At 40.9% G+C, this 72,089-nt stretch overlaps 2 pseudogenes; one reads left to right on the forward strand and one right to left on the reverse strand.

Annotated features, from left to right (window-relative positions):
• Positions 1 to 2,366: 2,366 nt before the first annotated feature.
• Positions 2,367 to 3,635, reverse strand: LOC130028372 (TAR DNA-binding protein 43-like; annotated as a pseudogene).
• A 27,010-nt stretch (positions 3,636 to 30,645) lies between these two features.
• LOC130028112 (ribosome biogenesis protein NSA2 homolog) lies at positions 30,646 to 31,755 on the forward strand (annotated as a pseudogene).
• Positions 31,756 to 72,089: the final 40,334 nt, after the last annotated feature.

Below are 72,089 nucleotides of genomic sequence, written 5' to 3' on the forward strand. Positions count from 1 at the left end.
CCTTCACCTTCTAGTTGTCCTTCACCCATTCTAAATAAATCATATGCAAAGTCTTATTCATTACTCTTTGGTATCTCAAATTACAGTCTTATCTTTATTTCGGTTAGTCTTTGATCCAACTACTATTACAAATCTTTGAGATAACTTGAGAATATTAGTGGGCTTATTACGTACACTTTTTCTTCTTTCTTTCTTTCTTTCTTTCTTTCTTTCTTTCTTTCTTTCTGCCTTCTTTGGCTGAGGAATAGAAAAAAAGAAAGTGGCTTACATATAATGTGAAAAATTCACTGAGACTCCTAGATGTAATCAATGTCTCAATTAAAATTTAGAACATTTCTATTATTCAGAAAGTTCTTTTGTATGCTTTTCTAGTCATTCTTTGCCAAATAATCCTAGACTGGAGCAAGTAGCCCGGGTTATTATACCATAATCTGTTTTGCATTTTTATGTATTTCTAATTTCAAAGTATGCTGCCTTGTGTCCAGTATAAGGTTTATAGAATCCCAGGGGTTGGAGCTATATAGTGCAGCTGCGCCAGGGTTCAATTTCCAGGACTCCATGTGGTCCCCAACGCACCACCAGCAGTGGTCCCTGAGCACAGAGCTAGAAGTAAGCTCTGAGCCCCAACACCAAAATGAAAGAAAAGAACATAAAAGTATTTATAGAATTCCATGAATAATTCTTTTGTATCAGGGAGAAGCATTCTATTACAGGGATTTATCACAATTTGTACACTAACCAGTGGATAAATATTTGGATGAGTTCCAGTTTCTCTAAAGCTGATGTGTATTTTTATACAGTTTGTGTATACATATGCTGTCTTATCTTCTAGGGAGAAATACAAATGGAGTTGCTAAGTATGTATTTACATTTAATTTTCTAAGGAATTTGCCACCATCACATTTCCTGCCTATTTATGAGGATTCCAGTGGCTTGCATTCTCACCAACTATAAAATTATTGGACTTTTAGATTTTAACCTTGAACATTTTTTCTTTTTTTTTAATTTAAATCAGTTTTATTTCAGAATTTCCAACATTGACAACTCTTATAAAAGCATCCGAGCACAGGGTACAAGACCACCAACAGCATCCTAGGGGTGGGCAGGCCCCAGGCCCCCCCCGCCCCCCCCCCCCGCCCTCACTGGCGACTCAGCTCCGAGATTCCTGTACAGCACACAAGCTCATCCCACCAGCGCCAGGCCACATGACCACACCGACAGATCAGGAGCAGGAGAGGACACGAGGACAGACACCATACAGCATTCACAGCAGTTGACAAGGGGGCGGGCAGATACAGTATCGTGTCACTAACACATTCAGCTAACGTTGGTTCGCTAATAGTAAGACTCACTTCAAGTCTTCCAACAGACGTGGATGTCCTTTGAATGCAAGAAACGTTCGTACGTATGTTATCTGCTAACATGGCTCTCCGCACACTCTCGCACCAAAGCCACAGGTTGAGAGACACATCTCGCCCAGTTAAAGAATCTCCATTATGCACCACCAAGTCTCTGCACGCGCTCTCCTGTCCTCGCTCATACCAGCCTCTCATGCCCCGGCACCACCATCAATCCCACACAAGGTTTCAGAAGTTCAGACAGCCTTCTGGTCCACAGCACAGCCTTGCCGTCACAGCGTTGATCCGCCTCCAGGAAAGAAAGAGTAGCGGATAAAAATGGGACACCCACCGTCAGAGACACAGCCCGGCGGCGTGGGGACGAGCTCTTGCGTGCGTGGGCAAAGCAGCGGACAGAGCCCCACGGCGCAGTGAGTACAGCACTCCTGTCAGTGAGTTCTTCTTCCACAGACGTTTGAAATGAGATGAACTGCAGAGATTAAATGAAGGCTTCATATCATACTCTCGCATATGAGCGGAGACAAGTGTTAAGAAAACACACAGAAAGAAAAGAACCAAACATTGCAACACCACGATCTCCAGGGACCTTCCTACGGAGAAAATCCGTATGGTGGGGTTCAAATTAAAACGAGGAGGAAAGAATGCAGCTCTAACCAATGGGTTCCACTTTGAACATGCAAATAATTCAGGTGACAAGTCCAGGGATAAAATATTACAGGAGAAGCTTCTTGATAGCAATTGTGGTGTTGGTTTACCCGTCAGGCAAACAGCAGTTCACTTTCAAACACTCAAGAGTTCAACCCGTTATGTAACAAAACTTAGAAAATTCCTTTAGCTTTTCCTCTTTTTCTAAATGAAAAATGTCAAAATTACTGCTAAATATACTCCACACCAAACAAACCAATTTTGAAAATTCTTAGTGCATATGTATCTTACAATATACTTACCGTGAGTTTAGAAAAAATTTGACTTCCCACCAGTCTTTAGCGTCTAACTGACCAGCCCAGCCTACATGCCCCAGCCCGACGACTTCGAGTCCATGCTGGAGCTGAAGTCCATGCATTGAAGCCGCTGCCCGAGCCCGCGTTGGAGGCCGACCCCCACCCGATGGCGGCGCCGGAGTTGGAGCCGCTGTACTGGTTGTTCCCAGAGCCAAAGGCCTGGTTGGGCTCTCTCTGCATGTTGGCCTGACTCTGATTGTTCCCTGATGGGCCCGACTGGTTCTGCTGACTGGCCAGCATCCCCATCATGCCCCAGCTGCTCTGCAGGGTGGCCTGGGCCGTGGCCCTCATGGGCGGGTGGACGCTGAAGGCGCTGAAGTTCATCCCGCCCCCCATGTTGCTGCTCTGGTTGTGGCCCAGCCCCGCCCCGCCCCCCCGGCTGTTCCCGAACCCGCCCTGGTTCCCAAAGCCACCCGGATTACCACCAAATCTTCCACTTCTCTCTAACTGCCTATTGCTATTGTGCTTGGGCTCCGCGTTGCAGATATGCACGCTGATGATGCCTTTGATGATCAGGTCCTCGCCACACAGGGACTGGGCCACCTGATCATCTGCAAATGTGAAGAAGGCAAACGCCCCCCCCCCCCCCCAAGGGCTTGGGGATGAACACATCGACCACCTCCCCGTACTGGCAGAAGAACTGCCGCAGCTCGTCGGCAGTGAGGTCCTGGGTGCAGCGGCCCACAGACACCTTCCTGCTCCTCAGAGGCTCATCCGGGCTTTGCTTAGAATTTGGAAGTTTGCAGTCACACCACCGTCCATCAATCATGTGTCGCTGGGACATCACCTTCACTTGGGTCTCATACTCCGTGAACCGCACAAAGCCAAACCCTCTTTGGTGATCAGTCTTGATATCTTTTTTTTTACCTGGACCATGAGGACCTCCCCGAAGGTGCTGAAATACTCCTTGAGGTCCTGCTCGGTGGTCTTCCAGGGCAGGCCGAGCACGATGGGGTCGGACGTCTTCTGCACGGCCCTTTTCACCTTCACCGCCGATGAAGCATCAGCCTCCTCCATGTTCCTATTGTTATCTTTGGGGTAGTTGACCACGTAGACCAGGTTGCCCCAGCCCGCGTCGGGCGCGTGCAGGATGCCCTCCACCAGGCGCGCGTATGGCAGGCATGCACTGCGACACGGGGTTCCGGTAGCGCAGGCTGCAGGCGCCCGGGAACTGCGCCCTGACCGTGGACAGCAGCACGATGCCATCGTCCTCGGACGGGATCTCGACAGGCTCGTCGTTCTTGTCCTCCTCCGTGACCCGGATATACTCGGACATCTTCGCCCGCTCGGCGTCCGCTAGGTCGCTCGGAACCCACGAGGCGGCGCGCGCAACGACAGCGCCCACGACCGCTCGCTCTCGGCTCGCATTAACCTTGAACACTTTGATGTATTTATTATTCATGTCCGGGGCTCGCTCTGGCTCTCTTCCCCGTGCGGCGCGGCCCCCCCCCCCCCAGGAGGAGGAGGAGGAGCAGCGGCGGCGGGTCGGGGTCCGTCCCCGGTCCCGCTCGCCCGCCCTCCCGGAGCCCCGCCGCTCGCGAAGGGGGGGGTGCTCAGGGGGTCGCTGAGGCGAGCCGGAACGAAGGTCGCCAGAGAAGTGCCCTGGTTGGTCGGCGGTGTCTGTCGTCCGCGGCCGGGTGGGAGGCGGAGGCCGCGCGCCCGCGCGCGGGGGTGCTGCTGTCTGTCGGGGATCGTTCTCGACGTGGGGTTCATCCCGCCGGGGTTACGGCGGCGCCGCAGCCTGGGTCGGGCCTCGGGCCCTCCCGGGGGAGGGTGAGCGGGTGCGAATGGTCGGCGTGGCGTTCCGTGTGCCGCCGGCCGCCGCTCCCCCTCCTCCCGGGGGCGGTCCCCGGGCCCCGGCCCGGCGCCGGCCGGCTCCCCGCGGGCCCGTCGTGATCTTCCGACCGCTCTCTCCCCGCTGCCGCCGGCGGCTTTTCCGCCTCCCTCTCCGTCCCGAACCGCGCCGTCAGTCCGTTCGCGTCCATCGCCTGACGCCTCCCTCCGCCGTTGCCTCTGCGGCCCAGGCCCGTCTGGCGTCTTCCCTCGCCTCCCCCGCCGGGGGCACGTCGCGGCCGTCTCGGTCGCGGCCGCGCCCCCACCCTGTCCCAGGTACCTAGCGCATTCCGGCGCGGAGGTTTAAAGACCCTTCGGGTGCCTGCCCGTCTGCCTCGGGGTCGGGGGCGGATGGGCCCGTTGGGGAGCCCCGGCTCCTCCAGACCCCGCCCGGCCTTCTCCCCGCCCGTTCCCCCCGGGTGTCGTATTTCTATATTCTTCGTGACGTGACTATTCAAGTATTTTACACATTCTTAAATCGAGCTCTTTGGGTTCACCGATGTCTTCTATTTTTCATAATTTTTAAATTGGATTTAATTGAAATGTCATCTTGTTGTGGGACTAGACATCTATGTGCTTTTGAATACATTAGAAAGGAATTGGTGGGACCAGAGAGATAGACAGCAGGTAAGGCACCCTACTTGCACACGGTCAACTCAGGTTCCATCTCTAGCACCCTATATAGTTCCCTGAGCCCTGTTAGGAGTGATCCCTGAGCCCAGAGCTAGGAGTAACCCCTGAACAGAGCTGGGTGTGGCATCCCACCTCAATTAAAAAAAAAAATTGAAAAGGAAAGCAATTGGCAAGAACTAGGCTTAGAATTTAGAAAAGAAAAACATTCACTGAGGAGTTAAAAATACCCCCCACCCACAAAAAGAATTAGAACGATATGTTTTGCTGACTGCATTTGGAAGAGATTGATAAGAAAGAAATTGACTTTGATGCCGTAGAGAAAAGAGATGAGAGTGACTTCTTAAGTTTCCTTTCTGTCATTTTTTTATAGCCATTTACCCTGATTTACTTTACTGTTTGGACTGATTTTCTTCAATCAACCCAAAGCAGCTGCTTACTTTAGAAAGCAGAATATGTGGGAAAACATTTCAGTTCCATCATGCAATTAGTAATGACAACAAATCCAGCACTTTTGTCAGGTATGATCCAATGCTGAGGTAAGCTAGCATATGAGCACACTAAACAGAAATGATGGCCACTCAATACCTTGGTTGCAAATCACAATACCCAAAAGGAGAGAGAGAACAAAAGGGAAAGCCCTGTCACAGAGGCAGGGTGGAGAGGGGGAGGGGGTGGGAAGGTGGGAGGGGTACTGGGATCATTGGTGGTGGAGAATGGGCACTGGTGGAGGGATCATTGTATGACTGAAATGCAAAAATGAACGTTTATAAGTATGTAACAGTATCTCATGGTGATTCACTAATAATAATAATAATAATAATAATAATAATAATAATAATGAATGGCTTCTTCTTCCTGGGTCTCCTGTGCTCATTTCAAGAACAGTATATTTTTCAGGTCTTAAAGTTTGAATAGCGGGATGTCAAGTGACCAAGTGAAAGAATTTCATAAGTGCTCCATGAAATTCTTTATGACATCCCTGCTGAGAATGGTGTCTATTGTTTTCCAACCATGCTGTCTCCTTCACTTTCTTAATTTCATACCATTTTCATCCTCAGTATGAAGAGGATCTTTGGTAACTTGGGATTATGCTATGGAGTGATCCTAGTCAGCAAGAAAGGTTGAGTTCGCCCCCCCGTGCCCCTCCCAGCCCCCCTCACCATCCATTTTATATAGGAGCTCCCTTTTTTAAAAAAATTAATTAACTAATTGATTAAGTTTTATTTTTTAATGAATCACCATGAGATACAGTTAGAATTACAAACTTTTGTGCTTATGTTTCAGTCATACAAAGATCGAGTACCCATCCCTCCACCAAGTGCCCATTCTCCACCACCAATGTTCCCAGTATCCTTCCCACCAACCCCCCTGGTCTCCCCCCCAACCCCCAATCCCCCTCCCACCCTTTCCGCTGCCATGGCCTCTGTGACAGGTGGATCCCCTTTCTCTCTCTCTCTCTCTCTCTCTCTTCCCCCCCCCTTTTGGGGCGTTGTAGTTTGCAATGCAGGTATTAAGTGGTCATCATGTTCGGTCTATAGTCTACTTTCAGCACACATTTCCCATCCCGAGCGGGTCCTTCAAGCATCCTTTACTTGGTGGTCCCTTCTCTATATGAGCTGCCTTTTAGGAGCTCCTCTTTGAAGAATATAAAGGTCCTTTGCCAAAAATATAAAAAGCATTATCCAATGGGATTTTCTAGATGAAATATAGGAACGAAAGAGAATGAAGCTAGCAAACTGAAGTTGGAAAAGAAGGATCCTAGAGATATCATGGGCAAGGATTACCTAAATAGGCCAGGAAAATGCTCACCAATGGAAAGATTCCTGAAACAATAATGAACAAACTCTTTTTTTTTGTCCAGCCATGACTACAATTAGCTGACCAGATGAATTGAGTCATTTCTTGTGGCTGACCTACATCTTTGGATTTTCTGTCTCTGTGTGCTTGCATGGATCACGTCTTTCTTCACTTTTTTTGTTTGTCTCATTCTCTAGTGATAATTAAAATGATAATATCAATAACAAGCACCACTTTGGGGATAAGGAAATTAAGGCTAAGAGAAATAAGACAGGAATCGTATGGCCAGAAATGGCAGCATTTGAAATCCCAGAGACAGATGCTGGGCTCTTTATGCTGAGTTACAAGGCATGACAGATTAGCAGGGAGAGTATGGGCTTGGAAACCAGGCAGTGTGGATGTGGATCTTGGTTTAGCTTCTTACTGGCTGCAGAAGCAAGTCTTTGCCACGCTGTGCTACCCTCTCCTCTGTGATGGAGAGACGATTAGAGAATATACTTCCTGTGATTGTTAGGAAACTCAATCTGGTTAAGAATGAAAGTGGCCCAAGTTCTCAGGCTAGTATGGATGACATTCACTGTCCAGTTTGCTTTCTCTTCCTTTGCTTCTTATGTTGAGTAACATAGTGCACTGCACACGATTTCTCTGCAGATGTGTCTCAACTTTACATCATGTGTGATTAGTTTTAAGAATAGACTTGTTGGGGCTGGAGTGATAACACAGCAAGTTGGGGCTGGAGTGATAACACAGCGGGTTGGGCATTTGCCTTGCATGCGGCTGACCCTGGTTTGATTCCCACTATCACATGTGGTCCCCCAAGCATCGCCAGGAGTAATTCCTGAGTGCAGAGCCAGGAGTCAGCCCTGTGCATCTCTGGGTATGACCCAAAAAGAAAGAAAAATAGACACGTTTTCATACACCCCACTAGTGTTTGTCAGTTTTTTGTTGTTGTTGTTGCTATTGTTTTTATTGAACAAATAGGCATTGAAAAAATATCAACTGCCTAGTATTATACAGCAGAGAATATTTAAGAATGTAGACTCTGGCGTCTGACTAATCTGGGCTCAATTCCCAGATCTGCCGATCTCTAGCTATGTGCTCTTGAGCAAGTGACTAAAGCAAGCAGTGCCCCAGTTTCTTTTTCCCACACTGGGGATAATAAATATTTCCTACCTGGCTTGTTTATAGTCAGGATTATATATTATTACATGACAGATGCTCAGAATACTACAGAAGTAGTTATTTTAATGTTGTTTTTCCTTTAACGGTTTATATCTTATCTCCCAGAGTAGGCCGTAAACTTTTGGGAACCAGGGACTTGGCTAATACAGCAACACTTCACTTTCCATTCATGCAAATTCCAGCATGGAATTTGCTCAGATCCGGGCTGCTCACAGTGAGGAGTCTCTGTAATGTGTTTTTTTTCTACGTGGTAACTCCATGACCCTGTTTTGCTTCCTTCTCTGAGATCATGATAAGTCACCTCTCTTATGTCAGCACTGATAGAAGACTGGAGGGCGGGAGGGATGGTTTTCAGGTCATTTGCAGCATTTCTGCTTGCGTTTCATTGGCCAGAACATTTCTCATGACCCACCTCATGCGAGTGTCTTGGACAGGACAGTTTTCCTGTGTGCCCATGAAAGCACTGAGGTAGTTTGGTTTACACAGAGCCTTTATTTAGCCATGTCAATTGAGGGCCTAACTCCCCAAAGGAAAACCGACATGTTAGTAGAAGAGAGATGGGAAAATGCTATTGGTTAGATTATTAGATTAATTATAAGTTTATTTATGTGACCCAAGTGTCTCTTCGCAGATGCTCATCTTACCACTTTTGTCTTCAGAAAAATGATAGGGGCTGGAGCGAATGGACAGCAAGTAGGGTGCTTGCCTTGCACACAGCCAATGTGGCTTAGACCCCATGTGGTCACCTGAGCACCACCAAGAGTGATCTCAGAATAGAGCCAGGAGTAAGTCTAGAGCACTGCTGGGTGTGGTTCCGAAGCCAAAAAACGAAAGGTAAAGATTTTTGGGGGGTCATACGTGGTGATGCTCAGAGGTTACTCCTGGCTCTGCACTTAGGAATCACTCCTGGCAGTGCTCGGGGGACTATATGGGATGCCGGAAATCCAACCTGGGTTGTCTGCCTGCAAGGTAAAGGCCGCGTGCAAGGTAAACGCCCTCCAGGTTTCACTCCGGCCCAAAAGGTGAAGATTCTTCTTTTTTTTCTTATTTAAATTTTTTTAATGAATCACCGTGAGATGCAGTTACAGACTTACAAACTTTGTGCTTACGTTTCAGTCATACAATGATCGAGTACCCATCCTTCCACCTGTGCCCATTCTCCACCACTAATGTTTCCAGTATCCCCAAAAGGTAAAGATTCTTAAGCACTTGAGTCAGCCACTTCAGACTCTCAATTCCAGCTGCATCCCATGGCTCTTGGTTATGTTCTCAGGTATTGCTTGTTCCAAAGGAAAGTGGCATATATTGTGCCCACATCTCCACAAATCTTCCTCTGCCTTAAATTTGTGGAGAGCATGATCTCTATAAAACTTGCAGGACTGGGCTGGAGCGAGAGCTTTTACCATGCACCCAGAGGATCTGGGTTTGATTCTTGGCACACCATAAGTTTCCCTGAGTAAAGCCACTGATCCCTGGGTGCAGAGTCAGGAGCAAACTCTGAGCAATGCCAGATGTGGCCCCCTCAACAAAACACCACCATCACTACCAACAACAACCCCCCCCGACAAAACTCGAGGAATTGGAAGGAATGTCCAAACAGAATTAAAGGCAAAGGAATCTGATTAGTTTTGTGACTGAACTATAAACAACCTGGAAGATGTAGGCAATTGGAAAGTTGGCTTTTAAATTATCCAACTTTTTTTAGGATGAGAAAAGGACTGATCCTAAGTTAATTTAGGAAAGGATTCCTTACTAGTGAGCTTTGAAATTGAAAATAAAACCAAAAATGAACCATAGGCACTTTGAATTTTTATTTCAGATCCCCCAGTTTATTACTGAGGGTTCTCAGCTGATCTTTCTTTTTTCTTAACAATGTTTTATTTTATGTATCTATTTTTTAAATTTAATTTTACTTTTGTAAAGTTGTTCACAATAATTTGATACATGTAATATTCCAACACCAATCCCACCACCATTACACCTACCCTCCACCATATTTTGAATGTTTCCACACAGACCCCCAAACCCTGCCCCCAAACCAGGACTAAATAATTTATTTTGTATTGCTTATGAATAATCCTCAGGTGATCTTCTAATTTAAGGTTTTGTTTTGTTGGCAGTGCTTAGGGTTTAGTCCCGGCTTTACTCTCAGGGATTACTCCTGAGGTGGGGACCATATGGGATGCCCAGGATCAAACCCAGGTCGGCCTGGTGAAAGGCAAATGCCTTGCCCGTGGTACTATCGCTCCAGCCATGAACTTTTATTTAACTATCTTAGAACAACTTCCTGTTTCTCTGTCCCTTCTGGTCATTGTCCAAGAAGGTCTTCTTATTTCTTTTTTCTTAATTAAAAATATTATTTTTGCCATTTAATTAATTCATTTTGCCTTTGTGCTGTGGTTTATGGATTTGTTCATGATGGTTTGGCAGAGGCATTCAATATTCCAACACCAACCCACCACCATTACATCTTCCCTCGACCATTGTCTCCAATCTTTCCAACCACCCCTTAAGCCTGCCCCTATAGCAGGCCCTCAATCATTCATTTGATATTTCTTTGTATCAATGATTTGCTAAGAGAATGATCAAAAAATATTTCTTTAGGAGAATGTTAGTGAGGAGTGTTGTGTCTCACTTTAAAGTCATTAAGGTTTTGTCAACTCTTTGTGATTTATTTGTGAATCTGAAATAGGCCCACTTTCGGAATGCCGTCTTTTTCACGAAGAATGACAGCTTTGTAATTATTACTCTTGCTCTCCACTATTTACAGTTCTTCATCGCCAAACCCCCCAATCTCTTTGTTTCCCCTTCCTCAGAACTCTTCTTATTTTAAAGAGTTGCTCTTTTCCTGATTGCATCTAAGTTCTTGATTCCACTTTAATATAGACTCTGCCTTCTCTCCACAGGCCCTTTCCCTCCCACATGTCAAACCTGATTAAAAAAAATTATTGTGGGCACCATGGTTTACAATACTTACCAGATCTGATTTATGTTGTTGACCAACTGTTTGTGGAGGGATTTGGAATGAAGCCTAAAAAAACAGAGCTCTGGCTACTTGCATAGTGTTCCCACTAGATGGCAGTAGTGTATGGGCTGTAAATGCAAGTTCCTAACCCTTGAAACGGAGTATCAAAAGAGAACACAGAATCCTAGTCAGTGAACACCCCATTCCCTCAACGGCACCCAGAAAGCAGTATAGGGGTGTGAGCACATTTCTTTCTGTAAGGAGACCAATGAAAGACTGGTTATGAGGGTTAGTATGAATGCAAACTGGGTATTGTAGATTTAACAAGAGCCAATAAAAGTGTTGATGACTCCGTCTCAGATTCCTCCACTCCATTAAGTAAGACAATCTTCCTGACATGGAGCTTATTGTCCTATAAAAGTTACAGCATCAGTGGTCTGCTACAACCAGATATAACAGGACGATAGGATTTGTGCACTTCATAGTCTCTTGTAACTTATTTGGCTACAAGATGTAGCCAAATGTTTGTATAGTAATACACAGTATTCTATTGTCTTGATAATAACTTTTGAAATCACTTAGGGTGATTCCTCAATCTCTGCACTTATTTTTCAAAGTTGTTTTGATTACCCTAGGTCCCCTGACTGTTAGAGTGAATTTTAGAATCAGTCTCACAATTTTTGTAGATCAAATCTTATTAGAATTGAGATAGCTTTTGATAGTCATTTTAATGATGTCTTAATAACAACATCTTAATAATGAAAGAGGAAACCTCAGATTCCCCTTGCCAGGTCTTCATTTTAGCTGTCCTCACTCTACATTTTAAATATCCCCACAAATTCCTGGACTCCTTTTGAGAGTGAGAAGTTTATAATTTTCCAAGACTATAAATTCTGACCCAGACCTTGGAAAGACAAGAAAAGAAACAATACCTGGGCATATGGTAAAATATATAAACTAAACTGTCTGAACTAAAGAGACAGTCCCCACCAGCCTAAGTCTGAATAAAAGATGTTAATTTATCTTAACACCACAAATGAGCCCTAAATTAGCAAGACCTCTGTGTGAAACAGGAAAGTGCTGAGATTTTGTTTGATAAGAAACAGGAAAACTTGGGAAATGTACACTGGTGGAGGGATGGGTGATGGAACATTGTCTGAATGAAGCCTGATCAGCGTTTGCAACTGTGTATCTCAGGGTGATTCAACAACAACAAAACAATAAAGAAAGGAAAACAAAAAAGAAATGCAAAAATCCAGTTTTCCTATGAAAACACCACAAACTGAGCCACACTTGAAAGTCCTGTACTACATTGCTTCTTGCCTGAGGAGTCTCTCTTCTGTTTTCCTTCCCCCCACACCCCATTCCCTCATTTCTAACCCTGAATCTGAGCACCTTTATTATTCATCTTTATTTAAGAACCTACCTGGGCAGGGGGGGTGGGGGGATGGGGGGTGGGAGGGATACTGGGACCCGTGGTGGTGGAAAATGGGCACTGGTGGAGGGATGGGTATTTGATCATTGTATAATTGAAACCCAAGCACAAAAATTTGTTAGTCTACAACTGTACCTCATGGTGATTGCTAAGAAAAATTAAAAAAAAATAAAACAACCCACAAAAATATTGCAGGAGGAAAAAAAAAAAGAACCTACCTGGGAACTTTGGATGAATAAAGAGACCACCCATATTTTCTGTTCTGTGAACGTGGTATTTTCTTGTCTTTATAAAATTTTTCCAAGAAAGTAGCTTTATGTTTTATTTTTGTATTTTGTGCCACACCTGGCAGTGCTCGGGGATCACTTTACTCCTGGCTCTGTGCTCAGGGATCACTTCGGTGGGGATCTGGGGACCTTATTAGGTGCTAGCGATGAAACCTGGGTTGATCACATGCAGTGAAAATACCTCACTCTCGGCACTATCTCTCCAGCCCAGACGTTTTATTACTTACTTATTTTTGTGGTGCTGGTATTCATGCCCACTCCTCTTGCATAAAAAGCATGAACTTTTTGATAGAGCTACATCCTTGCTCCTTTCACTTTATAATATAAACTTTTTTAGAGGTACAGAAAAGTTGTGAAACTAGGTATGTGGTAGGTTTGCCACGTACATCACACCCAGTCTCTCTTAACACCAACACCTTATGTATGCAAATACTTAGCAGTATCCACATAATAATTTAGAAAATATTTGCAATGTTTTGCAATACAAAATTTAAGTGTTTTGTCATATTGACTCATTAAATGAGCCAAGAGAGACTGGCAACTAAAATCCCATATACTTCTCCTACGTCCTCAATCTTGTTTTTTTCCCCAGTACCCTCTTTCTGACCTAGGATTCAATTCAGGATATTTATGTTAGTGTAGTCATTTAGGTCTCCTTAGACATTACTGGGCTGAGGTCGTGAGCAGGATTCTCTTTGATATATTTTTTGTTCTACTTCAAAGTTATCACCTAAAGTTTCCCAGATAGTGAATTTTATATTAAATATGTTAAATACTCTCACACAACGCCACCTAAACATGTGTAGGTCATGTTGGTAATATTTTGTGTCCTCTCAATGCCAATATAAACTTTTGAAATGTATCTATTTCTTGGTTTTAATTTTAGAATGCCAGGAATGAAAGATTAAACTTTTTATGAACTGATGTATTTTAAGCAAAATCCATCTTATTTCTTGTTTGCTGATTGTTTTAACAGGTGATAATAATTAACATGCAACAAATGAACTCAAGGAAATATATTGTTAATGTGAGGTATTTTCAATGTTTTTTTCATGACAACTTCTTGGAGGTGGTAACATTTGATCTTAATGCTTAAAAGCAGAAAAACAAAAAGACTTCTGTGAATACAAACACCAAGAAGAAGAAATATGCAGTGCAAATATACTCTAAGAGCTTGCCTGACTAATTCAATAAATATCCAAAGGTCAGGTGACAAGAATGAATTATTCATAGTATACAGAAGCTAAGAGATCTTGATGGAGACTTAACCCGGCCATATCCTATAACTATATAATTTTATAAATTTAGGGGGACATTTGATTTTTTTCTAAGCATGGTAGAAGACTAACAAGAGTTTAGTTTTCTCTTTTACGAGAAAATATCAGATTTAATGCATTATAGATTTTACTATGTCTTCTCTATGGAAGAAATACAAGATGGAAGCAAGATGTTGGATATAATTATTTATCCATGTTATAGTTAGTACCACGAGGGCTTTTAATGGAGGGATAGCAACAATAGAGATGACAATGAAATAGGCAGTCACCATGAGGCAAATTTTAGGCAAAATTTATTTCCAAACTAAGAAATATTTGGAATGACAAGATATAGTCAGAAAAGGAGAAAAGATTCTCAGGACAAAGTTAATCCCTGACTGTGCATAGATTTGATGAAAAGAAATCCAGAGTTCCTGGAGCATCTTAGGAAAAATAAAATCTTATATAATCAGCTATCCAAAGCAACTCAGGGCATTCTATCTTAGAAATATCTACAATTCCTATTTCTGTGTGTACTATATTCTTTCAATACGACTCTTTTGAGTTATTGTTTTCCTTTTTCTAGAGAAGTCCATGTTCTTCCTTGAATATTCTCTACCATTTATTCCACTTTCTTCTGCTTGAATGCTTTCATTTTTATTTTCTTTCTGTGGTAAAGACAAGGAACTATGCCATGGCTGGAGGTGGGGTCTAACTTTTTTTCTCTGCAAATAACATAACCTATGAGGTTTTTATCTCAGCCTGAAAACCTCAACTTCTCAAAAATCTGGATGAACTCTCAGATTGTGTAGAGTCTCACGTGTACCTTAGCACCTTTGTGTCCATACCAAGTAGGTGCACAGAATACTCATCGTACAAAAAGATGATTTGGTATTACACCTGTTATCAGAGTTCTAACAACAACTGTTCTGTTTAGAGTAGGTATCTATTGCAAGCAATAAACATGGTACACTAATTCCAGAAACTGAATCAATCGTTACAGTCAGAACAAAGGAAGAAGGGAAAGGTGTACCAAGATTACTGAATTCTGGATTAAACATAGTCTAGTTTATCTCATACCAGACACTCTCTAGGACCTCCTAATGCATTACCTTTTTCTCTATATCAAGAAGGCTTACTATCCATCTGGTGTTGGACTTGCAATGAAAAGCAAAGAAAGTGACAGATAAATGGTTTTAGAAGAAACTCCTGAGGAATTTTACAGATTTAATAAGAGCTCAAAATTGTCTATTTTAAGTATAAAACTAGATGGTGCCTGAAAAGTCAGTAGAAAAAAGTGAAATGGCTGCAGGACCAGAAATGAATTACAGTGTTCAGTGAATAAATTTGATGCTGTTTTTGTTCAGCCAAGATTTTAAAAAGAAAGAAAGAAACACAGCTTTCATCTTGTGACAACTGAAAGCATGCACCTCCATCCATAAAGATTATTTCTTTCTTGAACAGAACTAAATCACAAATTGATCAAGTGTGTCCTTGGGTAAAGGACACTGAACCACAGAGGGTACAGTATCCTTAAGCACAGTCTTAAAATCAGTAAGGAAAGCCCAAGCAATCTATTTTTAAAGAAATCAATTCTCCATAAAAATATAGGGCTTGACACTGAATTGAAAATAAGCCAAAACAAAGATGTAAGGAAAAGAGATAAAGTTAGGCAGAAACTTTGCTTTGAGTGGTCATGCTCAAAGCAATCTAGCACATGGCATTTCTCGAATAAGTGGATGATTACAATCTTACAAAATAGAACTTAAATATCTAGTTTCATAAAGGATTTTTTAAAAGATGTTGAAAATCTTTTTTTTTTGTTTTTTTGCTTAAACCCAGTGAGAACTCCTCAGCATGCACATATTTTGCACTCTTTTTTAGAGTAAAATCTAGTGGTTTACATGTTTGGTAGGAGGAAAGACAGCTATGATACCAGACATAATGTTTCATGCAAGAAATTTGGCTTTTCAAGCTCTCGGGGCTTTCATTTACCTTAGGGATCAAGTCCTTACTAAAGTTGCTGACACCATTTCCTCATAGGACATGGTAGTTCTTACATGATTTTCAATTTGTTGGTCATTAAATATAGATCTGATAATGAAGAGAGAGAGAAGAGAGTCCTCCTGTTCTTCATCGATTTGCTCGAGCGGGCCCAGTAACATTTCCATTATGAAACTTGTTGTTACTGTGTTTGGCATATCGAATACGTAAGGGGGAAGCTTGCGGGGCTGTCTGAGACGGGTGGAGGAATCGAACCTGGCTCGTCCAGGCTGGCTGTGCGAAAGGCAAACGCCCTACCACTGTGCTATTTTATTTGCTAGAAACTAATGATACATTTTAGTTCAGCGTTTATGGGGGGGGGGGGGGTTGTTCCTTCTTGTTTGAGGAGAGGGGACACATTTAGCAGTGCTCAGGGGTTCTTTCTGGCTCTGTGCTCAGGAATTGCTTCCAGCAGGGCTCCAGGGACTGTACATGGTGCAGGAAATCAAACCCAGTTGTCCACATGCAAGGAAAATGCCCAACTCACTATCTTATTGCTCAGAATTCTTAGCTCAGTTTTATGCCTTCTTATAACAAAATAAAGTCAACTAAAATATTTTGTACTTTTGTTGAGATTTTTTCTCATCTATCAAAGGCAATGTATAAAAATTAAAGGTTTATTCCCCCCCCCTTTTTTTGCTTACTTTCACACTATATTTATATACACTATCTAGTAGTTATCCAATATAGTTTGATACATAAGTACCTAATTCTTATTTTGGAAGATTAAACGCAAGTCCTTTTTAGATATTTTTTTATTAGATGTTCATGTTTTTACCAACACGATTTCATGGCATATGAACAATGGTTTCCACAAGAAAAAGAAAAAGTACTCTATAAAAATATATCATATATTGATTCTATTTGAGAAAAGTTAAGAAACAAAAATAGTTTAGCGGCTGGAGTGATAGCACAGCGGGTAGGGCCTTTGCCTTGCACAAGGCCGACCCGTGTTCAATTCCCAGCACCTCATATGGTCCCCCAAGTACCGCCAAGAGTAATTCCTTAGTGCAGAGCCAGGAGTAACTCCTGTGCATTGCTGGGTGTAATAAAAAAGCAAAAAAAGAAAAAGCTAAAATTATAGTAGAAAATATTACAAACTATGGGGCTGGAGCAATAGCACAGGGGGTAGGGCGTTTGCCTTGCACACAGCCAACATGGTCGACACAGGTTCGATTCCCAGCATCCCATATGGTCCCCCGAGCACCGCCAGGAGTAACCCCTGAGCATCGCCGGGTGTGACCCAAAAAGCAAAAAAAAAAAAAAAAATTACAAACTATACAGTTTCAATTTCAAAGAATTTTGATGCCATTTTTGTCTTTTAAAATCAGACAGGATTTCACTCAGCTACTTCGCAGAACTTAGAGAAAACTGATACTATCTGAATACTGAAATCTGCTCCTAACCAATTTAGTTATCTTTTTGAATATTAGCACTGTCTTTTTATTGTTCATTGATTTGCTCAAGTGGGCACCAGTAATGTCTCTATTGTGATACTTGTTGTTACTGTTTTTGGCATATCAAATATGTGATGGGGAGCTTGCCAGGCTTTGCCTTGAGGGTGGGATACTCTTGGTAGCTTGCCTAGCTCTTCGAGAGAGATGGAGAAATCAAACCCAGGTTGGCCACATGCAAGGCAAATGCCCTACCTACTGTGCTATCACTCCAGTCCCTAGAATTTTTTTTTTGTTTCTTAACTTTTCTCAAATAAAATCAATACATAAGATATTTTGATCTTTTTGAACCTTTTTGAATATTAGATTTTAAAACTAAATTCAGCTTTTTTCCTTGTGAAGTCTTCACAAATGTGCTACTTAGCAAATCCTGTGTTATATTAAAGAATGATTTATAGTTTTAGTTCTGCCAAATATTAAGTGTGAAATGTTAAAAGAGCACTTAAACTTTTTAGCTTTAGTTTCTTTAGTTAGTATGTTTTCAACAATTTTCAATATGATTTAAAACTAGATATTTTTAACTATTATTATAAAGTTACAGGAAATTACTATGCTATGTCTAATATTTTGTGAAAAACATACAAAAATAATTATAGAACTACATCAGTGGTGTTATTAGCAGAACTTTATTTAAGAGATAATTGCTGTCTACAAAATATTAAATGAATAAAATGCTATATTTTCTCCTAATAGGATTTGATTTTTATTAATTACGCTAACATTTTGCTTTTATTAAAAACACCATGATTTACAATGTTATTCATTATACAGTTTTTTCAGTCATTTACTGTTTCAACACCACCAATGTGATCTTCCCTCCACCAATGTTCCCATTTTCCCTCCAAATTCCAACTTGCCCTCTTAGGCACAAAGTAAATTTACTTTATATTATTTGTTCCAATAAAACTTTAAGAAATGGCAACTAGAATGATCCGAAAATATATCAGTAAGAGCCAAATTTGTGATTGCTAGATGATTTTAAATTATGTAAGCAAAGAAAATAAACCCTTTAATACAATGTAATAAAATTATTCTTCTCATTTGCATAAGTAAGTTTTCAACTCTGAAATCAAGATAGATTGCATTAAATTTTATTTTGTATTTGGATAACATTATGGTAATAATCATTCCTTACCTATCATGAATAAAGCTTTTAAAGAAATTTTGTGCTAATACATTTTGGAGTTTGCATGAAATAGGAAAGGCTTACTTACATAACTTCCACCCCCTACATCTTCTTTAAGTTTGTAGTTTACAAACTTGTTCATGATGATTTCTTAAAGACTTTCACCACAATTTTCTTCTTCTCTCTACCATTGTTGCCAATTTTTGCAACCACCCCTCAAGCCTACCTCCATAAGAGGCCCACAATAATTTATTTTATATTGGTTGTTATCAATAATTTGCTAACATAATGATCAAAAAATATTTCCTTAGAAGACAGTGTAAATTGTAATTATTCACCATGGAGACATTAAGTTCTTGTATGAGGGATTTCTAAAATGTTACAGCTTTCTGTTTGGATAGTCCACATTGGTTGCTTTCTATGTTATGTCTATCCAATCTGGAGAGCTACTACTGGAATATTAGTAACGGAGAGTTTGGAGATGTCACTCTAGGAAGTTCAGAATTTTTAACTGGGCGACAGAGCTGGAGTTAAAGTTTTTAACTGGGCAGCAGCTTTGAAGTGTGGACCTGACTGCCTGGACTTCTGGAAGTACAGGGGGATGAGTGAAGGTAGCCCATCCTGACCCTGAGAAAGTCAGGAGATTTCAGTCACAAATACCCACATACCCAAATTTTCAGCAGGGTGATTTTTCTGCGTGAGACTTGGTCCAGAGACGATGGAGTCCGGTCAGAGAAACGGCAGCAATTTTGCAGCATGGGAGCAAGTGGCTCCCAGGGCTCTGTTTGGGTGGGTCCTGGGCTAATCCACCCCTCTCCAAGGATTTGATTTTTCAAAGAAACACTTTTATCTTTTTAAAGTCCCAGGTGAAACAGATATTACAAAAGGAAATTTGAAAGAAGTAGGTCAATACAATAATATTTACTTTCAAGATAAAATGCACAATCCACATATAAGATCAGATATTTTCCTCTAAAAATAACTCATTTTAAAAGGGCACAGTGTAAATGTAAACTCAGTCTAATTTCCACATTTAATAAAAATGGTATTGACAAAATCAGTTCGTGACACTTTTGGAATGAAACCTCGATCTCTGATAGTCATTTGCTCCTCACGATATGTTAATAAGAGAAATAGTGCAGTTATTAACACTTTGACTTGACAGATGAGGCCCACAAAAGTAAGAAAAGTTAAGTGCACTTTTAAGGACTTACAAGTAACACAGAAGTACCAATTATTTTATATATGCCTCATTGTGTTCCTGGACTTTCCCTGGATTCAAGAAATGTAGTTTAAGAATAGAAATCAGGGGCAGAGAGAAAGTACAGGCGTTATGATGCATTTCTTGCACATTTTGATCCTAAGCACTAATTGAAGTCCCAAAGGAAGCTCTGAGTGTAATTCTGGATGCCTACCTAGGTCCACTAAGTGTGGAACTGCAGGTCTTCATTACTACTAGGGTCATACAGGTAATCACCTTCATGTCAGTGTCTGAGATTCCCACATCCATAGATCAACACATTGAACTGCTCACTCATTTGACTAGGTATTCTGCTCAATTAAATTAAGAAAGTCTATCACTAACATTTATAAATCTCATAAATTCTGCCACTTTAAGTGTATGGGTTCCAATAAAAATTAAGAAAATAAAGTTATTGATCACTTGATCACTTGATTCCCTGTTACTCATAAATTTGCTCGAGCAGGCGCCAGGAACGTCTCCATTCATCCCTGTTGCGTGCTAGTATAGCCCAATGGCATCTGCCAGTTCTAGGAACATGAAGAGCCTCAAACTGATCGTTCAGGGTCTTGACGAAAAAGTCTGATCATCTCGTAGGTGGGCATCCACGTGATCTTTTGACGTCCCATGGAATCCAGTCAGTAATGGCTCTAGTCCAGAGGTCGTCTCCAAACCTCATTATGTGTCCAGCCCATCTGATTTTTGATGCCTTGGCAAATGAGACAGCATCCCTGATTCTTGAGCGTTGATGGAGATCAGAACTCCAGATTCTCTCATTTGAGTGAAGCATGATACTCCAAACATAGCTCTTTTGATTCTTCTTTGAGATACCTGAATAGTGTTCTCATCCTGTTTTCGGAGGGCCCAGGTCTCTGAGGCATATGTTAATGCAGGAAAAACAGTGCAATCGAAGAGATGTGCTCGGAGCTGGAGGTTCTTTGTCCTCTTAGTTATTTCTTCAACACTCTTGAAGGCATTCCAAGCTGCTCTCTTCCTCCTGTGTAACTCAGGTGCCAGGTGATTCATCATGTTGACTTCTCGACCTAGGTATATATAACTGTTGCATTCAGAGATGGTCATTCTGTTGAGAGTGAATGAAATATCGAGAACAAGACTGTTTTTAGAAAACTTAAGAAAAAGTCAGTATACATTTTTTATGCAACTTAATTTATGGAAATAATGCAGTATTGATGATTTTTTTTCTTTTTGTGTCACACCCAGTGATGCTCAGGGTTACTTCTGGCTCTGCATTCAGAAATTACTCTTGGTGGTGCTGGGGAGACCATATGGGATGCCACGGATCAAACTCAGGTCAGCCATGTCAAGGCAAATGCCCTACTCGCTGTACTATTGGTCTGGTCTCACAGTACTGATGAAATTTAAGTGTTATTTTCTCTTTAGCTTTTGCATAATATTTTTGTCACATAGTTATTTTTCTTAAAATATATTAAATCACCATGTCTTACAAAATTATTCATAATTTACTTTCAGTTCCTCTATGTACCTTATGGACTATTGTTTGATAATGAGGTCTTTAATCCATTTGAATCTGAATTTTGTGCAAAGTGTTACAAAGGGATTCTGAGTTTACTGGTTTTTTTTTTTTTGCATATGGCTGACCAGTTTTACCAAAATCATTTATTGAAGAGGATTTCCTTGTTCTATTTTATGCTTTTCACTCCTTTTTCAAAAATTAACTGATTTTGTACCTGAGGATCTGTCTCTACATTTTAAATATTATTCCATTGATCTGAGAGTCTGTTTTTATTCCAGTACCAAACTGTTTTAATTACTACCATTTTGTAGTACAGTTTGATATTGTGGTATATATATTGTCATATATATTGAATCTATACAAAGTTTTGAGGACTATTGTCATTTTGCTCCCCATCCAAGAGCAGGGGGTGTGCTTCCATTTCTCCAAGTATACTTTTATTTCTCTAACTAACGTCTTGTGTCATGTCGTTTTCTTTGAATAGGTCTTTAACCTCTCTTTTTAAGCTGATTCCTATGTATTTGGTACTTATTTTTCTCAGACACGAGCGATAGCACAGCGGTAGGGCGTTTGCCTTACACGCAGCCAACATGGCCGACCTGAGTTCGATTCCTCCGCCCCTCTCGGAGAGCCCGGCCAGCTACCGAGAGTATCTCGCCCGCAGGGCAGAGCCTGGCAAGCTCCCCGTGAAGTATTCGATATGCCAGACACAGTAACAACAAAGTCTCCAATGGAGACGTTACTGGGCCCGCTCGAGAAAATCGATGATCAACGCGAGGGCCTTTACTGTAAAAATTATTTTGAAAAAAATCTCTCCTTTGTGTTTCTCTATTCGCATATGGAAAGCTGTGGACTTTACATGCTGATTTCATAATCTGCCACTTTACTATACAAATTTATCATTTCCAGGACTTTTTTTTAAGAGTTGTTAGGGCTTTCTAAGTATAGTTTTTTTTTTTTTTTAAGAGTCGTTAGGGCTTTCTAAGTATAGTTTATTTTTGTTATTTGTGAGAGCTTGACTTCTTTTTCTATCTGGGTGTCCTGTTTTATTCTTGCCTAATTTCTCTGGTGAGGACTTCCAATACTAAGCTGAGCACTACTGGTAAGAGTGGGTAATCTTATCGTGTGACTGATCTTAAACCTGTTCTTCATTAGAGTATAAAGTTCACTATGGGCTTATGGTAAATGGCTTTACCTATGGTAAGGAAAGTCCATCCATGAAGTTAAGTATGATTCCTTCAAATATGAATGAGAATCTGGCTAGGTAAAGTATTCTTAGTGAGGCATTCATTTCATTAAATTTTTAACTATATCCCACCACTGACCTCAGGCCTGGAGAATTTCATACGATAAATCTGCTGTAAATCTAAGGTATGATTATTTGTATGTAATTTCCTTCTTTGATCTTGCTGCTTTCAGTGTTGTGTCTATCTATGATATTTGATGTTCTTATTAGGATATGTCTTGAGATCTTTTCATTGGGATTTCTTTTAAGTGGCACCCTTTGGGCTTCTTGGATCTGGATTCCTGGCTTTTCCAGCTTTGGGAACTTTACAGCGATGATTTCTTGAACTGTTATTACTTCATTGGAGTTGCCTGCTTATTACTCTGGGACTCCAATGATTCTTTTGCTGTTCCTCTTGAATTCATCCCATTCATTTCTTACTTGGGGCTGGAGTGATAGCACAGCTGGTAGGGCGTTTGCTTTGCATGTGGCTGACCCAGGTTCATTTCCTGCCTCCATCTCGGAGAGCTCAGCAAGCTACAGAGAGCATCCCACCTGCATGGCAGAGCCTGGAAAGCTCCCCATGGTGTGTTCTATATGTCAAAAACAGTAACAACAAGTCTCACAATGGAAATGTGATTGGTGCCCACTCAAGCAAATCGATGAACAATGGGAGGTCAGTGCAAAGTGCAGTGCTACATCTCTTACCTGACCTTGTGCTGTTCTAAGGTCTTTTTCCATCTTCTTTTGTTGCCTGTATACTTACTGGATTGCATCTTCAAGCTGACTGATTCTGTCTTTGACTATTGCCATTTTACTGTTGAGGGCAACCATTGAGCTTTTTATTTCATCTACTGAGTTTTTAACTGATGGCATTTCTGTTTGTAGTTTTCTTATTTCTGCTCTCATTTCCTCCTGTATCTTATTGACTATTCATTCCACTGTTGCCCTCACATCTTCCTGTATTTTATCGGATGTCTGTTCCACTGTGAGCTCATTGGACATCCTCACCATATCATCTCTGAATTCTTTATCAGAGAAATTGTGTATGTGGATATTCCATGTTGAGACTTCAGGACTCCTATCTTCCTCCCTACCTTGGGGTGGGTTCCTGAGCTGTCTTCCCTTAGTGCCTAGTGAAGTCTGAGGGTAGTGATCTAGGATTTTCCTTTCATTCCTTTGTAACTATGTGGAGTTACTTTGGAGATGAATCTTATGAGTTATACGGAGGGAGTATAAGTGTGGCCACGTTAGAGGCTACCTACTGAAAAAAAAAACACAACTTTCACCTTTGTAACCTGTGGGTGAGGTTTAGAAGAGATCCATGGATTTAAATCCTGTGCAATTGCCTCCTATTAATTTGCCCAGTGTCCGTGCAGCTTCTTCTGTCTCACCTGGTTCCTGGGAATATTTTCATATTTTATTAACAGTTATTATTATGAATGGGTGCTTACCGTGCATCTATTGAAGGAATCATATAATTTTTTTGTTTTTCCTTATATGGTGTATTACATTGATTGCCTTGCATATGTTGAACCACTCTTACATTGTCAAGACCCTTGAATTTATACACCATGACCAAGTAGGATTCATTCCCAGCTTGGGACCCACCATCCCTGCCAAATGCAAGTAAGTCTTGAGCACCTATATGTATGGTGCTAGAAACCAAAATGATAATTAAGTATCCATAGATATGGGAAATATATGCAAGTATATTAAAGATATTTTATCATATCAAATGGAAAACATAGCTCTAAGGCATAAGATAGTCACAGAAATGATACAGAAACTTCAAACATATGAATAGAAACATTATTTGACCTGACTAATTTGCTATTTTTATCATATTGCTGAATGCAACATAGCTGTCAAATGTTATAAAATCATATCTAATGATATGACATTAAAAAGTTCTTTGAAGTTGTTGTTACCAAACCTGAGACATTGGACTAATGTGTGTGTGTGTGTATGTTTGTGTGTGTGTGTTTGCGTGTGTTCCTGTGTGTGTGTGTACAGGAGTGTTTTCTCTGTAGTCATTCCTCTCAGGCATCAACTATTACTGCAGAGATTTATTTTTTCCCATGGAAAGTGGTCACTAGTCTGAAATTATGATGATCCACAGTGGACCTGTATACTGTTCACTTTTTCCATATAACCTGATAATACTGTAAATTTAGAGGAGAATTACTTCAAGTCATTGCAGAGAGTTTAGCAAACTAGAGTCTAACGGTCATATAAAAATAAATGATATAACTTACTGACTCTTACATTTATCTCCAGTCTTTCTCTCTACTCTTGTCATACTGTTCTTTGGTAAATAATTTTGTCATTCACCTTTGTTTTCAAGATTAGAAATATTAATTTCTAATATTTATATTAATTTATTATAATGTATCTCTCATGTGTATATCACTGAAATATTTAATATTCTTTATACACATATAATTTTTAAATTGTATTATAATATTTTGACAAATTATTTTCAGTTCTTTTATAACATGACTAGCAAACAACTCAGTGACATTGATTTCCAGTCAAATATTCAGTCATGTATTGGTAGAGTCTTCTGACATATTCATTAAATCATCTGTTTGTGATTCTGTAAAAACTTCTAGTATTGATTCCCACTTCCAGACTCATTGACACCAGCTCCATTTAATTTCCTTTCATCCCATTCTTTCTACTTGTTTTGTCCTCTGTGTCCTATTTTATAATTTTTTTCTTTCTCTATTCTATAAGATTGAGCTCTATGAAACATTTTTGTTGTCTTATAATTTCTTACTGGATTTTTAAAGGCACCAAAAAATGGAAAATTATAAGAGAGAGTTTGGTCTATCATTTACCCATTCTCTCTATACTTTAGGATGTTCCTGATAGTGCTACTTTGCTTCATGATTACAGCTTCTCGAAATGATTTCAGTCCTCAGACTCTTATGTAAACTTAAAAATAGTGAGCATGGGGGACTAAAATAATACCATGTAGCCAACCTTGATTCAAATGCTGATGCCATATATGGTCCCCGAATACCTCCAAGAAGTGATTCCTGAGTACAGAGCCAGAGTAAGCCTTGAGAACTGTGTGGTGTGGCCCCCGATTAAAAAAAATATGATAGACTTCATACTGGTATGTGTTTCTCTAGGCAATTAAATGCATATTGAAAGAATCCTCATAATCAAAATAAAATTTATTCTAGGGGAAATTACCAGATGCTACTTATCTGGGGGTTGTTCTTTTAATTGATCAAATATTCATCTACACTCTTATGTTTGTTTTAGGTGTATAATTTTCCGACTCTTTTCTGTTCACCCACATGCTTTTATTTCTTCTTATCTTTGCTTAGGTAAACTCCACCATATTTCTGAACGTTAGCCCAACCCCTTATAGTAACATTTTTAGGAGAACTTTTCTCACATTTAACAACAAAAGCATTATATTAAAAATAGCATACTAGGATTTTAATGTTCTATATCATTGTATCTCTTAATACTTACAATATCTGAGATGAGGCTTAGAAGATTTCTACAAATTAACACAACTGTAAATTAAAATTAAGGCTTGAAATCATGTGACTTCATGAAACGTAAGCTCTGAAATTTCTACACTTTGAAATGTACGCTCTAAAATTTCAACTGCTTTAGGGTAGGGGATGTGACTAGGTAGTAGAATTCCTGCCTTACGTGTGTGAGGCCTGACTTTGACTCCAGGCACCACAAAAGTGAAAAACAAAAACTAAACTATGCTTTATAATAGAATGCTAGTCTGGAAGGTAAAATAAATTGGGAAATAGAACCATGTAACAATTTTAATTTTTCCGAATCATGACTATGGAATTTTTATTTAACTTTTGTGCCTTCAAATTTTCTTAACTATCTCATTTCTTAGATTTTTCCATTGCATACTAGTACATAACAGAGAATGTGGATATTGAAATGAATATTTTACTGCTATTAAATTTATAAATATGACTACATTAAGTATTAATATTAAAAAGAAACTCCTATTAGACTTTGTTGCACTGAAAAACTCTGAAAGTGTCCATTTTGTTTAAATCCCTAATTTAACATGAGGCACTGACTAAATGTAGTGATCTCATCTGATCATCTCGCTACTGCAAATAATAGTTTCTCTCTTCTTTGTAGTTTTAATTGTCTAACAATAATAAATTTATCATATATCAATAATAAAAAAAATTTACTCTTAATGGCACTATTTGGTTTGCCTTATATATTGTGATTACTTTTGTCTGCATGAAACATTGTAACTTAGGTACACAGCAAGAAAGCAAAACAAAACAAAACAAAACAAAAAACATTAGCAAGGTCAGAGAGATAGGACAGGGTTAAGATCTTTTTCTTGCATAACTCTGACTCCAGCCCTGTCTCTTCTCACTTGGAGTGTTTCATTTGAGAAATCCGATGTGAATTTTCCCTTGTGTTAGGAGTTTTGCTTCTTTCTTATCACTTTAAGGACTCTCTTTCTCTCTAATTCTCACTATTACAATTATAATATTAAAATTATAGTATGTGTTCTATTGGAATTTATTTTGCTTGACACTTCTGGATCTCCTAGATAAGTGCAGAGTCCCTTCCAGGCGGAAGTTCCCAGCCAGTAGATCTTATGCACCTGTTCTCCCCTTTATCTCCTCTCCTTTCGGAATTCTGATGATGCAGAGATTGTTCCTCTGGCCATTGCCCATTAAATGCTTGGATTTTATTCATTCTTTACAAAAATCTCTTTTCTATTGCCTCTTCTTTATTCATGATGCCATGTGCTTTGGCCTCAAGGTCACTGATGTGATTTTCAGTCTCTTTCATTCTACCACTAAATCTTCTTCTATGTTCTCCCCTTGTTTTAAGAGTTCTTTAATTTTACCCCATAAGGAGTGAAATAAACATGCTGAATAAGAAAGTGAACTTACTTGCTTTGTTTGGTTTATGAACCAAAATAAGTTTGGAAGTATTTTTATTAATCATTATAAAAATTGAATTGGGGATTGATTGCCTAGATAGGTATTTATATTAATGAGTAAATAAAAAATAGATAAAAAGGATTAAATATTTACAATAAATATAATTTACATATGTAATAAAGAGACCATATAAATTAGCAAATCTCCAAGATCAGAAGCAGATAAGAGACATAAATATCACACACACACAAAAATGTGGGCCTGGGGTGGGGAAGAGGTGGGTGTGGCGAGGATAATTCAAAAGGCCTGATACTAGCATGAAGTGGCCCTGAGTTAGAGGCCTGGTGTTGCAGACTGCTTCCTCATCATCAGGTGTGACCTTGGGAGCCCCTAGCGCTACTGGAGTGGACATGGTGGTACCCAGCCCCCAGCACTGACTGAAAAGCAGCACTGCATCTCCAGACCTGAGTGTGGAGATTTTCAGGCTCAGGCAAATTTCTCAGGAAAGGGCCTACTCAGTCAAGTTGTGTGATCTTCTGGATGTGTTGTTATTTTCACTCTGCCGGCATGTTGTGAGGATCTTTGCATTGAATCTCATCAGGGATCTTGATCTGTAGTTTTCCTTTTTGTGCTGTCTTTGTCTGCTTTGGGTATCAGGGTTATGTTTGTCTCATAGAAACTGGGAGGAGTTCTGTTTCTTTCACCTTCTGAAAGAGCCTGAAGAGAATTGGCAGTAGGTCTTCTTTAAAAGTTTGGAAGGACTCACTAGTGAACCAAGCTTGTCCTGGTCTTTTGTTTTGGGGAACCTTTTGGTTAGCATGTAGATATCCTCTACAGTAATTGTCTTGTTGGAGTATTCTGTATTTTCTTGTTTTAGCCTGGAGAAGTTAGAAGAGTTCAAAAATGTATCTATTTCTTCTAGATTCTCTCATTCCATCGCATCAAGATTTTCAAAGTATTCCCTGATGATCCTTTGCATTTCTACTGTATCTGTTGTGAAGTCTCCCCTTAGATTTCTAATTCAGTCTATTAGGGGAGCACAGCAGTAGGGCGTTTGGCCAGCCCAGTCAAGCCAGGTTCTATTCCTCCGCCCCCCTTGTAGAGCCCAGTAAGCTACCAAGAATAGAGTCCTGGTGGCAAAGCCTGGCTGGCTACTTGTTTTGTATTCAATATGCAAAACACAGTAACAACAAGTCTCAAAAATGGAGATGTTACTGGGTCTGCTGGAGCAAATCGATGAACAACAGGAGGACAGTGACAGAAATAGTGACAGTGAAAGTCTTGGTAGTGTTCGTAGATCTTATTTATCTTTTCAGAGAACCAGGTCTTGGTTTCATTAATCTTTTGGATCTATTTTTTATTAAAAGTCATTACTTTTTGCTTTAAGTTTATCATTTTCTTCCTCCTTCCTGCTTTGTACTCCTTCCTTCCTTCCTTCCTTCCTTCCTTCCTTCCTTCCTTCCTTCCTTCCTTCCTCCTTCCCTTCCTCCCTTCCTCCCTCCCTCCCTCCCTTCCTCCCTTCCTTCCTTTCTTCCTCCCTTTCTCCCTTCTTCCCACCCTCCCTCACTCCTTTTCTTTCTTCCTTACCTTCTTTTTGTTTGGGGCCACACCCTGCAGTCATCACAGATAACTTCTGGTTATGTGCTCAGAGATCACTCCTGGGGATATTTGAGGCAACGATATGGTGATGACAATGAAAACTTGTCAGCCTTATGCAAAGTAAGTGATCTGACCACTATACTATTGCTCCAGCCATTGAATCCCTTAAATTTTATCTGTGTGAATGAAACAATGAATATCAATATAAATTAGAAATGAATATGTCCAGAGCATGTGAGATTTGTTGTGGTGGGGGGGAACATACTTGGTGGTACTCAGATGTTACTCCTGGTCTTGTGCACAAGGCAACATAATAAGATACTCTCCATGTCATGAGAAAATATTTTCAAATAATACATTAGATAAAGAACTAATATCCAAGATAGAGTACTCATAAAAATAAAAAACAAATTAATAACTCCATCAAAGAATGGGGATAGTATATAACTAGAAACTTCACTTAAAAAGATGTAGAGAGGATCAGTAGGTATATGAAAGAGCAATCGCTGATATTTATTATCTAGTAAATTCACATAAATGAATAATGTGATTTTATCTCGTATTAAGCTATCTCTTTGCATCCAGAAATTTAATGTTTCATGTTTTGATGAGCTGTGAATGCAAGGCATACATGCAAGCCAAGTGTTTTACAACTTAAACTATATCTCCAGCAAAAAGTGTCTATTTTTACCACAAAAATATTTATCTTTCCAAGAAAATTTTGTATATACATGAAAACAGTGCATCAAACCATCAATAAATAAGCATAGCTTATATTTCTACAGTAAATCTTCGAATTCAAGTTTTAATATCATCATCACTTAAACAAGATTAAAGTGTATCAAATGTATAATATTTGATTACAGATGTAAATTTTTACTTAAGGCCTGATAGTTATTTTAATTATCAAAATTAGATGCTTTAGTTCATTATTTATAATTCTTATCCATTTGAATAAAAATATCTTAACTAATCAAACAGCATAGCTTAAAACTTACAAACAAAGCTAAAAACAGACTTTAGAAGTTGGAATGTCACTAACATAAGAAAGGATCTTTGTATGTTAGTAAGTACTGCGAAGGAAGGTCTTGTGGAGATGTAGTAAATTCACTTTCCTAAAATCAAGAACAACAGTGAAGGCCATAACATGGACCTTAGAGCTCTTCATGAAGGTCAGATTCCTCTATGTATCACTGAAGATTTTTTTCCATAGGATTAAATTAGTGAGTACCTAGGAATGCATTTAATTTTCTATAAAGTCAAAGATAAAGGATTTGCTTTAATTCTGTAGAACAAAATTATGTATTTTTAAAACCCAACAATTATGCTTTTTATTTTTGTCTAAGTAGCCAGACCTGCTAATTCCCCATGACCTTCAAACTTGTAAGTCTCCAAACTTGTAAGCCCAGAGAATGCAGAGGAACGGTATGATAATCCAGGGCAATGAAGATAGATGGAGCATTAGAGAAACAATCTAGGAGAGAAGATTTACAACTTGACCTTCTGATATACTTAGAACAGCACCATTAGCTGTCCTAATTCCTTTTTTCTAGCAATTAGATTTTTTAGATCTTTTTTTATTCTCAAAGATACTCATTGCTTATATTATCAAATTCTTACCTTAGTTTTTTATATAGTTTATTTTTGTTACCCTGATTTTTAAAAAAATCTTTATTATTTTATATATTCAATTATTTCTTTCTAAAAGATGTTTTGAGTTTTATAAGTTCTTTTGTATTTTGATTTAAAGAAAAGAATAAATGACTATCCAAAACATATAAACTTTAAAAAGAACATTAGTTGCTCATGAGTTTCAAATGCCAAAAGTTCAGTACTTTGGATACTTGGGCAGCTCTACCAGAAAGTCCTGAAGCCATAACAAAGCCACAAACTGAATGTATTGAGTAACACCTTAAGCACTATGGATATTATTTGAATTTCCATGAGAAAAAGAGAAAGAAGATCAAGAGGTTTAAGAGCCTTTAAAAAAAAGCAAAAATGATGATTGGCCTGAAGGCTAAGCTCTATCATAAACAGTGTAGTACTGAAAAAATACAAATGAAAAAGACTGTTAAGATGCATGAAAGGAGAATTCCCAAAGGAAAGAATGATGGAAAGACAGTACAAGAAGCCATACCTGTATATCTGGGTGGAAAGAGGGATAAAGTCCTTTTCCATATGAATAAACAAAAAGAACAACAAATAAATAGCAGGGAATTGGGAAGTTCATCTCCAAGGAGAAACAGAAGTATTAAACATTATTCAGACAGGAAAGAGAAAGGAGAAAGCATGAATGAGGATGGTTACTAAAGTTTACTTTGTTGTTGATGGCTTCACAAGAAACATAAATTTGAAAAATTCATTAGGCCAAAGGGCTGGAGCGATAGCACAGCGGGTAGGGCGTTCGCCTTACACGTGGCCAACATGGCCGACCCGAGTTTGATTCCTCCGCCCCTCTGGAGAGCCCTGCAAGCTACGAGAGTATTCGATATGCCAAACACAGTAACAACAAAGTCTCCAATGGAGACGTTACTGGGCCCGCTCGAGCAAATCGACGGTCAACGGGAGGGCCTTTACCTTTACCTTTACCATTAGGCCAATGGGTTTACATTTCAAAAAAGGCTTTGTAACACATCTTGAACTGAAAGTTACCTTTTGCCTGCCAACACTTGGTGTAAAAAAGATCCTTCATCTTCACTCTATGCTGCCTTGGTGCTCTCACCAAAGGTACAGTCATGAAGGTGAATATGAGCAAGTAGGGCCTTGTCACAGAGGGAGGCAAGGCTATTTGGGAAAAACATGTCCAGGTTACCAACAATTCTGAAAATGCACTCTTACTGGTTTGACAGTAACTTCATACAAATAACTCCTTATAATTATGAAAGACTGCATACCACTGAGGAGAGCCACCATTGACTACCAAAATGCCTAATATGTATGCAGTCATCAAGAAAAATGCATATGATGTTGCACAAAACATTAAAGTAAGTGATCGTGTTTTTTTTTCCAAAGAGCATTAATGGTAAGGTAGTTAAGGTTCTTGCCTTACATGCTGCTGATCCTCGCTTGATTCCCCACACCTCATATAGTCCCTGAAGTCCAGCCAGGAGTGATCCCTAAAAGCAGAATCAGGAGTTAGCCCTGAGTACAGCCTGGTATGGCCCAAGTACAAAAACTAAAATAAAATAAGGGCACTGATAGAATGCTGAAATATATAAAACATATGTTAGTAATATATCAATAATTTGATGCATATTAAGATTTTAACATTGAAAATCAATAAACGCAAGTTAGTACTTTCAGATTTTCTAAATTAATTCTAAACTCCATGTACCATTGTCTTCACTTTTTTAATTTCTAAGTCTACTTTTTAACACTTATTTTATTATCTTTTCCTCAGAATACTTTCAGTGGACTAGCCTTGAAGTTATTATTATCATAAGTCCTTTTTATTTATAGAGGTTAAGGGAACTCTAATTTTACCCACATTTTAATAAATGCTATACTCAATTTTTATGCTTTGAAAGAATGATGTTCCATGAACTCTCGTGGAAAAGCCACACATTCCTACCCAGCTGCTTTTGGGTTCAGCTTCCTAACCAGCCTGCACTGACTGTTGATGTTCTCTGCAATCTTAAGTTTGTTCCTAATAATAGTGGTAGGTAGTTAGTGGGAACTTTAAGAGACTATTGTAAACATTAAAGCACACACTGACCTCTTTGGGGGTCCTCTCTTAATGGAGTTTTCAACATCAAGTCGCACAAGATAGATGTATTTCTGACTCTAAGATTTTCCGTGGATGTGTGCTTGTGGTTGTGTGTGTATGTGTGTGTGTGTGCACGCGCATGTGTGAGTGCACGCATGCGCGTATGGCCATTAATTCAGGAGAATCTTCAGAGGCACTGAAACTGTTTGCCAAGATCTCTAACAAAGCATCAATTGATGTTATAAGCAACCTTGAGTAACAGAAGAATTTACATCACATTTTTCATGGTTCATAAGGAACCTCTTGTGATTTAAACGGGTTCATCAGAGAAAGCACCATTTGGGTAAGATTTAGAAAGAAGTTTCTCTTTGGAATGCTCAGTAATATTTGGTGGGAAGAAGAAGAGGGGGGTGCAATACTTAAAATACTGGTGAATTTCAGCTATTGGGTTCTATCTTATGGGAATCGTTTGTTAGTTTCAGAGGTCACAATTACCAGCAAATTTCTCACTGTTTCAGTTCAGTCTTTTTCCCATAGCGGTCCTTCCTTCTCCACCCTTTTAAGCTGCTTGGCACTGGCACTTCCCGGTTTGCCATCCCAAACTTTCCCTGGCAAGCAAGGACTCCAGGCCACCAGCAGTTCAATTATCCTCCTGGTTGCAGCACAGGTGTCCATGTCCTTCTTTGAGCTCTGGAGCTTCCAAAGAGACAAAAACAAAAAAACCCAAAAACAAAAAACAAAAAACAAACAAACAAACAAAAAAAAAACTTTCTCCTTCCTCTGGGCTTCTGCTAGCAAGTGTATCCTTGAAGTTAGCAATCTCAGCTGAGAGTGACCCTCACCCTTTCTCCCAGCGCTATCCCCACCACTCCCACCAGGCCATCAGGATTCGCAGAGCCCTCCCCTGTCCTGCGCTCGGTTCCAGTTATCTGGCCGAGGAGATGCGGGGTCCACCTGGAGGCTGTGCCGCCGCCTCCACCCGCGCGGTGTTCCCCGCGTGAGCGCTGGATTATTCCAGTCTTTGAGCATGGCAGATTTCCACCAGATGACATCATGGGAGCCGAGTGAGTGCGGGCTCCGAGAGCGGGACTGAGAAGGGGAGGGGGAGGCGGGGAGGGGAGAGGGCTGGGAAGCTGAGCCCCAGCCGGGCTGCCTGCCACCCAGCTGCACGGCCGCGAGCTCGCACGAGCGCTCAGCCCGCAACTGACAAAGGATGGGGAGATGCCAGCGCTCGGGGCTGCTGGCTGCACGCCTGCAGGCGGCCGCCTGAGCGACTTCGCCCTCCGCGGGTGAGTGATGGCCCTGCGCCTTCCGGCCTGGCAGTGAGCCCGCACCCCCGGGCCGGGTGTCCCGGCAGGTGTGTCCCCGAACCCGAGGGAAGCTTGAGCTCTAGAGCGCTGCTGGAGCACCAGACCCGGCAGCAGGTGCCTTTGCTGGCGGGTCCAGAGAGGAGTGGATGATGCCTCTGGCTGGGATTCTGAGCTGGGATTGGGAGCGACTCGCGGGCGGCAGGCTCAGCTCGGTAGAGTGGATGCTCCGGGAGCCTCCTGCCCTGGCTAGTTACCTTTGTTGCATCCCAGCGCCCGCTCCGCGCGCGCGAGTCCTTTCTGGTGGATGCCCAGTGCGAGGCGCGCTGTTTACACCAGCTCCACACTAGTCACAGAGCCGCACCCCTCGGAAAGCGCGGCATCAGTGACAGCCCCTTGGACAGGCTTGCGAGGTACTGGTGCGGGCTGGAAGGGGACCCGCACCTATGGTCCAGGCTGGTGCTGGGGGGCGGGGGAGGCGCTGTCAACCAGCTGGGCAACCTTTGTCTTGGGTTTAGCGCCTCTGCGCTCCAACCTGAGTCAGGTTTTCTCTTAACTGTGGAGTTGGATCTTACTGAGGCTCAAGCAAGCTTGGGCGAGAGATAATTGGTTTTCTGCTCCAGGAGGGACTGAGAACCGGGGACTTAAAATAGGAGAAGGGTGCTGCGCGCAAAGGTGAGTGTGACAGCTATCCCCGTGTAGAGCGAACTTCTTAAACTCCAGAAAGTGACATGACCCACGGAGGCAGAGAGGCACCCAAGTTCTGTTACCCAATGGTATGGGTAGGGGGCAGCTTAGCGAGACTCACTCTCAGTCTTGTTTTCGAAGCTTTGGTTTTAAGGATTATTGTGGCAGGTGAATGGAGTTAGGGAGACTAGCGTCTTCCTGGCAAACCCTTTTTAATTAAGTATTTCAGAAGAGATTCGCTTGCTTAACGTTTCTGAGATGGGTGTGTGGTCTATTGTGCAGCATTGTGGACAGAGAAGAGATTCAAACCTTGCTCTAGCATCTTACTTATTAGAGTTTCATTCTTCCTAAGTGTTAGGAACCCGATACTCCTGCTCCTCCCTTTCTACCCTCCTTTAGTTTCTGCTATCTGGAAAGAGTTCTTTCTACTCTAAGATCCCAGAGAAGTGCCAATATTTATAGGAGTGTTTTGTTTGAATATCGATTTATTTCCAAAAGAAACATTTTATGAAAAAAAAAGACGCACGAAAATGTAACTTTGCTAAATTGAAGTTTGCTTTTTTGCGTTATTTGCTTTTATTTACTTTAATTGAAAATATTTAAATTTTAAGGTATTTTATAATTATGATAATTATGAATTTAGTGTCTCATAAATCATTTCTAAATGCTAAGCTGATTTTTGGTGTAAAATCATGCTGCCGGTTCAGTATCTAGCAATGCTAGAGAATAAGAGAGACACAGAAATCGGTTATAAATTCAGAGGAGTGCTTTATTTTAGAAAAACAGAAAAGTTTCTTTTGCTTGTTTAATTTTGTTTTGGGGGTACACACAGTTGTGCTTAGGGCCTTAGTCCTGGCTTTGCACTAGAGGTCACTCCTGGCAGAACTCTGGGACACCATATGTAATACTTGGGATAAAACCGTGGTCAGCTGAATGCTGGCCAATCCCCTTATCCATGTATTATTTCTCTGGCCGCAGAAAACAATTTTTTTTTCTATTTTTCTTAAAGATCAACAATCTTAATGTTTTTTTTCTAAAGTAGAAATATGAAAGTAAATTTCTCTGGTCAGGGATTAGGCACTGTTTTTCTGACAAAATTTGAGGTCTTTTCAGAACTCACATGTTGAAAAATTAGAGAAATAAGAAATGTGAAATATGAAAAAGGAAGTAGGTAAGAAAATTCGGTGGTTTAACTAAATGTCAGTGGTAGATCTAAAATGTGTTTAGTGGAGGTCATATTAGTTTGTTTTGGGAATAGTTCATGTTAAGTTTTACAGGCTTGGCCTCTTCTTCCAGGAAGTAGATGATTACATCTTTGATTTTGTTATATTGTTGTATGTTGTTATATGCTGTAATCTTGTTAAAATTATGTTGTATATTACATTGAGAATGCAGTGGTCTGATTAAAGAGAACTTCTCTTTATTTAGGACTTAAAAGGTTATCAGCAAATTTTTCTTTTGCAATTCAGGATAATTTCTCATTCTTTTTCTCTTGAATCTTTATCACAAAGGTATTTATGTGTTTTCTTTTTTACTTTATTACATTAATTTCTTTATAATGATGTTTAAGGAATTGCATTGCAGGCTGTTGAGAACCTGTTGCTTATGTTGGCTGTTCTCTACAAATGCTATAATACCAAATCTCTTTTGAAAATGAATTTTTTGTCTGATGATGTGTTACAAGATGAAGTGGCCAGCATCCCTATCATGCCCCAGCTGCTCTGCAGGGTGGCCTGGGTCGTGGCCCTCATGGCCCGGTGGACGCTGAAGGCGCCGAAGTTCATCCCGCCCCCCATGTTGCTGCTCTGGTTGTGGCCCAGCCCCGCCCCGCCGCCCCTGCTGTTCCCGAACCCGCCCTGGCCACCAGGCGCGCGCACGCCGCGCATGCACTGCGACACGGGGTTCCGGTAGCGCAGGCTGCAGGCGCCCGGGAACTGCGCCGTGACCGTGGACAGCAGCACGGTGCCATCGTCCTCGGACGGGATCTCGACGGGCTCGTCGTTCTCGTCCTCCTCCGTGACCCGGATGTACTCGGACATCTTCGCCCGCTCCGCGTCCGCTAGGTCGCTCGGAACACAGGAGGCGGCGCGCGCAACGACAGCGCCCAGGAACGCTCGCTCTCGGCTCGCACTAACCTTGAACACTTTGATGTATTTATTATTCATGTATTTCTATATTCTTCGTGACGTGACTATTCAAGTATTTTATACATTCTTAAATCGAGCTCTTTGGGTTCACCGATGTCTTCTATTTTGCATAATTTTTAAATTGGATTTAATTGAAATGTCATCTTGTTGTGGGACTAGACATCTATGTGCTTTTGAATACATTAGAAAGGAATTGGTGGGACCAGAGAGATAGACAGCAGGTAAGGCACCCTACTTGCACACGGTCAACTCAGGTTCAATCTCTAGCACCCTATATAGTTCGCTGAGCCCTGTTAGGAGTGATCCCTGAGCCCAGAGCTAGGAGTAACCCCTGAACAGAGCTGGGTGTGGCATCCCACCTCAATTAAAAAAAATTGAAAAGGAAAGCAATTGGCAAGAACTAGGCTTAGAATTTAGAAAAGAAAAACATTCACTGAGGAGTTAAAAATACCCCCCCAAAAAAGAATTAGAACGATATGTTTTGCTGACTGCATTTGGAAGAGATTGATAAGAAAGAAATTGACTTTGATGCCATAGAGAAAAGAGATGAGAGTGACTTCTTAAGTTTCCTTTCTGTCATTTTTTTATAGCCATTTACCCTGATTTACTTTACTGTTTGGACTGATTTTCTTCAATCAACCCAAAGCAGCTGCTTACTTTAGAAAGCAGAATATGTGGGAAAACATTTCAGTTCCATCATGCAATTAGTAATGACAACAAATCCAGCACTTCTGTCAGGTATGATCCAATGCTGAGGTAAGCTAGCATATGAGCACACTAAACAGAAATGATGGCCACTCAATACCTCGGTTGCAAATCACAATACCCAAAAGGAGAGAGAGAACAAAAGGGAAAGCCCTGTCACAGAGGCAGGGTGGAGAGGGGGAGGGGGTGGGAAGGTGGGAGGGGTACTGGGATCATTGGTGGTGGAGAATGGGCACTGGTGGAGGGATGGGTAACCGATCATTGTATGACTGAAATGCAAAAATGAACGTTTATAAGTATGTAACAGTATCTCATGGTGATTCACTAATAATAATAATAATAATAATAATGAAATGGCTTCTTCTTCCTGGGTCTCCTGTGCTCATTTCAAGAACAGTATATTTTTCAGGTCTTAAAGTTTGAATAGCGGGATGCCAAGTGACCAAGTGAAAGAATTTCATGAGTGCTCCATGAAATTCTTTATGACATCCCTGCTGAGAATGGTGTCTATTGTTTTCCAAACATGCTGTCTCCTTCACTTTCTTCATTTCATACCATTTTCATCCTCAGTATGAAGAGGATCTTTTGGTAACTTGGAATTATGCTATGGAGTGATCCTAGTCAGCAAGAAAGGTTGAGTTTGCCCCCCCCCATGCCCCTCCCAGCCCCCCTCACCATCCATTTTATATAGGAGCTCCCTTTTTAAAAAAAATTAATTAATTAATTGATTAAGTTTTATTTTTTCATGAATCACCATGAGATGCAGTTACAGACTTACATACTTTCTGCTTACGTTTCAGTCATACAATGATCGAGTACCCATCCTTCCACCTGTGCCCATCCTCCACCACTAATGTTCCCAGTATCCCCAAAAGGTAAAGATTCTTAAGCACTTGAGTCAGCCACTTCAGACTCTCAATTCCAGCTGCACCCCATGGCTCTTGGTTATGTTCTCAGGTATTGCTTGTTCCAAAGGAAAGTGGCATATATTGTGCCCACATCTCCACAAATCTTCCTCTGCCTTAAATTTGTGGAGAGCATGATCTCTATAAAACTTGCAGGACTGGGCTGGAGCGAGAGCTTTCACCTTGCACCCAGAGAATCTGGGTTTGATTCTTGGCACACCATAAGGTTCCCTGAGTAAAGCCACTGATCCCTGAGTGCAGAGTCAGGAGCAAACTCTGAGCAATGCCAGATGTGGCCCCCTCAACAAAACACCACCATCACTACCAACAACAAACCCCCCCGACAAAACTCGAGGAATTGGAAGGAATGTCCAAACAGAATGAAAGGCAAAGGAATCTGATTAGTTTTGTGACTGAACTATAAACAACCTGGAAGATGTAGGCAATTGGAAAGTTGGCTTTTAAATTATCCAACTTTTTTTAGGATGAGAAAAGGACTGATCCTAAGTTAATTTAGGAAAGAATTCCTTACTAGTGAGCTTTGAAAATTGAAAATAAAACCAAAAATGAACCATAGGCACTTTGAATTTTCATTTCAGATCCCCCAGTTTATTACTGAGAGTTCTCAGCTGATCTTTCTTTTTCTTAACAATGTTTTATTTTATGCATCTATTTTTTAAATTTAATTTTACTTTTGTAAAGTTGTTCACAATAATTTGATACATGTAATATTCCAACACCAATCCCACCACCATTACACCTACCCTCCACCATATTTTGAATGTTTCCACACAGACCCCCAAACCCTGCCCCCAAACCAGGACTAAATAATTTATTTTGTATTGCTTATGAATAATCCTCAGGTGATCTTCTAATTTAAGGTTTTGTTTTGTTGGCAGTGCTTAGGGTTTAGTCTCGGCTTTACTCTCAGGGATTACTCCTGAGGTGGGGACCATATGGGATGCCCAGGATCAAACCCAGGTCGGCCTGGTGAAAGGCAAATGCCTTGCCCGTGGTACTATCGCTCCAGCCATGAACTTTTATTTAACTGTCTTAGAACAACTTCCTGTTTCTCTGTCCCTTCTGGTCATTGTCCAAGAAGGTCTTCTTATTTCTTTTTTTCTTAATTCAAAATATTATTTTTGCCATTTAATTAATTCATTTTGCCTTTGTGCTGTGGTTTATGGATTTGTTCATGATGGTCTGGCAGAGGCATTCAATATTCCAACACCAACCCACCACCATTATATATTCCCTCCACCATTGTTTCCAATCTTTCCAACCACCCCTTAAGCCTGCCCCTATAGCAGGCCCTCAATCATTCATTTGATATTTCTTTCTCTCAATGATTTGCTAAGAGAATGATTAAAAAATATTTCTTTAGGAGAATGTTAGTGAGGAGTGTTGTGTCTCACTTTAAAGTCATTAAGGTTTTGTCAACTCTTTGTGATTTATTTGTGAATCTGAAATAGGCCCACTTTCGGAATGCCGTCTTTTTCACGAAGAATGACAGCTTTGTAATTATTACTTTTGCTCTCCACTATTTACAGTTCCTCATCTCCAAACTCCCCAAACTCTTTGTTTCCCCTTCCTCAGAACTCTTCTTATTTTAAAGAGTTGCTCTTTTCCTGATTGCATCTAAGTTCTTGATTCCACTTTAATATAGACTCTGCCTTCTCTCCACAGGCCCTTTCCCTCCCACATGTCAAACCTGAGTAAAAAAAAATTATTGTGGGCACCATGGTTTACAATCCTTACCAGATCTGATTTATGTTGTGGACCAACTGTTTGTGGAGGGATTTGGAATGAAGCCTATGAAAACAGAGCTCTGGCTACTTGCATAGTGTTCCCACTAGATGGCAGCAGTGTATGGGCTGTAAATGCAAGTTCCTAACCATTGAAACAGAGTATCAAAAGAGAACACAGAATCCTAGTCAGTGAACACCCCATTCCTTCAACGGCACCCAGAAAGCAGTATAGGGGTGTGAGCACATTTCTTTCTGTAAGGAGACCAATGAAAGACTGGTTATGAGGGTTAGTATGAATGCAAACTGGGTATTGTAGATTTAACAAGAGCCAATAAAAGTGTTGATGACTCCGTCTCAGATTCCTCCACTCCATTAAGTAAGACAATCTTCCTGACATGGAGCTTATTGTCCTATAAAAGTTACAGCATCAGTGGTCTGCTACAACCAGATATAACAGGACGATAGGATTTGTGCACTTCATAGTCTCTTGTAACTTATTTGGCTACAAGATGTAGCCAAATGTTTGTATAGTAATACACAGTATTCTATTGTCTTGATAATAACTTTTGAAATCACTTAGGGTGATTCCTCAATCTCTGCACTTACTTTTCAAAGTTGTTTTGATTACCCTAGGTCCCGTGACTGTTAGAGTGAATTTTAGAATCAGTCTCACAATTTTTGTAGATCAAATCTTATTAGAATTGAGATAGCTTTTGATAGTCATTTTAATGATGTCTTAATAACAACATCTTAATAATGAAAGAGGAAACCTCAGATTCCCCTTGCCAGATCTTCATTTTAGCTGTCCTCACTCTACATTTTAAATATCCCCACAAATTCCTGGACTCCTTTTGAGAGTGAGAAGTTTATAATTTTCCAAGACCATAAATTCTGACCCAGACCTTGGAAAGACAAGAAAAGAAACAATACCTGGGCATATGGTAAAATATATAAACTAAACTGTCTGAACTAAAGAGACAGTCCCCACCAGCCTAAGTCTGAATAAAAGATGTTAATTTATCTTAACACCACAAATGAGCCCTAAATTAGCAAGACCTCTGTGTGAAACAGGAAAGTGCTGAGATTTTGTTTGATAAGAAACAGGAAAACTTGGGAAATGTACACTGGTGGAGGGATGGGTGATGGAACATTGTCTGAATGAAGCCTGATCAGCGTTTGCAACTGTGTATCTCAGGGTGATTCAACAACAACAAAACAATAAAGAAAGGAAAACAAAAAAGAAATGCAAAAATCCAGTTTTCCTATGAAAACACCACAAACTGAGCCACACTTGAAAGTCCTGTACTACATTTTTTCTTGCCTGAGGAGTCTCTCTTCTGTTTTCCTTCCCCCCACACCCCATTCCCTCATTTCTAACCCTGAATCTGAGCACCTTTATTATTCATCTTTATTTAAGAACCTACCTGGGCGGGGGGGGGGGGGGTGGGGGAATGGGAGGTGGGAGGGATACTGGGACCCGTGATGCTGGAAAATGGGCACGGGTGGAGGGATGGGTATTTGATCATTGTATAATTGAAACCCAAGCACAAAAAGTTGTAAGTCTACAACTGTATCTCATGGTGATTACTAATAAAAATAAAAAAAAAAACAACCCACAAAAATATTGCAGGAGGAAAAAAAATAGAACCTACCTGGGAACTTTGGATGAACAAAGAGACCACCCACATTTTCTGTTCCGTAAACGTGGTATTTTCTTGTCTTTATAAAATTTTTCCAAGAAAGTAGCTTTCTGTTTTATTTTTGTATTTTGTGCCACACCTGGCAGTGCTCGGGGATCACTTTACTCCTGGCTCTGTGCTCAGGGATCACTTCGGTGGGGATCTGGGGACCTTATTAGGTGCTAGCGATGAAACCTGGGTTGATCACATGCAGTGAAAATACCTCACTCTTGGCACTATCTCTTCAGCCCAGGCGTTTTATTACTTTTTTGTGGTGCTGGAATTCATGCCCACTCCTCTTGCATAAAAAGCATGAACTTTTTGATAGAGCTACATCCTTGCTCCTTTATAAATATATATATATGTATATATATATATTTATCACTTTATAATATAAACTTTTTTAGAGGTATAGAAAAGTTGTGAAACTAGGTATGTGATAGGTTTTCCACGTACCTCACACCCAGTCTCTCTTAACACCAACACCTTATGTATGCAAATATTTAGCAGTATCCACATAATAATTTAGAAAATATTTGCAATGTTTTGCAATACAAAATTTAAGTGTTTTGTCATATTGACTCATTAAATGAACCAAGATAGACTGGCAACTAAAATCCCATATACTTCTCCTACGTCCTCAATCTTGTTTTTTTCCCCAGTACCCTCTTTCTGACCTAGGATTCAATTCAGGATATTTATGTTAGTTTAGTCATTTAGGTCTCCTTAGACATTACTGGGCTGAGGTCCTGAGCAGGATTCTCTTTGAAATGCCTCCCACTTTTGCCTGTTCTTTTTGGAAGGAACCACTACTCAGTCTCACTGGTGGGGAGATTCAGCACTTCTCAGCCTCAGCTGCTGGGTGGGGGCCACCAGGGCCAAGATCAGAGATGCTTAGGGGGTCTTGAAGCAGCAGAGATCTAGCAGCAGCCAGACTGGCATCTGGCCTGGAGTCATTTCCTCGGCCCCGCCCAAGCATTGTATTTTTATTTAGCTAATCAGACCATCTCTAAATAAAAACAAGTTAGCGCTTTCTTCCAATCTGCACACCTTTATTTCTTTTCCTGTCACCTAGACTCAAGTCATTGGTACAATGTGGAGTGAAAGCAGAGAGAAGCATCCTAACCAAGTTCTTGATCTTGTCAGGGAAAGATGCAGTTTTTCATCTGTCAGTATAATGTTAGTAGTTCTATAGCCACTCTACATAAGGTTGAGGAAGTTGCTTGTTTGCTGAGAGATATTTTTTGTTCTTTTAAAAAATCAGATAATAGGGCTGGACAGATAGTGTAGCAGATAGGGTGCTTGTCTTTCATGAGCTGAGTTAGGTTTGATCCTGGCACTCCATATGGCTCACTAACATATGCCCCCCCCCTCCACCCCCCACCCCAAGGAGAAATCCTGAGTGCAGAGTCCGAAGTACCATTGGGAATGACCCCAGAACAAACTAACAAAAATCAGATAGTACAGTGGGCTGGAGCAATAGCACAGCGGTAAGGTGTTTGCCTTGCACGTGGCCGACCCGAGTTTGATTCCTCTGCCCCTCTCGGAGAGGCTGGCAAGCTACCGAGAGTATCTTGCCCGCTCGGCTGAACCTGGCAAGCTACCCTTGACATATTCGATATGCCAAGCACAGTAACAACATGGAGATGTTATCGGTGCCTGTAGAGCAAATCGCTGAACAATGGGAGGACAGTGCTACAGTGCTATAGTGGGTAGGGCCCTTCCTTGTACCTGGGTTGACCTGGGTTTAATCTCTGGTACCCCACATGGTCCTCCAGCATTGCCAGGAGCAATCCCTGAGTGCAGAACCAGAAGTAAGCCCTGAGCACCACTGGGTGGGGCTCCAAACCAACAAAACCAACCAACAAAACAAAAATCAAAGAGCCGAGTGGGTACTTGCCTAACCTGAGACTGATCTGGGTTAGATTCCTGACACCCCAAATGGTCGTCTGAACCTGGGTAGGGGTGATTCCTGAGGGCAGAGACAGGAGTAAGCGCAGAGCATCACTGGTGTGAACTCCCCTGAAAGCAAAACAAACAATAAGTAATCAAGAATATATTTTGGGTTTTGCAAAATTTTCTTTCTTTGAGATGCAGAGACAGGAGTAAGCCCAGAGCATCACTGGTGTGAACCCACCTGAAAGCAAAACAAAACAATAAGTAATCAGGAATATATTTTGGATTTTGCAAAATTTTCTTTCTTTGAGATGGTCATATGGTTTCTTTAAAAACATTTTAATATGAAGAATTACATAGGTTGATTCTCAATGTCAAAGAAGTATTTTTTCTGATATAATTCTTTAATCATAATTCATGTGGGAAAACACTTTCAAAATCTTATTTGAGAAAGTTATCTTTAAAAATATCTAGTTAAAAAATATTTGGGAGTCACACCTGGCAGTACCCAGAGGATACTCCTGTGTCAGTGCTCTGGGATTGCTCTTGGCGGTGTTTGGGGGGGATGAGGAAATGCTAAAGCATTGAACCCGGGTCTTCTTGTAAATGCCCTCCAGCTGGTTGAGCTATTTCTCTTGCTCCAAAAGGAATCTCTTAAAAATAAAAAAGAACATGCACCAAATTTTAACAAATCTATTGAGATGATGGTTTGATTCTTTTATATTTTTTGAAGTGACAATCAAATATATTTTTAGAGATCATTTTTAACACCTTAGACTTTTGTTATAAATTTATTTAAAAATTTTGGATCAGTATAATTGAGGTAGGTCTAATTATTTCTACTATAAACTAATTTGGTCATTTTGGCTTTAGGGTTATTTTCTTAAATTAGTTAGGATTGCTTGCATTATTTCTGTGCAGCAGAAGAGTTTACATAGCATAACTTGTTTCTCTTGTTTGAAGGTTGTAAAGAGTTGTCCATAAAGCTGTCTGAGCCGAGTCATAGATAGTTTATAAATGTGTGCAATTAAAAGAATGCAATTTGTTTTATGTATAAAGACTAGAGGAAAGTTAAATAGTTGACTTTTTCAAGAGACCTCCTTAAATAATAAAGTCAGTTGATACCTATTATAAAAAAGCACGAGACTTTCTATGTTATCTGACTGAGGTTTTCCCTTATCAGGGATTAAACAGTATTTATTAGCTCTATTTATTATTATTCTTTTATTGAATCATTATGAGATACAGTTACAGGCTTTCTTGATTACATTTCAGTCATACAATGATCAGGCACCCATCCCTCTACCAGTGCACATTTCCACCACCAATGTCCCCAGTATCCCTCCCGCCTCCCCCACCCCATCCCACCCCCTTCCTGTTGCAAGTACATTCCTTCTTTCTCTTTACTTTTGGTCAATACAGATACCAAGAGGCCATCATGTTTGGTCTTTAGTCTACTTTCAGCACGCATCTCCCATCCCAAGCATTCCCTCCAACCATCATTTACTTAGTGGTCCCTTCCCCATCCCAACTGCCTTTTCCCCCAGCACGTGAGGCCAGCCTCCAAACTGTGTAGTGATCCTCCTGGCACCTTATCTCTACTGTCCTTAGGTGTTAGTCTCAAATTAGGTTACTTTATATTCCACAAATGAGTGCACTCATTCTATGTCTGTCCCTCTCTTTCTGACTCATTTCACTTAGCATGATGCTCTCCATGTCTATCCACTTATACGCAAAATTCATGATTTCACCTTTTCTCACAATTCGCTCTATTTATATATAACAGGTCAAAGCTATACTTTAAGCAGAACAGAGATAAAAAATAGTTTTACCAGTAGCAGAGGAAAACAACAGTAGATAAATACCTTATTAAGCACCAGATAGCTTGACAGTCACAGGTGAGAGATTGATGGACAGAGAACTCCTCTAAACAAGGTGCTCATGGCCCCAGAGATGCGGATACAGTACAATCAGCCTGTGTGTAGCCCTGAGCTTTATAACTGGCATTAACTTCAAGGTGAGAGCTCACCTGTCATCATCCATCAGAACTCTCTGCACAGAGGCAAATGAGTTGCCTGTCTCTTAGTACTTGCTGATTTTGTATTTGAATTTGATAATTGAAACATGAACCAGGAGTCTTCAGAGTGAAATTAACTCCTGGTATCAGCATTATGACCTCTCTCCCTCCTCCCTCCCTTCTTTCTTCCCTCTTTTCTTCCCTCCCTCCATCCCTCCCTCCTTCCCTCCCTCCCTCCCTCCCTCCCTCCATGCCTCCTTCCCTGCCTCCCTCCTACCCTCCCTCCTTTCTTCCTTCTTCCTTCCTTTTTTTCTAGAGCCCTCTCCCATAGGCGCTGCTGTTGGGGAATTATTCCTATGGTTTGCATGGCAGTGAGGGCCTGACAGCTTGCTACTCAGGTTGAGCAGTGCTGATGGGAAACAGGTTGGGCTGTGTGATGCATCAGGATCATATTCAGGGCCTTGCACATCCCAGATAGGGGTTCTAGTACTTGTGTCTTGCCCTGTTTCAGCAGTTCAGTGGCCACGAGGACATTCACACCATTGTGCAGTCATCACCAGTATCTTTCTCTAGAACTTTTTCATCTTCCAAAACAGATTCTGAACTGAGGAGCAGTAACTCCCCATTTCGGCCATCTCCCATCTTATTACCTTTGCTGTCTCGCACCACTATAGGTAACTCATATAAATGGTGTTGACTAAAATAAATAATTTTTCTACCTTGGATAGAAGAATAAGCTTTATTTCAGAGTTTGAGGGCTACCGTATGGGAGAAGTTCATGCATTCTGCAGCTTCTTTTTCAGATTAAAAACAGACCTTTAGCGTATATACTTTTGGATTTAATAGGGAAGGTGGTTACATTTGAAGTAAATCAGGGAAAACAACACATTTCTCTTTTAGCAAGCTCTTGGAAAGTTCCAACGTTCGGGCTGATCAAAGACAGTACTTCCACTTTGGGAGGTCTGAAGTAGGAATATTTAACAATCATAACATATGTAAAAGAATGCCAGGCTCCAAAGCCCATTGTTAAAATGACCTGTTTTCCAGAAGACCTTGGAATTGTAAAGTGGTGGGGGTTATCTCTACACTTCAATTCTCAAAGAAAAACTTCTCTTTCTTTGAAAGAAGACAACCTTTGGGAGAATTTACCTCTGCCTAACAAAAAGTCATTAGTTTTTCTTCAACAGCGGAATCCTATTTATTTATAGTTGTTTGTGATCAGTTTGTATTGTCTTCAAGATTTACTCACACTGGAGCAGGTGTTAGAATTCCCCTTCTGTGTTAGTCTGCCTACCTCCCCACCGTGTGTCTTTAAAAAATAAGTAAGTAAGTAACTAAATAAATAAAACCTTAAACACCATGATTTACAAAGTTCTTAAGAATACAGTTGTTTCACCCATTTAATGTTCCAACACAAATCCTATCACCAGTGTGGTGTTCCCTCCACCAACATACCCAATTTCCCATCTACCTTACCCTAAGCCTGTCCTCTTAAGAGGCACAAAATTTATTTATTCATACTGTACTGCACTGCATTGTCCTCCCATTGTTCATTGATTTGCTTGAGCAGGCCCAGTAACGTCTGCATTGTGAGACTTTGTTGTTACTGGGTTTGGCATATCCAATACGGCATGGGGAGCTTGCCAGGCTCTGACATGCAGGCGCGATACTCTGGGTAGCTTGCTGGGCTCTTCAAGAGGGGCAGAGCAATTGAACCTGGCTCGGCTGGGCTGACTGCTTGCAAGGCAAATGCCCTACCGCTTTATTTATATATATTTATTTATTTTTGCTTTTTTGATCACACCCAGTGATGCACAAGGGTTACTCCTGACTTTGCACTCAGGAGTTACTTCTGTTAGTGCTGGGGGGGGGGGGGCGGGGCGGGGGGACCCTATCGGATGCTGGGAATCGAACCCTGGTTGGCTTCGTGCAAGGCAAATGTCTTATCCACTGTGCTCTTGCTCCAGCACCAAGAGACACAAATTTAGTTCATATTGCTTGTTATTCTTATATAGTAATGTAAAGTTGCAGGCTATAAAATCAATACCCAAACGTCCATGGCTTTCCTGTATGCAAACAGTGAGAGAGAAGAAAGCTACTTTAAAAAACAATCCCGTTCACAATTGTGCCTCAGAAAATCAAGTACCTAGGAATCGGCTTAACTAAGGAAGTAAAGGACCTGTACAAAGAAAACTACAAAATACTACTTCAGGAAATAAAAGAGGACATGAGGAAATGGAAAGATATCCACTGCTCATGGGTCGGGAGACTTAACATTGTCAAAATGGTAATACTACCGAAAGCATTGTATAAATTCAATGCAATCCCTATAAGGATATCCATGACATTCTTCAAAGAAATGGAGCAAACACTCCTGAAATTTATATGGAACAATAAGCCCCCACGAATAGCTAAAGCAATTCTTGGGAAAAAGAAAGTGGGAGAAATCAACCTCCCTAACATCAAGCTCTTCTACAAAGCAGTACTAATTAAAACAGCATGGTACTGGAAGAAAGGCAGAACAGCAGACCAATGGAACAGAGTTGAATACACTGACACTCCCCTCAATCATATGATCACATAATCTTTGATAAAGAAGCAAAAAATGTGAAGTGGAGTAAGGAAAGCCTTTTTAACAAATGGTGCTGGCAAAACTGAACAGCTACGTGCAAAAAATGGGCTCAGATCTCTGCCTAACATCATGTACAAAAGTAAGATCAAAATAGATTAAAGACCTCAACATCAGATTGGAATCCATAAGGTACATTGAATACAAAGTCAGCAACACCCTCCATGATATTGAAGCTAAGGGTATCTTCAAAGATGTCATGCCACTGGCTAAGCAAGTGAAAACAGAGATAGACAAATGGGACTATATTAAACTAAGAAGTTTCTGCACCTCAAAAGAAACAATGACCAAAATACAAAGACAGCCGACAGAATGGGAAAGGATATTCGCCAAATACACATCCAACAAGGGGCTGATATCAAGGATATACAAAGAACTGGTTGAACTCCACAAGAAGAAAACATCCAACCCTATCAGCAATTTGGGCAACGAAATGAACAGAAACTTCATCAAAGATGAAATTCGAATGGCTAAAAGACAAATGAAAAAATCATTAATCATCAGGGAGATGCAGATCAAAACAACAATGATATATCATTTCACACCACAGAGACTGGCCCACATGCAAAAGAACAAAAGCAACCGGTGCTGGCGCAGATGTGGCAAGAGAGGGACCCTCCTTCACTGCTGGTGGAACTGCCGACTGTTTCAGCCCTTCTGGAAAACAGTATGGACGATTCTCAAAAAACTGGAAATTGAGTTCACATTTGACCCAGCAATTCCACTCCTGGAAATATACCCCAGAGAGGCAAAAAAGTATAGTCGATGAGACATCTGCAGTTGTCTATTCATTGCAGCACTGTTTACAATAGCTAGAATCTGGAAAAAAACTGAGTGCCTGAGAACAGATGACTGGTTAAAGAAACTTTGGTACATCTACACAATATGGATTACTATGTAGCTGTTAGAAAGGAGGAAGTCATAAAATTTACATACAAGTGGTACTACATGGAAAGTATCATGCTAAGTGAAATGAGTCAGAAAGAGAGGGATAGACATAGAAAGATTGCATTCATCTGGATAACATAAATTAACAAAATAGGAGACTAACACCCAAGAATAGCCAAGATAAGGACCAGGCGGATTACTCCATGGCTTTGAGGACAATCACACATGCTAGGGGAAAAGGAAGCTCAGATAGAGAAGGGAGCACCAAATAAAGGGTGTTGGGAGGTTCCTCTCAGGACAGATGTGTGATGAGAGTAGACTATAGTCTGAACAAGATTCCCACTCAATGTCAATGTCAATGTCCCAAAAGGAGAGAGAGAACAAAAGGGAATGCCCTGCCACAGAGGTAGGGTGGGATGGGGGGAGGGGGGTGGGAGGGATACTGGGACTGGTGGTGGTGGAGAATGGGCACTGGTGGAGGGATGGGTATTTGATCATTGTATAACTGAAACCCAAGCACAAAAAATTGTAAGTCTACAACTGTACCTCATGGTGTTTCACTAATAAAAATTTAAGAGAAAAAAGAAACCCTTTCATGAATTATTCTCAAATGTGTTTATATATTAGAGAATTATTTCCCATAAGAAAATTAAATAAAATTAATGAACCTCTAGGCCCAGAGAGACTGTACTGTAAGTAGGGCACTTACTTTGTATGTGGGAAACCTGAGTTTGATCCTTAGCACCATATATGACCCCTAATCCCCACTTGGAGTGATCCCTGAGTGCAGAGACGAGAGTAAGCACTGAGCACTGTAAGGTGTGTTCCCACAAAATCAACTAACAAAATCTATGTGTGTAACACTATATGATTTGGGGGTGGGGGGTGGCATGTCACACAGCCAGTGGTGCTTTGGGGCTACTCCTGGCTCTTTTCTCAGGGCCATTCCTGATGGTGCTCATTTTACCAGGTTTGATTCTGGACATCAAACAGATTGAGGTCAACCACATCTGAGGCAGACATCTAAACCTCTGTACCAGCTCTTGGTTCTATGGTCCATGTTCATCACTTGAAATCAGAAATATACCGTTTATGTTCTGGAGGAGTCATGCTTGGGAAGTACATCCGGTTTTGCTCAGGGGCACTTCCTGACTTGGTGCTCAGGGAACCAAATGCGGTACTGGGAATCAAAGTTGGGCCACCTGTATGCAAAGCTTTCAAAATTTCAAGTATTTTTAAAATATATATGTGTGCATATATGGGCTGGCACTCCACTTAGCACAGCGGATACGGCGTTTGCCTTGCTTGCAGCTGACCCGGGTTTTATTCCCCCGTACCTCTCGGAGAGCCCAGCAAGCTACCCAGAGTATCCTGCCTGCTCAGCAGAGCTTCAGAAGCTGCCTGTGCCCTGTGGCATTTTCGAAATGCCAAAAACAGTAGCAACAAGTCTTACAATGAAAACGTTACTGGTGTTCGCTCAAGAAAATCGATGAAAAAAGGGAGGACAGTGCTAAAGTGTGTGTGTGTGTGTGTGTGTGTACACATACATATATAAATAATTTATATGATAATTTTTATGAGATGGTAATTTTCCTAACGGTAAGCCTTGAAATTCATTTTCATGGTCTTTCTTTCTCCTTGCATATTATCTTTATTTTACAAATGACATATTTTTTGATGTATAAGTGCCTCACTTTTGTTAAGTTTATTTCTAGGTTCATAAATGTTTAGATAAATTATAAATAAAATTATTTATTTAAAATATTTCTTTCATTTTTTCTTACATATAAATATGTAGGATATTTTAATATATTGATTTTATAGCAGGCGACTTTACTATATTGGTTTATTTAAAATCAGCTTTTCAGTGGGGATGTTCAGAAGTTTTTAAAACATAAATCTTTGAAAGCACTGGTCATTTTAATTTTTCTTTATTGCCTAATTTATTACTCTTTGCTACTTAATTTATCTGACTTTAACTTCTAGAGTTATGTTGAATTATAGTGATGTGAATGAACATCCCTTCTTTTACATGATGATAGGGGAAAATCTTCCAATTTTCACAACTGAATATGATTTAACTGTGGGTTTCTCAAATACAACATGTACTTTACTGAGATATGTTTCTTTAATCCCAAACTTAATGGGCTTTTCATTGTAAATGTTTACTAAATCTTATCCAATGTCCTAGGATTATGTAAAACATCATTTGATACATCTTTACATGCCTTCCTATATTGCATCAATTAGTTTGTTTTTATTTAACTTTCCTGTGTCCCTAGGACAAATCCTGAATCCTGCTGTTGACTCTGAATTTATTGTGGAATTCAGTTTACTTTGATGATATATAATGCTTTTTCACTTTCTCCTTTTCACCTCCTCCTCTCATTTTATTTTCCCTCCATTGCAGTTTTTGCCCCCTCCTTGTTCTATCTCCAAGTCCCCTCAGTTGTTATGTTTCCTTAGACTACCCATTATGTTCTTTGCTTCCACTTCCTTTGGAAGTGGCGTTCATTATTGACATTCATGATTTTTGACATTCATTATTCCCCCATTATGTTTCCTTACTCTCTGTATTGCACTCTGCATATGAGAGAGATCGTTCAGTATCGGTACCTTTCTTTCTGATTAACTTCACTCAGCATGAAACTTGACAGTTCCCTCCATGTGCAGGAAACTGCATTACTTTATGTATTTATGGCCAAGTAATATTCCATTCTGTATCTGTACCATAGTTTCATTTTTCCGTCATCCATTATTGGACACTTGGGTTGTTTCCAGAATTGTTTTCTGGATAACGCTGCAAGAAACAGAGGGGTGAAAATGCTTTTTCTCATTTTGTTATTGGGCAAGATCTTAGGGTGTATTTCAAAAATTGGATTTGCTGAGTCAAATGGAATCTCAATTTGTAGATATTTTTAGGATCATCCATATGTTTTTTTTCAAACAGGCTGGACCATTAGACATTCCTACAAGCAGTGAATGAGAATCCCTTTCTCCCTACATCCATGCCAGCTTTGGTTGTATTCTCTTGTTATTTTAGATGTGTGTCAGTCTCCCAAAAAGAAAAAAAAAATGCTAAGAATTCTGTTCATATCCAAACCTCAGGCGTGTCATCGTGTGATCTTTAAGAAAGCATGCAGGTTTTGATGTGCTAATTTTGCCCAGAGATTAGAAAATTTTTAGTACTTTTAGAAATATTTTATTATTATTCTAAACATACATTTAGGAAAAGTGTTGTGGGATTAGGAAAAGTGTTGTGGGTGGGGAGGAGGAGGGTGGTGGGGAGGTGGAGAATACAACAGAATTACACTGTTACAATTTTTGACATGGTGGGTCCATGTGACCGCTTAATAAAGGGGATAAAGGAGAGGTAGGACCTCAGTCCCCAGCTTGAATTATTTTCTGTTTCCACAGAATCCATTTGTATGATGACATAGTCAGCGGTCTCATGGCCTGTGGCCTTCTCGTCCAGTGGGGACTGGGATGATTTTCCTTTCCCTTCCATGTTCTTTAAGATCTCCTCAATCTCCTCTTCGGGTTGTTCTTGTAGAATGCATGAACCTTGCAGCTGGGGGAAGATCAAATGGGGTGTGTTGGTTGGGTGTCCTTGGGAAGGGCAGTCCCTTCCTGGCCCCTAATAGCATACATGGGTTTTCAAGGAGGTGTTGAGAAGAGGTGGCCCAGAATATGCCATGGGAAAGTTGGGGGTTGAGAGAAATTGGAAGGGAAAACAAGAGTTAAGGAGGATTTCTCCCAGGGTCCCCTGAGGGCAGCAGTCAGTCTCACCGAGGTTGTGGTAAACACTGTGAAAGGCTCATTCTGAACATCAGTGTCTTGTTCTGAAATTTGTAGGACTGCCACATTGTCCTTCACCTCCTCTTCCTCCTTCTCCTTTACAACCTCCTCCTCTTCCTTAACCTCCTCCTTCTTCACCTCCTCCTCCTCCTCCTTTTTGTCCTTCTCATTGTCCTCCTCCTGCTTTTCTTCCACCACTTTCTCCTCCTTTTGGTCCTGCTCAGCTCCATTTCCTATGGGAGGATCCCCAGGGTCACCAAGAGCCAAAGACTGTGGAGCCACCTAGGGCAGATCTGGCTTGTTTCTGCCTCCCTGTGTAGCCCTACCCTCACCCTGCTGCCACCTCCCCCAAAGCTAGCTTCTCCCTCCTGCGGGTCCTGTCACTTACTATTTGCATTAATGCTGAGAACTTTGAGCTGAGCCTTCAGGTGCAGTGTTTCATTTTTGCTGGTTTTCACGAGTTTCTAAAGGAGAGGGAGGAAGGTGGTGAGGGAGTGAGGAAGGAAGCCTGCTTCAGGTCTTCCTGCTCAACTGTACAGGGCCCCTCTCTCACTTGAAGTTCTTTAATTTCAGACTCATGGTTTCTTTTCTCTTGGTCTAATTGCTCCAGGAGCTGCCGCTCCTTTTTGATGGCTGAGTCTTGGCATGTAGCCAGTTGTCTGTGCAGATTAGCAGAGCACTCTTGTAGATCTTGAAGGTAACAATCTTGTAGGATGAAGAGTGTCCAGAGTTCCTGGTTGCTCTTCCTCACCTGCGGGCATGAAGCTGGGATTAAGGATGGCCAGCAGGGGCAGCAAGAACAGGTGACTGTCACACACAGACTCCCAGGCCCAAGGAAAGAGTATTTGGGACAGTCTGTTCCCCGCACAGGTCCTGATGTTCTTACTCTCAGGACTTAAGAGATCCCCCTCCACACACACACACACACACACACACACACACACACACACACACACACACGCACACCACTACCAACACCACTCAGGCCCTTGCCTCCTTCCCTCCTCCAACCTCGCAGGAATCTTTGTACCTGGCTTTAAGCTTCCGAATCTTGCTATTGTGTGGTGAAGTTTAGGCCTCAGTCCAGGGCTCAATCCCTGCTTTGTGCCCCTCCTCCCTCACCGCTCCACCCCCCGTTGTTTGGACTCTCTCTTGATACATACTTCAGCCTTGATTATAATTCCCAGGCCAGGCCCTAATTGACAAAGAGGCCTTCCCACTGCCCTTCCCCCTTTCCCTCATGGGAACTGCCTTGGTTCTCTCTTACCCTGGCTCCCAGCAACTCCTCCCCCTTTCAGGCAGGAGCCGCACCCCAGCAGGAGCAGAGCTTACCTTATCGGTGATATCTGCTAACGTTTGCTCCAGAAATTCCATTTTTTGTCTCTCCGGGTCCTTAACGTATTCTCCACTCTGGAAGACCCAAGTGAGTCGGTCAGTCAGCGCCACCCCAGCCCCTTACCTGAAAACCTCCTGCCCACCTCTACCCCCATCATCCAACTAGGGCTCTGTGCTTTCATTCCTGTTCCCTGCTTCCTGATGAAGATGGAAAAGGGAAACAAATTCCAGAACATCCCAGTCAATCAAGCAGTAGAGAAAACATCCAGAACGGGCCAAGGGGGGTACAAGAGACACTCCGACAGTGGGAATGCAGCCAGCACCTCGTGCAGATCTGTCAGAGGGCATGGCACCTGGCATGCCACTTTTCCCATGGGACAGTATTCTCCATTGCAGCAGTAAAGGTCACACTTCACCCCAGTCCTTAGTCTAAAGGGAGCAAAGAGTACAGAGCAGACAGGGGCCAGGGAAAATAGGGAGACAAACCGAGACCAGGTGTCCAGGGGTGGCAGGTCCCCTTGCAATGTGGCAGGAGAGAACAAAGCGGCCATAACAAATAGGGCCATTGGCCAGTACCACACATTTCCCTACCTGGAGGATTAGCCTGTCCCATTGCAAGGCTTTTTTTTCACCGTGAATCCCTTTCATCAGGCCCATGAGGATGGGGTAGGTGGCCGAAGGGCTGCATCCATCCACCTAAGCTCCTCCATTGTAAGAACTAGAACCAGATTTCTGATGAAGGGGCTCGCTTAAACAAAGGGGGCTACAGATAAATGATCATGGCTTGTGGCAGAGGAGAGACACAAGAACCCTTTTTTCTTCGGCTGCCCAGCATGCTGATACCTGAGAAACACTTCTTCCCGCCTTTCCCCCTCCCTTCCCCTCGTGTCCTAACTCAATCTCAAAGGCCAAACTTGCCCATTCAAGTGAAACACTCCAGTTCAGGGCTTTGGGATTGCCCCCCATGTCAGGCCAAGCAGAGCACGAGCATGTGGGGAAGCAGCAACAGATTTTCTGTGGGTACCCCCTCCTTCCACATTCCTAAACATCTCTGCAACACCCTTTGAGCACCTATCTCCTTGGGATGTCCTGCAGGGCAAGACACCCCATTCGGCAGTTGGCAGGGCCTGGAGGTGGCGGTGTTCCTGCCACTGTCTCCGCAGTTGTTTTTTCTTCTCTTGCCAGGGACTAAATCATTCTCCACTTCGAACTTTTTGAGCTGCAGAAAAGCAAAGCAACACCTGCTTGAGCCTGCTTGTTCCCATCTCACTGACAAAAGTTCTCTTATACTCGTCTCCATGGGAGGAACCCATGGGCAGGAGGATGGTGTTTGTCTCGAGAAGGGGAGCCCGAGGGGTTACTGGACTAGAGTCCCCAAGAGTCCCAGGAGGGCAGCAGCTGCTGGGTGAGACTGGCTAAAGACTTGTTTCGTCTGGAAAGGGCCCAGGGGTTTATCAGCCAGTGGCCACACACTGACCACTGATGGGTCATCATGGGCCTTGGGCAAGCCACGGAACCAGATCCCAGCACTTTTTCCTTACCATTTCTCCAGCTTTATCCAATTTTAATTTTATATCTTTATTCAGATGGGTGTCCATTGGTAATGGGGGTTGGGGCCTCATCTCGTTACTTCCTTGAGGATTTCTCATCAAAGTGCTGAGAGAGGTTGCCACAAGAGGCTGAGGTCGCGCTTTTATAGAGGGCTTCATGGGTGTGGTCCAGGTTCTGCAACCCCATTGGCCAGTGAGAATTCCATGTCCCACAACCCTGTGCAGAGAACACAGACATCACAATGGAGACTGCAGCCACTCCTGCTCATGCAGCAGTTGGGCCTGAGGGCAGCTCCCCACCCCCACCCCAGGAGCCCCAGAACTCCCCATTCCCCAAAGTGACTCTGAATGGCAAGACAACGAGTGGGAATGGAGTGTCCTCAGAGAGAAAGTGCATGATTCTATGCCCTGACCCTTCCTGCCTTGACATAGTTTAGTGCACTACTTTCTCGATCCCAGAAATCATGTCAGAGATTCCTAACCTTAAGCACTATACTATATTTCTGCCCTCTCAATATGTGTTTCTAGCATTTTCATTCTAATCTCTGCTGAAGAGATAAACCCCTATAAAGAACACTTACTGATAAGAGCTTCGCAGTCTTCTGAATCTGAAATATCAGTCCTGTCTCTCCCTCTGTGGGCAACCAATAGTTCTTCTAATTGCATGATTGTTTTCAAGAGCAGCAGCATGTGGACATTCAAACTGTTAGGGTCTGTGATATCACGAACGGGTGCAGGACAAATGGGAAAGTTCAATAGAGCTTTATTTCATTCCAAGTATAGCGTCGAGGTACTGATCGATCAATCAATCAGGGTCTTCTCCCCAGAGAGAGAATGAAACCCTACATCTTTGAGCCCCTTTTATACCCTGAACCCCAACTGTCAACAGACCTATTCTCTGCTTGGTTGGACTTGGGGAAATTAGGGACGTTGTGGTTCTGATTGACTGCCTTTCTGGGTCTGTTAATTCAGTGATTTCCTTCTCTCCGCTATCGGTCCACCAACTGCTGAAGATGGTAGTCATTCCAGCTAGGTGGGCTTACGTGGGCCCTACCAAAAACATGGGGCCAGCATCGCTCCAAGGATGTGAGTACAAGCTTTGCCTACTGAAGGCCTGGATTTGATCCTTCGACCCCTTGGTACCTGAAGCATCCCAGGAGCAACTCCTGAGCACCCTGCCTGGAGAAGCACCTGAGCACGGTTGGGTTTGAACGTTAAGCAAAACACATCAAAGGAAAGAGGACTGTTTCAGCCCTATGATACAGCAAGAAGTAGGAAATCGGTGACTGTACATTGTGTACTTGTGGGTAGGCTTAAGGACGGTTGTAGCCACTCACCAGCTATCCAGCTACACTGGACCCTAAGAGATATCCAACTCCCCCTGCACTACTGCAGTACTGGACTGTAGCTGGTTCTGGAAGTGGTTCCTCTCCTCAGACAGGTTGTTGGGAATGTGGGGAGGCAGGTGAAGCCTTGATTCTATGTAAACTTTGCCATGCTTATTTGCCTCTTTGTAATTAACTGAAGTAAATGACCCTAAAATTGATGGTATTTTTTGCAACCTATGAACCCCACAAGAGGGCTTGGCTCATCAAAATTCATGTGAAATCTCTTGATTGTTGAATTCTTAAACATTGTTTTTACCAGGTTGCAGGACTGTGCCACAAATGCTGGATTCTGGCTGCCCAGAGGTTCATTACACTAGTCTTAATGTATTTTGACTTTTTATTTGTGTAACGTATTAAAATAATAATAACAATGTTGGTGCCTGAAAAAATGTAAGACAAATAATAAACAGCAAATTTTGGTGTTTCAAAAAATAGGTGGGAATGTATATGTGGTTTGGGAACATCAACACAGAATTCCTTACTTCCAGATATGTCAAAACATTTCTATATAATGGGCATACATAGTCATGTCTATTCTGACTTTAAGTCAGTTTTTATTCACTGAGGTATTCATTTGTAAGAATTATAAGTAGTTATTCTTCTAAATGCTAGGGTATTTCTCATTTTTTCCTAAATGCTGTTATTTATATCTTGTTTTTATTTTTTTTAAACTCAGTGGGAAAGAAGTGTTTTCTAACAAGTTTCTTTGAAGTCTAATATCTTATGTATTTTCTTGCCTTTCCACTTCTCTAGTTTTTGTTCATATTCCCTTGCTCCCCAATGCACCTGTCTGAATCTATGACTGGCTAATTATTATGATTATGATTATTATCATAATCATTATTACTATTTTTGCAATTATTTATTGGAATTTTTTTGAATTTTACTACTGAAGTTGTCTTTTCTCAAAGAGTAATTTATTCAAGCAAATGGATCAGTATTGTTTGAGATAGCTTCCAAGAGTCTATCCCCATCTGGAAGCAAGCCTAGGATTTAAGGCATTTTCCACCTCGATTAATATATAAAACTTCAAAAGCATGGGCCAAGTAGTGATTATAGCTGATAGTAATATGTTGTGTACTTAGTGTTACTAAGAGAAATAGGTTTTAAAAGTTCTCAGTGCAGACACCCAGTTGTACATATTGGATGATGGGTGTGCTAATAAACCAAGATGCGTTATCAATTTTGTTTGTTGCATTTCTAGTTTTGTAGTTTGTCTAATACCCTCCCCTTCTATGTGCAGGGGTTACTCTTGGCTTTGTGCTCAGGAATCAGTCCTATTGGGCTTCGGAGTTCATATGTGGTGCCAGGGATGTAACCCTGGTTGTGTATTTGCAAGGCAAGTGCCTGTCCACTAATTATCTCTCTGTCCCCGTAATCATTTTTGCCACATTGTAAAAGGGATAAATTAGTTCCATTTGTCACAACTCTTCACGATTAAATGAAATTGACACTGACACTGACACTGACACTGTCCTACCTTTGTTCAACGATTTGCTCCAGTGGGCCCAGTAACGTCTCCATTGGAGACTTTGTTGATACTTTGTTTGGCATATTGAATACATCACAGGTAGCTTTCCAGGCTCTGCAGTGCGGGCAAGATACTCTCGGTAGCTTACCGGGCTCTCCGAGAGGGGTGCAGGAATTGAACTTGGGTCCGCCATGTTGGCTGCGTGCAAGGCAAACGCCCTACCGCTTTGCTATCGCTCCAGCCCGAGTCAAGCATAAAAACATATTTAGGTTGGAATAGAATCTTACACTATGTAAGAAAATTAACTTAGAATAGGCTAGACCGTGATATTAGAACTGAAACCATAAAATGGAGAAAAAGATGTATAAGCATGCCTTCATGATATTGATTTCAGAAGTTCCCAATGATTCAGCTCTACTGACAAAGAAAACAGAGAAATATAAACAACTTAGCATTCATTATATTGAAAAGTGTTCTGGTATTTCTTCAGATGGTTGGTGATATTCCAATGCCTAGAGGAAGGCTGACAGAGAAAATTATGTTTTATTGATATTAATATATAATAAAATCCGAATTAAATTGTTTTCTTTAAAACCATAGTTTGCAAGAACTTACGAATAATGATGCTAGAGATTGAACCCGGGTTGTCCACCTCTAAGACAAGCACCTTACCTACTATACTCCCGCACCAGTTCCTGAGCCTTGCCCTGTAGAGGAGAAAAAAATAAGCAGAATTCATCAAACTACAATGCGTATGCACTGAGAAAGAAACTATCAGTAAACAAAAACATGTTCTGCTAAATAGAAAAAAAATTCACACATCACACATCTGACATAGAACTAGCATCTAAATTACTACTATAAAGAACTCACAAAATTCAGCAATAAAACAAATAACCTCAGGGGCTGGAGTGATAGCACAGCGGGTAGGTTGTTTGCCTTGCACGTGTCCGACCCATGTTTGATTCCTAACATCCCATGTGGCCCCCTGAGCACTGCCAGTAGTGATTCCTGAGTGAAAAGCCAGAAGAAAGCCCTGTGCAGCGCCAGGTGTGACCCCAAAACAAAAAATTAAAAAATATAAAGAAGAAAATAAGATAACTGGGTGCTTCTACAAAACCTGTGGAGATCCAGAGTAGGTGAATATGTGAGGCTTCCTTCAAAGAACAGAACAGTGCATATTGTTTGCTATTATGGGCTTCATCTGAAGATGTCATCATTACCTCTCTTCTCTTTTTAATGTTGCACTTGCTTAGGCATGATATGCCCCTAAGGTGAGTACCAAAACTCACGGATATCTGCAACATCATGCAACCTGGCAGAACGCACTGCCAAGGACTAAGAGACTGTGTCTGTGTTCAAAGGTGAGAGCTGAGAACCTGCCTGCCCTATAGGTAGGAAGCAGCACAATGCAGGATTTTGTGCAAGCCAAGTCTCCAAGCTCCCTGCCATTTGCTCCATCCTCCCTTTGGACCTCACTAATGAAAGTCAAACCAAAGATAGCATGACCAAGAATTTCAGGAGGGCAGTCCCAGAGGCACACAACTGTTTCAGTCAACTTGTTTAGACTGGATTTGTTGGAGACGAACTGCAAAATTGAATGTTTCTGTGAAAAGTGTCCTCAGGAAGTGTTGGCAAAAATACCTCATAGGAAAATAAAGAAGCAATGTGGGGGGAAAAATGAGTGATTCCTGAGTGCAAAGCCAGAAGAAACCCCTGTGCATCGCCGGGTGTGACCCCAAAACCAAACCAAACAAATAAACAAAAACAAATAACCTCATCCAAACAGAGGGGAGAGGAGTTGGGCAAATATTTTTCCATAAAAGATATAGAAATGACCAATAGGAACATAAAATGAAGTGTTAATTATCATCAGGAATTATCTAGGGAACGTAAATAAAAATGACAAAAATATCACATTACACCAGTGAGGATAGAACATATGAAAGCACCAAGTGCTGATGGAGTTGTAGAAGCAAAAAGAATAAAGAAAAAAGAAAACCCCCAATCCTTCATTTTCTCTTGTCGTTTGCTGTTAGGGATGGAGAACTCTCTTGGTGCTCAGGCCATACTACTGGTTATGTGCTCAGGAGTCAATCCTGGTGAGGCTTGGGTTGGGGGTTTGAGGGAGGACGTAGATTGTGCAGGGGCTTGCATTGGTATAAGTTGTTGGCAAGGCTAGTACCTTACCCCCTCTACCATTTCTCTGGCCCCAACCTTCTCTTTTTGAAGTGAAAAAATACTGGTTCAGCCTTCCTGAAAAGGCCATGGAGATTTCTCAAAAAGATCTGCCATATGATTCAGTGATTACACTCATATCTCTTTCCAAAAAAGTACAAAAACACAATTTGAAATGAGATATGCATACCTATGTTCATTGTGGTGCTTTTTTTTTACCACAATCTGAATACAACGTAGTATTCAATAGCAGATGAGCAGAAAAAGAGAATGTGAAAACGTATATCAATGCAGTACGTTTACCTCTCAACTGTCAGAAATTATGAAAATGTGCCCTTTTCTTCAACATGGACGGAACCAGAGGGTGCCAATATCATCACAATGAGTGAGAAAGAGAAAGTAGAGTCTGTACAGTCTCATTCATTCCTGGTATATAAACCTACAAGCATGTGAATAGCAATTTTTAATGAAAATAAACCCTCAGGCTTTGATGAAATAAATTTATTTTCCATGACTGTCCATTTATATTCAGGTGCAAAATCATCTATGTATAGTATGAAGTCTGACACCACTGGGTATGCCATAAAATTATAGGTTTAGTACAGAATTATATATTGTATATATTTACCTTTGAAAACAGTGATTTAAGTATTGTTAATTATATGGTTTCTTGCGTATAAAGTTTTAAATCATATACATCACCAGAGTGTCCAATTTCCTCCAACCTCTATGAGAGAGAAAGAGAGAGAGAGAGAGAGAAAGAGAGAACTCTGACTTTATTTTCACATCTATTTCATTCTTTTTTGGGTTGGGCATATCCAGTGATGGTCAGTTCTTATTCCTTCTTGGTTTTACACTGATCACTTGTAGTGGCCTCAGGAGTCTATATTATGTGCTAGGAAGAAGACCCATGTGCACAGTAAGCATGTCACCGACTGTACTTTTGCTCAGACCTCAAGTATTCTGACTTTAAGGTCGCAATGTATGATGCCCTCTTAACTACATGGAATTTAAATGTGCATAATCCAGAAATACATATAGCATTCTTATCAAAGTACCAAGCTTTACCTTTTACAACACAATTATAACTGATTATTTCTCCTATTAAAGCTACTTCATGATCCTCTATCACTATTTAATGGCTCAGGCGCACCTAAGACAATTGATTTCTATTCCTTCATGTGTTTCTAGGCTGATTTCATGAAATATCATATGCTTACATGTTTATATAGCATTAACCAGAACTTTATCACAAGACCACACTCAGATAAAAGGCATACTGGAAAAAATAATCCAACCTGATCAGTAAATAGGCACTGTCACTGTCATCCCGTTGTTCATCGATTTGCTCTAGTGGGCCCAGTAACTTTGTGAGACTTGTTACTGTGTTTGGCATATCAAATACTTCACGGGTAGCTTGCCAGGTTTTGCCGTGTGGGCGAGATACTCTAGGTAGCTTGCTGGGCTCTCCGAGTGGCGCGGAGGAATCGAACTCGGCTCTGCCTTGTTGGCTGCATGCAAGGCAAATGCCCTACCTGCTGTAATTATAGCAAAGTACGTATACATTTCAGAGGAGGAGATATTGAAGTTTAGAAGCATATTTAACAATTCTACCACATCAACTCAAAACAAAATTTTTTCTTACCTTAACTATTAATAAGACCATTAATATTTTTCACCAAAAGCTTTGTCTTTGTTAAGATCATTACCAAAAAATGGGGAGAGAAAGATAGTTTAGCAAGTAGGCACTTGCGTTAGATACTTTAGCAGGCAGACACTTAGCTTGCACATGGTTCATGTAGGTTCAATCTCTCATACCCCATATGTTTCCTAAGCACTGCCAGGATTGATCCGTGAGAGTAGAGCCAGGTTTGAACCCTGAAAACCACTAGGTATGACCCCAAAACAAAAAATTAAAAAATATAAAGAAGAAAATAAGATGACTGGGTGCTTCTACAAAATCTGTGGAGACCCACTGTAGGTGAATATGTGAGGCCTCCTTCAAAGAACAGAACAGTGCATATTGTTTGCTATTATGGGCTTCATCTGAAGATGTCATCATTACCTCTCTTCTCTCTTTTAATGTTGCACTTGCTTAGGCATGATATGCCCCTAAGGTGAGTACCAAAACTCACGGATATCTGCAACATCATGCAACCTGGCAGAACGTACTGCCAAGGACTAAGAGACTGTGTCTGTGTTCAAAGGTGAGAGCTGAGAACCTGCCTGCCCTATAGGTAGGAAGCAGCACGATGCAGGATTTTGTGCAAGCCAAGTCTCCAAGCTTCCTGCCATTTGCTCCATCCTCCCTTTGGACCTCACTAATGAAAGTCAAATCAAAGATAGCTTGACCAAGAATTTCAGGAGGGCAGTCCCAGAGGCACACGACTGTTTCAGTCAACTTGTTTAGACTGGATTTTTTGGAGACGAACAGCAAATTGAATGTTTCTGTGAAAAGTGTCCTCAGGAAGTGTTGGAAAAAAAAAACGCATAGGAAAATAAAGAAGCAAAGTGGAATGATGTGACATCCTAAACATTTTCGGAAGAACCCTGTCTCACTATGTTCAGTTGATCTCTATGTCAGTTGGTTATACCTCCAAGGTATCCTCACAAAAATGTAAAACAGTTTGCTGGTCTTCAATTTTGTGATGGTGTGTAAGAACATACATTCTCAGGTTTCCCAGCAGCATGCCGGTGTTCACTTGGACTGGCAGATAACATTTTTGTGGAGGAGAAGGAAGTACTGGTTGTAGGAGAGAACACAAAATCTGAACCATCGTTGCACTAAAGAATGATAAAAGGTACAAGGGAATGAAGTCCAAATGCCAGTAATAGTTACAGTGCCATAAATATCCCACACTGAGAGGCTTCACTTAGACTACTTTCCACCATAGGTATTTTCAGACAGTTGGAAACACTGAAAAGTTATTTGACGGTTACATCTACACTGTGGATATTTGTACTTCTCCTTCAAGGCAAAGATGGGTAGTATCAATAAGAGAAAGAATTTCTATGAACTGACCAAAGAACAAATTTAATTGAACCAAACAAGATGACATTTCCATTCAAATAAGCTATTCATGGGTCTTCAAGATATTCGCTTGTTCTTGTTATGAGCCACATCTGGCAAAGTTGATAATGGGGATATGAAGTAAGGATGATGGAAGACACTGCATGCATAAGTACATGTGCAATTTTCTGTTGAGTAAATATAAATTTAATCCAGTTTTAAGCAGTATTCCTCTGAGTATTATTATTCTGGGTCTGTATCTTTTCTCTAATCCATTCTACTTAAAAGATATTAAGCAAAACAGAAGAATATTTAGATTAATCAAAAAGTTCAATATTGATCTACATTTGTTTAGTACCACACGCCTTATTTATTTACATTCATGAAATGAATATCTATTTAATATTTTGTGTCTGTGTTCTGGGAAAATGTCTCGGTTATATTCTATATGGCTTCCAATACAAATACGTCCTTTACCTAATGTCTTATATTATCCAGAGATATTTCATTCATTGTTTCCATTGACATCCTGTTCAACCTTTATATATTCACTCACTATAACTTCCCCATCCCATTATATAATGCCCAAAAAATGGGTACACTGTTGAATTAGATCATACCCAAAGTCACTTGCAACTTCATATTATATATTGTTATAAAGAATAATTTTCTAAAGAATTAGTACCGTTTCAAATCAAGTGGACCTTTGTCATAATGCTTAGATGTCATGATCTTTATCATTAAAATTTTTCAAACAGTATCTAAATATTTATGTATTTAATTGATGATGACTAGAAGGGAAGAAGAGATGGAATAAGTGGTGTGGAGATGGATATAATTCCTCCTTTGGTGGTTTGCATGCTGTACTATATACATTTGTCAAATTACATACTTGCATCTGTAACAAAGAATGTTATAAACATATCACCTCAGTTAAATATTGAAGAGTTTGAAAAGATGAAACCTGCATTAGAAAGCGAGGTGGTTGAGACACCTTTAAGAGTTAATTTCAATTTCTAAAGTAGAAACCTAATATGAAAAATAATAAAGTAGAAATGAAAAGTAAAGAAAGGTGAATTACTTGGATTGTTTTTTTATGGTCTAAAATGGGTCTAATTTAGGAAATTAATGGAGTAACAAAACAAACCTGTGTTTCTGGATGGCAAGACAACTGATTGGAAAAATCATTTTCAGAGAAAAGCCTGGAAGTAAAAATTGGAGATCTAAGTATTGCTAGTCAAATAAAAATTTAGACAAATTGAAAAAAAATATGGATTATGCTTGAATCTTTTTTGATCCCATGCCCTGCAAAGCATCTTTGGTGTTTCATCTTTTTATTTTATTTCTTTTTTTTTCCATTTTTAAAAATTTTCATTAGTTAAACACAATGAGGTACAGTTGTAGATTTAAAATTTTTTGTGCTTGGATTTCAATTATACAATGATCAAATACCCCTCCCTCCACCAGTGCCCATTTTCCACCCCAATGGATAATATCCCTCCCACCCCCATCCCCATCCCACCCTGCCTCTGTAGCAGGGCATTCCCTTTTGTTCTCTCTCTCCTCTTGGGTGTTGTGTTCTGCAAAAGAGGCATTGAGTGGCAAATATGTTCAGTCCAGAGTCTACTTTCAACAAGCATCTCCCCTCCTGGGAAGATCCTCCAAACACCCTTTATTTGGTGCTCCCTTCTCTATCTGAGCTGCCCTTTTCCTAGAATGCCCAGCTGGCCTCTAAGCTATGGAGTAATCCTCCTGGTGCTGATCTCAGCTATTCTTGGGTATTAATCTCAGATTTTGTTACTTTATATTCCCCAGACAAATGCAATCTTTCTATGTCCATTCCTCTGTTTTTGACTCATTTTGCTTAACATGATACTTTCCATGTTGTACCACTTGTATGTAAATTTCATGACTTCATCTTTTCTAACAGCTACATAGTACTCCACTGTGTAGATGTACCAGAGTTTCTTTAAACAGTCATCTGTTCTTGGGCACTCAGGTTTCTTCCAGTTTCTGGCTATAGTAAGGAGTGCTGCAATGAACAAACAAGTGCAGATGTCACTTCGACTATACATTTTTGCCTCTCTGGGATATATTCCCAGGAGTGGTATTGCTGGCTCAAATGGGAGCTCAATTTCTAATTTTTTGAGAATCGTCCATATTGTTTTCCAAAAGGGCTGAACCAGTCCGCATTCCCACCAAAAGTGAAGGAGTGTTCCTTTCTCGCCACATCCACGCCAGCATCGGTTGCTTTTGTTCCTTTGAATGTGGGCCAGTCTCTGAGGTGTGAGATGGTATCTCATTGTGGTTTTGATCTGCATCTCCCTTGATTAATGATGTAGAACGTTTTATCATGTGCTTTTTTGCCATTCTGATTTCTTCTTCGAGAAAGTTTCTGTTCATTTCATTGCCCCATTTTTTGATGGGGTTGGATGTTTTCCCAGGACCCGGCTTGCTCGCATGGTTGTCTTTCATCTAGTGTTCTGCTAATCCTATTCTGGATGACTTCAGATCAACACACTCATGTTATTCAATAAACTCCTGTCTTCACTGAGCTTTTTCCCTTCTGCCTTAGTACTTAGTTCTTCTTCTTCTTCTTTTTTAAATCCTCCTAATCTATTTCATTGCCTTTTCTGTATAATCCAAGTATCTTAAAATGAAAAGAAAATGAATTTCTCATGAGATGTCTGGCACTGGAACAAAGTGTATTTTTTTTAGAAGACCAACAGTTATATAAATAAAAATATCAAACAGAAATTCAGTATCAGAATCGATAATTCAATAATTTCTCCTTTACTGCCTTGACAATTTCTAGTGACTGCTTGAAGATATTTATGATGCTTTTATCTCAGAAATCATTGAATCAAATTTGGGATAAATCCTGCAGCTGAAATGTGCTCAGTCTAGCTGCCAATCACATATCTGTCAGACACATGAGTGATATGGATAATGTTTGTCATGAATGGTGCATCCCCACTGACTAATACCAGTCAAGTAAGCCCCTTTCTCATATTTCTCTCTAGGACCAGGAGGCCACTAAGGCAATTAATTACAGCCTACACAGCAATGTAAAAGCCAGGAACTTTGACAATAAAAACCATTTCAGCAGTATATCCCTTGTTTTCTGGAATAGTCAATGGAAGTGAAATTAAAAGGAAATGAAAATAACATGTTAAGGGTGTTGAAGCAATAGTACAGCGGGGTAGGGCGTTTACCTTGGATGCGGCTAACCTGGGTTCGATTTCTGGCATCCCATTTGGTCCCCGGAGCACCACCAGGAGTAACTCCTGAGTGCAAAGCCAGGAGTAACCCCTGAGCATCGCTGGGTAAGACCCAAAAAGGAACAAAAAAAAAAAAAGAAAAGAAAATGACATGCTCAGGATTTGCCCTTAAACAATTAAAGATCACTTGGTCGACAAGCCTTTATATTAGTCTTTATTTTTTTATTTTCATTTTTATATCAAAGTCTTTAACAATAATATGGTGAATTGGCTACTCAGTTGTAATTTTTCTATTATTTTATCACCTGTAAAGAAGTTTAGGTAATCAACTATTTTCATCAACCTCATTTGAGACTAAGAACTCCCTTTTGTTGACTGATTAATGGCAGTGTATGAAGAGACGATTAGCTGTAGTTGGGCAGTGGTTCTGTATCTCCCTCACATTCTAGTTTTATATACTCTGCTGTGGCCCCTACTACCATTCGCTCCACACTGATTGAGGCCAGTGATTAGTGGCAGAGAATAGGAGCTGACTTCCCACAGCCAAGCACCACTCCTAACCATGCCCTTACCCTTCACCCTCTGACTTTCCACAGCCAAGCAGCACTCCTCACCGGGCCCTTACTCTTCACCCTCTCTCTTTCTTTCATCTCAGTCCAGCGCCAACTCTACGACTTCCTCCCCTTCACCCACCTTTCCTGATGAGGCTGAGATCTGCTCCCCCTGAAACAAGAACAAAATTTCATTCTTAGTCTTCTTAAGTGGAGGATTCTCTGCATCTCTCTGCATTTTTAAGATGGTTGTTGGGGTTGATTTGCTGTCCAAACATCAATTCTTTTCCCATTCTTTGCCAGCTGGCTATGCTACTCTCATCTCCTGCTCACGGCTGTTATGTGGTGGTTTGGAAACAGCCTTACTCACTGGACTGGACTATCAAAACTGTGGCATGGTTTTGCTCTCCAGCATCTGCTATCATCAATAAAACTTCATTATCCTTGTCGTTGACTCACCTAATATCCTAGACTTTTGGTTTTGTGATCTCTACTCTACCTTAGCAATCTGATACCTGTGTCATTTCCTTTCTCCAAATGCTGGATCTGCTGAAATAATCAACGCAGACATTCCCTCTCTGACAAATCTTTTGGTCTTTTTGGTTTGCTGGTTCAAAGACTTCCAACAACCCTGTGCTGTGACAGTACCTGATCTTCCTGTCCAAATTTGTACCTGTCCTCTTCTGTCCATCAGCTTCCTCCTGTCCTTCTCCTCTCTCCTTGGTACCTAATTTTATTCATTCTCTAAAATTTTGACTCTTTAATTGAAACTTTTTGTATATCCATGATGTTATGATGTTATATGAACCCAACCATTCTCCTTTCTAGCTTGGGCATAAGCATAACATTATGCAATTGAAAATTGCACTGACAAAGATAGTTGGAAATGATCACTCTAAGAACTGCTGGCTGAAAATAGGTAAAAGAACAAATAGGATAACCTCTCAGTATCTGTGTTTCAAACCATAATACCCAAAAGTGGGGAGGGGGATAGATGGGGGGGGACAGACAGAGACAGAAAGAGATGGGGAAAAACAGGCAAAGCGAGAAAGAAGGAAATTGCCAGCTGTAGAGAGAGGCTTGTGGGGGAAGAGTGACGGGAGGGAAACTAGGGACACAGGTGGTGGGAAATGTACACTGGTGGTGGGATTGGTGTTGGAACACTGTTTGACTGAAATCTGACCATAAATGGCTTTTCAACTCTTTATCTCTTGGTGATTCAATTAAAGAAAGAAGAAAAGAAAATGCATAACTAGACAGGTTGTTATTATGAAAAAAATCAAGGCACTGATTCCAACTGTCATTGAACACTTGCTAGAGACCTTATCAACGTTGTTTGGTTGTTATTTGTTTTTATTTTGGGGCATCACCTGGGTATGCTCAGGCCACTCCAGGCTCCGTGCTCAGAGATCACTGTGCTTGGGTGATGATATGTGGTGCTGTGAGCAAACCAGGATCAGCAGTGTGCCAGGCAGGCGCCTACCCTATACAGTCTCAAGCTTTTAATCCAAGTTTTAAAAGTTAAATTCTGCTGTTCTACTTTAGTGATTGTGAAATCCATTCGTTTTTCCCCTGTGTCTTTTTCAGGAGGTGGTCTGGCCTCCCAGCTCAAAGCTGTAAAACTTTGACATCTTTCAACCTAAAGAAACTGTCTGGAGCTAAACCCACCCACCCTATCCTCTCCAACCCAATGTTTCATCAAAGGCATAGTTCTTTTGTCTGTGTCAGCTGCTTCCCCTTCCTCAGGTAGCCTTACTCAGATATCTCTAGGCATTATTTGTCAGTGTTCTTTGTCAACCATATCTTCTCTACTTGGTCTATAGACTCTTTTAAAGGCTCTGTCATATCAGTTCTTTAATTGCACTTTCACTACATTCTCTTTCTAGACAACCTCCTCTCCTTTCTATCTGTGTTATGATATCTGTGTGATGATAACTACCAAGACATTATGGGAAATTATTCCTCTTCCATCCAAGGTGAAACAGTATATCTAACTTTTACCCAGACCTAACTTGCATAATTTAGGGTCACCTCAACCATATGTGAAACATGTAATCGTTTTCATCCCCTCACATATCAATTAAAGTTTCAACTTCTGTATTTTTATGGATTTGAAACCACAAACCACCTAATTGTCTCAAACCAAGAATCTGGTGGTTACCTTCACCTTCTAGTTGTCCTTCACCCATTCTAAATAAATCATATGCAAAGTCTTATTCATTACTCTTTGGTATCTCAAATTACAGTCTTATCTTTATTTCGGTTAGTCTTTGGTCCAACTACTATTACAAATCTTTGAGATAACTTGAGAATATTAGTGGGCTTATTACGTACACTTTTTCTTCTTTCTTTCTTTCTTTCTTTCTTTCTTTCTTTCTTTCTTTCTGCCTTCTTTGGCTGAGGAATAGAAAAAAAGAAAGTGGCTTACATATAATGTGAAAAATTCACTGAGACTCCTAGATGTAATCAATGTCTCAATTAAAATTTAGAACATTTCTATTATTCAGAAAGTTCTTTTGTATGCTTTTCTAGTCATTCTTTGCCCAAATAATCCTAGACTGGAGCAAGTAGCCTGGGTTATTATACCATAATCTGTTTTGCATTTTTATGTATTTCTAATTACAAAGTATGCTGCCTTGTGTCCAGTATAAGGTTTATAGAATCCCAGGGGCTGGAGCTATATAGTGCAGCTGCCCAGGGTTCAATTTCCAGGACTCCATGTGGTCACCAAGTCACCACCAGGAGTGGTCCCTGAGCACAGAGCTAGAAGTAAGCTCTGAGCCCCAACACTAAAATGAAAGAAAAGAACATAAAAGTATTTATAGAATTCCAGGAATAATTCTTTTGTATCAGGGAGAAGCATTCTATTACAGGGATTTATCACAATTTGTACACTAACCAGTGGATAAATGTTTGGATGAGTTCCAGTTTCTCTAAAGCTGATGTGTATTTTTATAGTTTGTGTATACATATGCTGTCATATCTTCTAGGGAGAAATACAAATGGAGTTGCTAAGTATGTATGTACATTTAATTTTCTAAGGAATTTGCCACCATCACATTTGCTGCCTATTTATGAGGATTCCAGTGGCTTGCATTCTCACCAACTATAAAATTATTGGACTTTTAGATTTTAACCTTGAACACTTTTTTATTTAAATCAGTTTTATTTCAGAATTTCCAACATTGGCAACTCTTATAAAAGCATCCAAGCACAGGGTACAAGACCGCCAACCGCATCCTCGGGGTGGGCAGGCCCCAGGATCGCTCCCCCCCCCCCCCCCACTGGCGACTCCGCTCCGAGACTCCTGTACAGCACGTAAGCTCAGCTCACCAGCGCCAGGCCACATGACCACACCAACAGATCAGGAGCAGGAGAGGACACACACCATACAGCATTCACAGCAGTTGACAAGGGGGCGGGGCATACCAGTATCGTGTCACTAACACATTCAGCTAACGTTGGTTTGCTAAGAGCAAGACTCACTTCAAGTCTTCCAACAGACGTGTATGTCCTTTGAATGCAAGAAACATTCGTACGTATGTTATCTGCTACCATGGCTCTCCGCACACTCTCGCACCAAAGCCACAGGTTGAGAGACACATCTCGCCCAGTTAAAGAATCTCCATTATGCACCACCAAGTCTCTGCACACGCTCTCCTGTCCTCGCTCATACCAGCGTCTCATGCCCCAGCACCACCATCAATCCCACACAAGGTTTCAGAAGTTCAGACAGCCTTCTGGTTCACAGCACAGCCTTGCCGTCACAGCGTTGATCCGACTCCAGGAAAGAAAGAGTAGCAGATAAAAATGGGACACCCACCGTCAGAGACGAAGCCCGTCGGCGTGGGGACGAGCTCTTGCGTGCGTGGGCAAAGCAGCGGATGGAGCCCCACGGCGCAGTGAGTACAGCACTCCTGTCAGTGAGTGCTTCTTCCACAGACATTTGAAATGAGATGAACTGCAGAGATTAAATGAAGGCTTCATATCGTACTCTCGCATATGAGGGGAGACAAGCGTTAAGAAATTGAACAGAAAGAAAAGAACCAAACATTGCAACACCACGATCTCCAGGGACCTTCCTACGGAGAAAATCTGTATGGTGGGGTTCAAATTAAAATGAGGAGGAAAGACTGCAGCTCTAACCAATGGGTTCCACTTTGAACATGCAAATAATTCAGGTGACAAGTCCAGGGATAAAATAATTACAGGAGAAGCCTCTTGATAGCAATTGTGGTGTTGGTTTACCTGTCAGGCTAACAGCAGTTCACTTTCAAACACTCAAGAGTTCAACCCGTTATGTAACAAAACTTAGAAAATTCCTTTAGCTTTTCTTCTTTTTCTAAATGAAAGATGTCAAAAATACTCCTGAATATACTCCACACCGAAAAAAAAACAATTTTGAAAATTCTTAGTGCGTATGTATCTTACAAT

This window comes from Sorex fumeus, unplaced genomic scaffold (genome assembly GCF_029834395.1).
Source record: "Sorex fumeus unplaced genomic scaffold, SorFum_2.1 ptg000039l, whole genome shotgun sequence".
NCBI classification, from domain to species: Eukaryota; Metazoa; Chordata; class Mammalia; order Eulipotyphla; family Soricidae; genus Sorex; species Sorex fumeus.